This window comes from Schistocerca serialis, chromosome 12 (assembly GCF_023864345.2).
Source record: "Schistocerca serialis cubense isolate TAMUIC-IGC-003099 chromosome 12, iqSchSeri2.2, whole genome shotgun sequence".
NCBI lineage: Eukaryota > Metazoa > Arthropoda > Insecta > Orthoptera > Acrididae > Schistocerca > Schistocerca serialis.
The window spans coordinates 19535006-19607094 of NC_064649.1; positions in this window are offsets into that span (position 1 = coordinate 19535006).

The window sequence follows — 72089 nt, forward strand, 5'->3', positions numbered from 1 at the left end:
TTCCACCCAATAATATCCAAACAGCAGACTGTGTACACAATTTATTAAACTGCCAATACTAAACTCTTTTAAATAACAACAAATTCATATAACTTATTGAACATAACAAATGGTTGAAAGAATGAGCTTTAAAAAGAATAACGGCGGCTTGTCACCATAACATCAAAGATCCTTTTACAATAGTGCTTTTAGAGTTTACACAAGAGACAAAATCCAATAATAACTTGGCACTACAATTCAAAATCATTTATATAAAAAACTTTGAGAAAGATAATGGCGCTTGGCACCATAAAATGAAAAAAGCGCAACACACAAGCAATAAATATAGTAACAAAATAATAATTTGATACAACCAAAGGGCGAGGGCAACTTACAGCGCAATCACAGACGAGCGAGCTCTCAACACTTTCGGAGCCTTCCCACTACAAACGGTCCCCGAAATAAACCGCTGAGAGCTCCCCGACATGCCTCCCACAACTGCCCATCACTTACGCACCTTGGTTATGTTCTGTAACACACGACAGATTATATCAACACAAGATAAAATTCAAAAACACAGTATAACATCCCGACAGCACATGATAACCACGGCACCGTTAACTCGGGCGCTCTTAACAAGTGCCGGAAGCCAACACACACGACACAACAATTCTCGCTTCTTAAAACAAAACAATAAAAGTCAAGCGCACATGAATAGTCAAACCACAGTCTTAGAAGTGCCTTAACGACACCAAACGCGACTATTCCACCAAGTTAATAATAACACAGTGAGATAAAAATACAGAACATACCACTAAATGCTGTTACACAAACCAAATTGACGAGATCGTGTTGTTCAGGTCCCAGAAGACCACATACACCAAGCAGCAGTAATCCACTATGCCTATACTGTCCAAAACCGGCTTTCTTAGGCAGACCTTGCCTAACACATCAAATGCCAAATATACGATACATGGGGACTGATGACCTTAGAAGTTAAGTCCCATAAGATTTCACACACGTTTGAACACATGCCATACATGAACGCAACTCTGGGCAGGTAACAGGAACCACCTACGTGAATTCCTTTAGAAATGGACAAACAGGCACCACCAAAGGTAACGCTGAGCAGACCGGGTGGACAACGACCCAGTCAGCGGGATAACCAAAAGATATTCCAGTTGAGCAAATAAATTAGTAGCAACAAATGTAACGTGCCACACACACACACACACACACACACACACACACACACACACACACACACACAGCAAAAACTTCCAATAACGCCGTCCCTCATCAGAATGAAGTTCAGAAACCGCTGCTGGAGCTTCCAGGGGAAAATCTGAGGAGCCAACCGAGCCCACACCCTAATCTGGCAGACGACTCCAAAAATTGACCAACTAGTTGTCTCTGGGCCGGAGTGTCACAGGACCCAACCCGACCTCCACATCAGACAGGCAGGCAGAACAAGTACGCCGACTCCAATTAATCACCACCGCATGGCCAGCACAGTGGCGAGTCACCTCCGCCCCAGACCACTCTGCTCATATTGCGAGGCACAACAACCTTAGCGCTAGTCACCAGCAGGTCAGGCAGAGCGAACTTCACGTTCCGTCCAGTACCCGGAAAACCGACTGTCCTCTCGCGCTTTCCGCCGGCCATCGCAAACACACGCCAGCGATGTAATAGTAATAGCAAATCACCACCGGAGCGCCACCCGCACCAGAAGAGCGAACTATAATCGATTATAGCGCGCGCTCTAAACAAGATCACAGGATAGCGGCGCGCGCCATATCACTCCTCCTTCTCCCTTCCTCTGCCTATCTCCTTTTCTCTCTGTCCATATTTCCATCTCACCTCTCTCTCTCTCTCTCTCTCTCCAGCTCATCCTTTTTCGTGTGTCTGTCCATTTCGCCGTCCCCCTCCGTCTACCCATCTCCTGCTGGTTCTATCTGCATCCATCATCTCATTACCCCTCTCCATCTCTCCATCTCCGCCTACTCCCTTTTCTCTCTCTACATTACCACCCCCACCCCAACAGGAGGTTGCTGATTCTCGCCCGCACAATATTTCTTTCCAAACATTAAGCAATATTTGTACCAATTTTGCATGAAACTGTTCCAGTAGTTTAGAAGCAGCTTCTTACCTGTGGCTTTTACGAGTTAGCACGGGGTCTCGCGGTCGCGTTCTCGCTTCCCGAACACTTGGTCCCAGGTTCGATTCCTGGCGGGGTCAGGGATTTTCACTTGCCTCCAGACGACTGGGTGTCTGTGTTGTCCTCATCATTTCATCATCATTCATGAAAGTGGTGAGGTTGGACTGAGCAAGGTTGGGAATTTGTATGGACGCTGATAACTGCACAGTTGAGCGCCCCACAAACCAAACATCATCATTTTACCATTTACACACATGTCACAAATATTAAATATATTTCACACGTATTTGCACGCAAGGTTCACCTATATTTCCAGAGAAATTCTCTCTGTCGTTCCATTTTCACGCACCTCACTGTTTATGACGAACATCACCTGAACTCTGTGTCGTACAATGATATAATTTTGCAGGTACATCCCCATGGTATATCTACATTTATATCTACATCCATACCCTGCAAGCCACCTGACGGTGTGTGGCGGAGGGTACTTTGAGTACCTCTATCGGTTCTCCCTTCTATTACAGTCTCGTATCGTTCGTGGAAAGAAAGATTGTCGTTATGCCTCTGTGTGGGCTCTAATCTCTCTGATTTTATCCTCATGGTCCCTTCGCGAGATATACGTAGGAGGGAGCAATGTCCTGCTTGACTCCTCGGTGAAGGTATGTTCTCGAAACTTCAACAAAAGCCCGTACCGAGCTACTGAGCGTCTCTCCTGCAGAGTCTTCCACTGGAGTTTATCTATCATCTCCGTAACGCTTTCGCGATTACTAAATGATCCTGTAACGAAGCGCTGTGCTCTCCGTTGGATCTTCTCTATCTCTTCTATCAACCCTATCTGGTACGGATCCCACACCGGTGAGCAGTATTCAAGCAGTGAGCGAACAAGTGTACTGTAACCTACTTCCTTTGTTTTCGGACTGCATTTCCTTAGGATTCTTCCAGTGAATCTCATTCTGGCATCTGGTTTACCGACGATTAATTTTATATGGTCATTCCATTTTAAATCACTCCTAATGCATACTCCCAGATAATTTACGGAATTAACTGCTTCCGGTTACTGACCTGCTACATTGTAGCTAATTGATAAAAGATCTTTTTTTCTGCGTATCCGCAGCACATTACACTTGTCTACATTAAGTTTCAATTGCCATTCCCTGCACCATTTCGTTGCAGATCCTCCTGCATTTCAGTACAATTTTCCATTGTTACAACCTCTAGATATACTATACTATACTGTACTATATAGTATATGCGGCTCCTCTCCGCTACAACGCCGGAATAAAGTTTTTCTTTTCTTATGTTTATGAAATATGAAATGTATGGACCAGAGGGTCCACAAGTGTCAGTAGGTACTTGTAATACTTTCTGTGATAATAAAAGAATGGCGCAGCCTTCAGATTTTATCTGCAGCCAGCAAGGAGATACCTTGCTGTTTCGTATCGTCCCTTGTTCTTCAACTTTTACGTAAGCATCTGTCTTGTTAGCTCTTAAGAATCATGAATATACGGGCTGAACATTAATAAAACCGACAAATTGCTGGGACGAATTCCTGGCAGGAAATGGGAACAAAAAGTCCCTATGAACATGCGTCGGGAAATGCAACGTTGCCACGGTAGATGGCGATGATGAATGACAGTTCCTCTGACTGCGTACCGTGTGTTCGTTGTGTGTTGCAGGCTGTGTGACTGGCGCAGCGTGCTGTAAGCAGCAGAATGGTTTGGTATTCGTGTCGGGAACAAGCCGGGATGTTTGTGCATGGTGAAGCTGATGGAAATGGTCGATAGGCAGCACGGCTATACCAACACAAGTACCCTCACAGACATCAACCACAACACAACATTTCAAGCCCTTTTTGGGCGTTTGTGTGATCATGGGTCCTTTCAGACAGACGAACGTGCAGGGACGTGGCGGACTGTGCATACTCGAGTAGATTTCCCGACCATGTTATAGTTCTGGGTGGAGATTTTAATTTACCAGATATAGACTGGTAAAAGCCACAGGTAAGAAGCTGCTTTAAGGCGGATAGTGGAGAGACACGGGGAGCTACAAGCCGATCTACATACGGCTTTCATTGATTTGGAGAAAGCATATGACAGAGTCCCACGGCACGAAATATGGAGAAGCATGAGAGAGCAGTGCGTGCCAGAGAAGTAGTGAGGTTATTGAAGGAAATGTACAGAGGAGCAATGACACAGGTGGGAAGTAGTGTGGAGATGACAAAGGAGTTTACTGTATAAGTAGGGTAACATCAAGGGTCTGCGCTTAATCCCTACCTCTTTGACCTGATTATGGATGTGCTGGTGAAAGATGTGAAGAAGGAAGCACCGTGAAATATGACGTTTGCGGATGATGTGGTTCTTTGTGAGCAGAGCATTGACAGAATTGAGGAAAAGCTGGAGGATTGGAGGAAGGCACTAGAAGAAAGAGGGACGAAAATTAGCAGGACAAAGTCAGAAGATTTAGCACTGAAGGATGTGCAGATGTGATCTTGCAAGATCCAGGATGATGAGCTGAAATCGGCCTGCAAATTTAAATACCTGGGGTATAACATACAGAGGGACGGAGGGGTGGAAAGCGAGATACAACACCGAATAAATTGCGGTTGGAATAACTGGAAGAAAATGAGTGGAGTGTTGTGTGACAAGAAGGTGAGCATTGGGTTGAAAGGTAAAGTGTACAAGTCGGTGGTAAGGCCTGCTATGATATACGGGGCAGAGACATGGCCAATCACAGTAGGCCAGGAAAGGAGGATGGAAGTGGCGGAAATGAGGATGCTGAGGTGGATGTGTGGGGTAACAAGGAAGGACAGGATTAGAAATGAATTTGTTAGAGGAGCTGTAAAAGTGGGACCCATGGGGAAAAAGATACAAGAGAGCAGACTAAGGAGGTACGGACACTTACAGAGAAAAGGGGAAGAGTATATCGGAAACAGAGCTGAAGATATAAAGATTGAAGGAGCGAGAAGCAGAGGAAGACCGAAGATGAGGTGGAAGGATAAGATATCCGGGGACCTAAGGGAGAAAGGATGGAAGAAGGAAGAGGCAATGGATAGAGAACTATGGAGGAGAAGGATCCAGAAGGGCAACGCCAACTCTACGTGACGTGGGACAAGGCGACGGTAAAGAAGAAATAAGAAGAAGAAGACTGGGAGACTCTAACGTTCATAACGGGTGGCAGGGATAAAGAATCCAGTGAAATTTTTTTAAGTGCATTATCTGAAAACTATCTTGAGCAGTTAAACAGAGAACCGACTCGTGGCGATAAGATATTAGATCTTCTGGTGACAAACAGACCCGGACTATTTGAAACAGTTAACGCAGAACAGCGAATCAGCGATCATAATGCGTTTACTGCATCGATGATCTCAGCCGTAAATAGAAATATTAAAAAGAGGTAGGAAGGTTTTTCTGTGTAGCGAAAGTGTCAAAAAGCAGATTTCAGAGTACATGACGGCTCAACACAAAAGTTTTGTGTCAAGTACAGATAGTGTTGAGGATCAGTGGACAAAATTCAAAACCATCGTACAATATGCGTTAGATGAGTATGTGCCAAGCAAGATCGTAAGAGATGGAAAAGAGCCACCGTGGTACAACAACCGATTTAAAAAAACTGCTGCGGAAGCAAAGGGAACTTCACAGCAAACATAAACATAGCCAAAGTCTTGCAGACAAACAAAAATTACGCGAAACGAAATGTAGTGTGAGGAGGGCTATGCGAGAGGCGTTCAATGAATTCGAAAGTAAAGTTCTATGTACTGACTTGGCAGAAAATCCTAAATGTCAAAGCGGTAGGTGGATCAAAACAAAATGTCCAGACACTCTGTGACCAAAATGGTACTGAAACAGAGGATGACAGACTAAAGGCCGAAATAATAAATGTCTTTCTCCAAAGCTGTTTCACAGAGGAAGACTGCACTGTAGTTCCTTCTCTAGGTTGTCGCACATATGATAAAATGGTAGATATCTAAATAGACGACAGAGGGATAGAGAAACAATTAAAATCGCTCAAAAGAGGAAAGGCCGCTGGACCTGATGGGATACCAGTTCGATTTTACACAGAGTACGCGAAGGAACTTGCCCCCCTTCTTGCAGCGGTGTACCGTAGGTCTCAAGAAGAGCGTAGCGTTCCAAAAGATTGGAAAAGGGCACAGGTCATCCCCGTTTTCAAGAAGGAAAGTCGAACAGATGTGCAGAACTATAGACCTAGATCTCTAACGTCGATCAGTTGTAGAATTTTGGAACACGTATTATGTTCGAGTATAAGAGACTTTTCTGGAGACTAGAAATCTACTCTGTAGGAATCAGCATGGGTTTCGAAAAAGACGACCGTTTGAAACCCAGCTCGCGCTATTCGTCCACGAGACTCAGAGGGCCATAGACACGGGTTCACAGGTAGATGCCGTGTTTCTTGACTTCCGGAAGGCGTTCGATACAGTTCTCCACAGTCGTTTAATGAACAAAGTAAGAGCAAATGGACTATCAGACCAATTTTGTGACTGGATTGAGGAGTTCCTAGGTAACAGACCGCAGCATGTCAGTCTCAATGGAGAGAAGTCTTCTGAAGTAAGAGTGATTTTAGGTGTGTCGCGGGGGAGTGTCGTAGCACCGTTGCTATTCACAATATACATAAATGACCTTGTGGATGACATCGGAAGTTCACTGAGGCTTTTTGCGGATGATGCTGTAGTATCTCGAGAGGTTGCAACAATGGAAAATTGTACTAAATGCAGGAGGATCTGCCACGAATTGAGGCATGATGCAGGGATTGACAATTGAATCTCAATGTAGATAAGTGTAATGTGCTGCGAATATATAGAAAGAAAGATCTTTTATCATTTAGCTACAATATAGCAGGTCAGCAACTGGAAGCAGTTAATTCCATAAATTATCTGGGAGTAGGCATTAGGTAGGAGTGATTTAAAATGGAATGACCATATAAAATTAATCGCCATAAGGCAGATGCCAGACTGAGATTCATTGGAAGAATTCTAAGGAAATGCAGTCCGAAACCAAAGGAAGTAGGTTACAGTACACTTGTTCTTGAATAGTGCTCACCGGTGTGGGTTCTGTACCAGATAGCGTTGATAGAAGAGAGAGAGAAGATCCAACGAAGAGCAGCGTTACAGGATAATTTAGTACTCGCGAATGCGTTACGGAGATGATAGATAATCTCCAGTGGAGGACTCTGTAAGAGAGACGCTCAGTAGCTCTGTACGGGCTTTTGTTGAAGTTTCGAGAACATACCTTCACCTAGGAGTCAAGCAGTATATTGCTCCCTCCTACATATATCTCGCGAAGAGACCATGAGGATAAAATCAGAGAGATTAGAGGCCACACATAGGCATACCGACAGTCTTTCTTTCCACGAACAATACGAGACTGGAACAGAAGGCAGAACCGATAGAGGTACTCAAGGTACCCTCCGCCACACACCGTCAGATGGCTTGCGGAGTATGGATGTAGCTGTAGATGTAGACGGCCCGGAAGTAATAGCAGTCCAGCAAGGATAACACAGCAGGGCTTATATCGATAAGTGCTGCTGCTGCCACTCACGGGCAGGCAAAGCAGCAACTCAGTGACACCAGTAATTTAAACTAACATAACGACGTGGCAGTACGGCAAAAACAGGATGTTAAATGAGAGATGACACGAACACGAGCCACACACGGCTCACCTAGATTAGAAAAAAGCCCAATAACGAGATATCTGTGGGTATTTCTGGACGATAGTCGTAACTTTGCACATTGTATAGAGGATGCGAGCAGAAAATATACAGACGTGGACATTGAAATTTTACGATGCAAATAAGCAATTTCGGCTTCCCTTGAAAGCAACCAGAACGTACCAGCAGTCTATAGCGTGTTTCTGTTAACATGAGACAACTAAATAACTCTAAAAGGTGAAAAAAATGTTCATATGTGTGTGAAATCTTATGGGACTTAAATGCTAAGGCCAGCAGTCCCTAAGCTTACACACTATGAAAGGTGGCTACACTGAGCCACAGCGCCAGAGATTGCGCCAAAGAGTATTATTCAGCCGCCTCCACTGGCAGTGCTTGTTGAGATGTGGTAGTGGAGAGCTCTTGTCGAGAAGTCGTGGTGGAGAGTGCATATTGAGAAGTGGGCAGTAGGAGTTCCGATGTAGCCGTGACTAGTTGTGAGCATGTTGTATGCAGTTGTTCTGATGGGCGAGACAGCCGATGCTGTTCGATTGCGGATGTTGTAATGATCAGAGTGTATGTTTCGTCAATATATATGAAGGTAAAGAAATTGTTTTTATTTTTTATGTTAAATGTCCTAAATAACAATGCCTCTTGGTCACAGGTTCAGTCAACAAAGCATCTGGCTTGTGTTCATGTATTAGAGTGTAATTCTGGTTTCCTTGTGCAATTATAGTATTTCTGTTTTTTTAATTACTTCAGTGTAAATGGTGCCTAAATTACCTTGTCTTATTGAGGAAGAACCGTGCCAGATGTGTACGTTGAATCAAACTTCCACACACAGAACAGTTACACTTGTGTTTTGTCGTTTCGTAGGTTTTATAGTTGCTGGGGACTTAATTAATTAATTGTGTTAACGGAAGTTTTGTTTCATTCTTTGTTGTTATTCCTTCAGTCAGATTGCGTACTATGCTAGTCAGGGCCAACCGGTTACGAGACTGCGTAATCGGACAGTAAGCTACTAAAATTTAAATTATTTGCATTAAATATATAATTAAGCCCCCATGCAACTACTAAGGACAAACACACACACCCATGCCCGAGGGAGGACTCAAACCTCCCCCGGGACCAGCCACACAGTCCATGACTGCAGCACCCCAGGCCGCTCGGCTAATCCCGCGCTGCTAGAAGGTGCCTGTTGCTGCAACTGGCCATCCTAACCACCACTTCTGCCCGGGTCAGGCCAACTTTGTATTTTCGTAAAAGGATACACTGTCCATTGCGGACTGTAGGACTGTAATGTGCTCTGTTAAAATCGTGCTATTAACTAATTTCGGCAGTGAGTCATTATCAAGCACCTGAATATACCAACGTGAAAGAGCGTCACATGTCCGAATAGATCGTCATGTACAAATAAAGAGCAATTCATTACTCACTAGCGTAATCAGATTTGCAGTGCAATAACATTACATTTGCTCTATCATGTATTACATATCGGGCTCACCACATTCTGTTATAGCACGTACATAAAACCAGAAGTCGTACTGCATCGTAACATACTCTAAGTGCCTGACAACTAAAACAGCTGTTACTATGCCATCAAAGATGCAATTACTCCCAAACACTTTTAACCTATCGATAGCTATGTGGAGTTACGTTTACTGCTGGCGTGGCAGACGTAGTTGAGGTATTGTGTACACGGTAACCGGTGTGACCAAAGGCCATTTAAGGGCATATACACTGATGCTCAAAAAAAAAAAAAAAAAAAAAAAAAGAAACTGGTATAGGAGGGATATGTAAGGCAGAACACTGCGCTCCGGTCGCCAACACATATATAAGACAACAAGTGTCTGGCGCAGTTGTTAGATCAGTTACTGCTGCTACAGTACCAAGTTATCAAGATTTAAGTGAGATGACCGATGGAACACAGCATCTCCGAGGTAGCGATAAAGTAGGGATTTTCCCGTACGACCATTTCACGGGTGTAGATTCAGTATTAGGAATCCGGTAAAATATCAAATCTCCGACATTGCTGCGGCCGGAAAAAAGATCCTGCAAGAACGGGACCAACGACGACTGAAGAGAATCGTTCAGCGTGACAGAAGTGCAACCCTTCCGCAAATTGCTGCACATTTAAATACTGGGCCATCAATAAGTGTCAGCGTGCGAAGTATGGAACGAAACATCATCGTTATGAGCTTTCGGAGCCAAGGGCCCACTCGTGTACCCTTGATGACTGCACGACACAAAGCTTTACGCCTCGCCTGGGACCGTCAACAACGACATTGGACTGTTGATGACTGCAAACATGTTGCCTGGTCGGACGAGTCTCGACTCAAATTGTATCGAGCAGATGGACGTATACAGGTATAGACACAACCTCAGGAATCTGTGGACCCTACAAGTCAGTAAGGGAACTGTTGAAGCTGGTGGAGGCTCTGCAGTGGTGTGGGGCGTTTGCAGTTGGAATGATGTGGTTCCCCTGATAAATATAGATACGACTTTTACAGGCGACACGTACGTAAGCATCCTGTCTGATCACCTGCATCCATTCATGTCCATTGTGCATTCCGACAGACTTGGGCAATTCCAGCAGTACAATGCAACACTCCATACGTCCAGAATTGCTACAGAGTGGCTCCAAGAACACTCTTCTGGGTTTAAACACTTCCGCTGGCCACCAAACTCCCCAGACAAGAACATTGTTCAGCATATCTGGGCTGCCTTGCTGCGTGCTGTTCAGAAGACATCTCCACCCCTTCGAAGTCTTACGGATCTACGGAGAGTCCTGCAGGATTCATGGTGTCAGTTCCCTCCAGCACTACTTAAAAGAAAAAAGACATTAGTCAAGTCGATGCCACGTTGTATTGTGGCACTTCTGCGTGGTCGCGGGGGCCGTACAAGATATTACGCATGTCTACCAGTTTCTTTGACACTTCAGTGTGTATTGTTTACAGCACATTAAAGTCATGTATGAACGTATAAATATGGTGAAATATTGACAGAGAAAGAATCTATTTATCTCAAATGGTTCAAATGGCTCTATGCACTATGGGACTTAACATCGAAAGTCATCAGTCCCCTGGACTTAGAACTACTTAAACCTAACTAACCTAAAGACATCACACACATCCATGCCCGAAGCAGGATTCGAACCTGCGACCGCAGTAGCAGCGCAGTTACAGACATGAAGCGCCTAGAACCGCTCTGCCACATCGGCCGGCCATCTATTTATTCCCCGCGTGCTAGACGTAACGGAAATATTGTAACGCAGGTCATCAATGAGTTAAGGTTACATGCAGATAATGGAGAACAGCTTATTGACATATGGTACAGATGAATGAGTCATAAAAATAAAAATTGTAGGCATATTTTAAGTTTATATTATCCGTCATAGATCAGTGGGACCAGACGACAATTTATTACAAGCACAATACAGCCTACAACGGACAATGCATTTTTTAAAATTAAACACTTAGTGGCTGTTCATCCCCACGCAAGCAGAATCTTTGTATTTTCAAATGTGAACCTCCCACCTCTCATTTTTATTGCATAATCGGACTTGTGGCAGATGGCACTGTAGTGGACAAATATCAAGTTGCTCGTGTTTTTGCAATTAAGAACCGATTCCATTGATTCTGCAAAATGGTTCAAATGGCTCTGAGCACTATGGGACTTAACATCTGTGGTCATGAGTCCCTTGGAGCTTAGAACTACTTAAACCTAACTAACCTAAGGACATCACACACATCCATGCCCGAGGCAGGATTCGAACCTGCGGTTCCAGACCGTAGCGCCTAGAACCGCACAGCAACTCCGTCCGGCTTGATTCTGCATTTCATTTATAATGTAAATATGATTTTCTGTGTTCTAACTGTTGATATTCATGTTCTAAATTTCCTTCAGTGTTGCAAATTTGATTGTGCACTGCAACACGGTTAACTGTTTCAAAGTCTAGTAAGAAACTATGTCCAGCGTGATCCAAGAATAACGACGTGGATGTAATAGCGTTCTGGCGGTTCCCATTTGAAAATACAAAAAAGTGGTTCAAATGGCTCTGAGCACTATGGGACTCAACTTCTGAGGTCATTAGTCCCCTAGAACTTAGAACTAGTTAAACCTAACTAACCTAAGGACATCACACACATCCATGCCCGAGGCAGGATTCGAACCTGCGACCGTAGCGGTCTCGCGGTTCCAGACTGCAGCGCCTAGAAGCGCATGGCCACTTCGGCCGGCCTTGAAAATACAAAGTGGTCCCACCCTCTAAGAGGAGTGGTTGGGAGGTGACCTGTTGTGGCACAGACAATGTCGCCGTTACTAACATTAACTTTTTATAGGTAACATTTTTTTCGTACGATGTGTCGTTTTCGGGATACCTCAAGTTAAAACAAAGAACCTGTATACAGGCTGTTTCAAAACGAATGACCTCATATTTGACGGTAAGAATTACGAAACGTGGGACGTGCCGGCAAGGAAATGTGTTGTTTGAATGACCGTGGCTAGAGTTGCAGAAAATCGCCTTTTGATGTCAGTCAACGCCTCTTCTCAGTTTGCAGACGATCAGAAGTAAGATGGCGTCCGAACAGCAGAAGGCTTTTTGAGTGCTGGAGGTTGTAAAGAGAGAATCTCATCTGCACGCAGCTGAATGTTTGTAACGAATATGTCCGGAACTATGTTTCATACAAATGATGATATTTTGCAAGTACATCCAGCGGTAAACGTGCGTACTGTGTGCGACATGTGTTGCAAATTGAGTTAGTAGGAAAGAAATAAGAGATTAAAGCGTTATGCTTCAACGGCAGTTTTACTGTATGAGCAGCGAAAATGTAGTAAGCGATAAACTCTTCTTCCCCGACGGCGGTGTCATCTTTCAGCAGTATAATTGTGCGTGTCTCGAGGCCAGATCCGTACTTCAGTGGTTTGAGGGGCATTATAATGAACTCTCGTTGTTTCCTCGGTGCGCAATTTCACCTGATGTGTGTAGTATGGTTTTATCAATAAATATGGAGTTTTGGAATCAGTTCATTCTTTTTGAAGCACCCTTTATTGTCGTCAGTCTTAGGGTATGGTGCGAGCGTTTGGGTTCATAGATTGCACCTAGTGAAGCCATCTTCATTAGTGAGAAGAGTTCAATCTACAACTACATCTGCATCGATACTCCGCAAGCCACCTGCCGGTGTGTGACGGAGGGTACCTTGAGTACCTCTATCAGTCCTCGCTTCGATTCCAGTCTCATATTGTTCGTGCAAAGAAAGACTGTCGGTATGCCTCTGTGTGGGCTCTAATCTCTCTGATTTTATCCTCATTGGAAGAGAGCAGAAAGTTGAAATAAGCAGTTCTCATAATATGAAAAGATCAGCACATTCCTCAAACTGGGGAACTATCAAGAATGGGGTTCCACAAGGGTCGGTCTTCGGTCCTTTGTTGTTCTTAATATATATTAATGACTTGCCATTCTATATTCATGAAGAGGTAAAGTTAGTTCTCTTTGCTAATGATAGAAGTATAGTAATCACACCTGACAAACAAGAATTAACTGATGAAATTGTCAATAATGTCTTTCAGAAAATTACTAGGTGGTTCCTTGTAAACGGACTTTCACTGAATTTTGATACGACACAGTGCATACAGTTCCGTACAGTAAATGGTATGATGCCATTAATAAATATAGACCTTAATTAGAAGCATAGAGCTAAGGTAGAATATTCAAAATTTTTAGGTGTGTCCATTGATGAAAGATTAAATTGGAAGAAACACATTGATGATCTGCTGAAACGTTTGAGTTCAGCTACTTATGCAATAAGGGTCATTGCAAATTTTGGTGACAAGGATCTTAATAAATTAGCTTACTATGCCTATTTTCACTCATTGTTTGCATATGGCATCATATTTTGGGGTAATTCATCACTGAGGGATAAAGTATTTATTGCACAAAAGTGTGTAATCAGAATAATAGCTGGAGTCCACCCAAGATCATCCTGCAGACATTTATTTAAGGATCTAGGGATATTCACAGTAGCTTCTCAGTATATATACTCTCTTATGAAATTTGTTATTAACAACCAAACCCAATTCAAAAGTAATAGCAGTGTGCATAACTACAATACTAGGAGAAAGGATGATCTTCACTATTCAAGATAAAATGTAACTTTGGCACAGAAAGGGGTGAATTATACTACCACTAAAGTCTTTGGTCACTTACCAAATAGTATCAAAAGCCTGGCAAATAACCAACAAGTATTTAAGAAGAAATTAAAAGAATTTCTGAATGACAACTCCTGCTACTCCATAGAGGAATTTTTAGATATAAATTAAGAAAAAAAACAAACAAACAAAATTATTAACAAAAATTTTGAAAAGAAAAAAAAAAGAAAAAAGTTGTTATATTAACTTAATTATGTTGTTAAATTAACTTCATTATGTCATGTATTGGAAAATTTGACTCGTTCCACATCATTACGAAATATCGTATTCATGATCCATGGAACTAGTATTAATGTAATCTAAACTCTAATCATGGTCTCTTCGCGAGATATACGTAGGAGGGAGCAATATACTGCTTGACTCCTCGGTGAAGGTATGTTCTCGAAACTTCAACAAAAGCCCGTGCCGAGCTACTGAGCGTCTCTCTTGCAGAGTCCTCCATTGGATATTATCTATCATCTGCGTAACGCATTCACGATTACTAAATTATCCTGTAACGAAGCGCGCTGCTCTTCGTTGGATCTTCTCTCTCTCTTCTATCAACGCTATCTGGTACAGAACCCACACTGGTGAGGAGTATTCAAGAACAAGTGCACTGTAACCTACTTCCTTTGTTTCCGGATTGCATTTCCTTAGGATTCTTCCAGTGAATCTCAGTCTGGCATCTGCCTTACCGACGATTAATTTTATATGGTCATTCCATTTTAGATCGCCCCTAATGCCAGCTCCCAGATGATTTACGGAATAAATTGCTTCCAGTTGGTGACCTGCTATATTGTAGCTAAATGATAGAGGATCTTTCTTTTTATGTACTCGCAACACATTATACTCGTCTATCTTGAGATTCAATTGCCATTCCATGCACCATGCGTCTATTCGTTGCAGATCCTCCTGCATTTCAGTACAATTTTACATTGTTACAACCTCTCGATATACTACAGCTTCATCAGCAAGAAGCCTCAGTGAACTTCCGATGTCATCCACAAGGTCATTTATATGTATATTGTGAATAGCAACGGTCCTACGACACTCCGCTGCGGCACAGCTGAAATCACTTCGTACTTCGGAAGACTTCTCTCCATTGAGAATGACATGCCGCGTTCTGTTATCTAGGAACAATGAAGAGTACTACTGAGATTAACGTGCGTCTGTCGCACTACCCCTAATGTTGTTTGTTAGTAATTCTAGGAAGGCGCGCATTAGACTTGGAAATTAGGAAAAGGGGAACAAAAATGTTCAAATGTATGTGAAATCTTATGGGACTTAACTGCTAAGGTCATCAATCCCTAAGCTTACACACTACTTAACCTAAATTATCCTAAGGACAAACACACACACCCATGCCTGAAGGAGGACTCGAACCTCCGCCGGGACCAGCCGCACAGTCCATGACTGCAGCGCCTTAGAATGGTTCAAATGGCTCTGAGCACTATGGGACTCAACTGCTGTGGTCATAAGTCCCCTAGAACTTAGAACTACTTAAACCTAACTAACCTAAGGACAGCACACAACACCCAGCCATCACGAGGCAGAGAAAATCCCTGACCCCGCCGGGAATCGAACCCGGGAACCCGGGCGTGGGAAGCGAGAATGCTACCGCACGACCACGAGATGCGGGCGCAGCGCCTTAGACCGCTCGGCTAATGAAAAGGGGAACCCTTTATTGGGTAAAGAAAGGCTGTCATGGATCTCTCAAGTACAGAGTGTGCACAGAGTCTTGTCTTTATTATAACAATTTATTACAGAATAACCGTTTGATGTAATAATTTACATTTGATGCTTTAACATTTTTAGTGTAGTAGTTTTTTTTTAAGTCCACATACGTCAGTAAACCGCAGCGTGTGCTCCCTTGGTAGATCGGAGAATGTCAAGGTAGGATTCCAGTCCCCGCCAGGTGTTTCGTAACATGTGTTCTGTCTGTCCTTGCCTTCAGTTCATCGATGTCAGCAACTGGTGTGGCGAAGACTCTTTCCTTGACATAACCCCAGAAAAAAAAGTCAAGTGGCGTAATGTCTGGATGGAGAGCGGGCTGGCCAGGGTGTTGGACCGTTCCTTCCAATCCACCGATCTGGACATTACTCCCCTCTCCAGATATTACGGCCTTTGACTCTTTTTTCTGGGGCTATATCAAGGACAGAGTCTTCGTCACTCAAGTTTCTGATGTCGACGACCTGAAGGCTAGGATACAAGCTGCTGTAGGTACTGTCACAGAACACATGTTACGAAACACCTAGTGGGAGTTGGAATACCGTCTCGACATTCTCCGAGCTACCAAGGGAGCACACGTTGAGGTTTACTAATGCAAGTGGTCTTAAAAAAAAAAAAAACTAGTAACACAGTCCTATGTAAGGACATCAAATGTAAATCATTATGTCAAACGGTTATTCTCTAATAAATTGTCATAATCAATGAAAGACTTTGTGCTCACCCTGTATACAAGGTGCGTTCCATAAGTAATGTGACCAAATTCATAAAAAATAATTTATTGAATATATTTGTACAAATAATAAAAAATTTTCAAAATGGGACCCTCCTGCGTCGATACACTTCTGGAGGTGGTGTTTCCATGCCTGGAAGGCATCCTGGAATGCCTTTTCTGGAATGTCCTTTAGAGCTGATGTAACATGCGCCTGGATGCTTTCAATCATGTCCCAATGTTTTCTTTCGATGACTCCTTTTAACCGAGGAAGCAAAAAAAAGTCAGCGGGAGCCAGATCAGGACTGTAGGGAGGCTGGGGAACCAATGGGGTCTCGGTCCTGGCCTGGAAGTCGTTGACAATGAAGGCGCTGTGACTCGGCGCGTTGTCGTGGTGAACATTCCACGTGTCCTTGATGTCGCTTCGGCAGCGCGAGACCCTCCTTTTCAGTCTTTTGAGCACTTCCAAGTAGAAAGCTGAGTTCACTGTAGTCCCAGCAGGTACGAATTCATGGTGGACAATGCCTCTCACGTCAAAGCAGACAATGAGCACGGTTTTGAACCTGGACTTGCTCGTCTGTGCCTTCTTGGGATGGGGCGACGATGGGGTGTGCCACTCTGAACTCTGCCTTTTTGTCTCATGGTTGTACTCAAAAATTCACGAATCATCACCAGGTTAAAAAATGACGATGATTTTCACACATTTCCAACATTTCTCGGCACCGAAGTACTCGCATGTGCCTGTGTTCGTCGGTCAACACTTTTGGGACGAGTGTGGCACACACCTATCTCATGTTCAAATCTTCGGTCACAATGCGGAAAACGTTTATTTTTGACATGTTATGTGCTATCAATTGAAGGCTCAGCCGTCTGTCAGAGTGCAAACAATCGCGGACACGCGTCGCATTTTCGTCGACTCGTGCTGTTGATGGCCGTCCACTGCGAGGTTCGTCGGTGATCTCCTCTCGGCCCTCCATGAACGACTTGTGCCATCGGAAAACTTGTGATTTGGACAAGCAATCAGTCCCAGAGGCATGCTGAAGTAATGGAAACGTTTCGTTTGCGGACTTCCCAAGTTTAACGCAAAATTTGATAGCGTACCGTCGCTCTACAGAATGATCCACTGTGCCGCGTTACATAACCTCAAAACGGGGTTGACTGAAACGCACGTCATGACTCTCTGGCAGCTCACAGCCGAATGAGACAAAGGGCGTTTTGAAGCTAACACGCCCCACCACTTAGCCCTGCCGGTTACAACACGCTGTGGTGTACCCAAGCCCCTACCACGCCGTAGTGGAGAAGCGAGGCAACTGTCCCGCAATTGAAACAGCTGATCGCCGCCATTTGCAGGGATGAATCCTAGTACTGGGGTTGTGATTTGATGTATATGAGACGCAACAGGAGCAAATTGAAGCACAAATTAAACACATGTTTGTTTAAAAAAGTACTGAGTATTCGAGTCTATTTTAAAAGTATACTTAAATGAATGAAGTTTCCTAATTTCCGAAATACGTCTGCTTAGAGACGCGAAATTTAAGAATGTAGGGCTCTTTCCTGACAATGTGGAGCGAGTTTACATCGAGTTATTTGCATTAGATAATTACATGAAACTTTTTAAGTAGCAGACAGTACGATTACTATTTAATTCACGTAATTTTCCTGTCAGGTCCTGCTCGCTTTTTGTCGACTACTGTGTACATTTTTTTTCACGCTTACTTTTGTTTAGCACAGTATTGTCTACACTCGAATTTTGGTATGATTAATTGTAATAACCCATATCACTTTTTAACACTGATAGCACCTCTAAAACTGGTTGAGTTTGCAACATTTGATTAAATATTTGACCATTTAGGAAGTATAATCACCACCTGACAACACATGTTAAGTGTTGTGTCTAGACAAGACAGCCTAGACACAATGAGAGGAAGCCGAAAGGCACGCGCTTAAACTCACGCGGGCTGGCGTGAGATCTGAAACAGGATACGTGATGAATGTGTAAGTAGGCTGTTTATGTTTTCTCTATGTAAGTAGGCTGTTTAGGTTTTTTTATTGGTAACGCCACCTCTGTATGAAAATCACTGGCTGTGCTGTGTGCAGTCTGTGGCTGCTTTGCATTGTTGTAATACTCGCCATTGTAGTGTTAGGCAGCTGGCTGTGAACAGCGCGTAGCGTTGCGCAGTTGGAGGTGAGCCGCCAGCAGTGGTGGATGTGGGGAGAGAGATGGCGGAGTTTTGTAATTTTTCATGAACTGATATATTTATATATGATGATATCAAGGTAAATACATTGTTTGTTCTCTATTAATATCTTTCATTTGCTAACTATCCCTATCAGTAGTTAGTGCCTTCAGTAGTTTGAATCTTTTATTTAGCTGGCAGTAGTGGCGCTCGCTGTATTGCAGTAGCTTGAGCAGCGAAGATTTTTGTGAGGTAAGTGATTTGTGAAAGGTATAGTTTAATGTTTCTCAGGGCCATTCTTTAGTAGGAAATTTTGAAAGTCAGATTGCGTTGCGCTAAAAATATTGTGTGTCAGGTTAAGCACAGTCTTGTATAAATTGTTAAAAGGGGACGTTTCATATGTCGACCCTTAGCCTAGGATGCCTCACTGGAATCTTCTGATTTTTTCTTGTAGTTTGTGTAATTAGTGTAGCTATTGTTTATTGCTAGCGCGTATTTGTAGAGAAAATCTCCTTTGTAGTTGCAGTCTTTCATTGTTGTACAGTAAAACAGTTTTGGCATGCATGTAGATTTGCACCAAGTATTTCGCAGCTGCAATTAACTAGATATTATTTTCAGTGCTATTTTAATGTGTTCTCTTATTTTTGATCTTCCAATTGTGCTTTTCTTTGTTATCGTGTGAAATACTGTGACAATAATGGCGTGTGAAAAACGTAACACTAGGCTCCAAACTAAACTGAGAAATAATAGTGATGACGAGCGTAGCTTATCAGCGCCGCCGAGTAATGAATTTACTAATGTTCAAAGTAGTAATTTGGTAACTGTTCACAGGGAAATGGAGCGGGCGTCAAACAATGGCGTGGACAGTGAAACAATTAGCCAGATGGCACAGTAGTTAGTTTATGTGACAGCTACACGATTTTATCACGACGCTACTAATGAGTGACAATTTACAATGTTGCTTTTGCGGTGTTTCTGTTTTATATCTGCACAGTTTTCTGAATTCTTCTAGGAAGAAAAACATGTTTTAGTAGTAACTTTTGTGGTACAGCAACAATGAGATTGTCTTTTCCGTAGCACAACAATACGTTACAGCACAGTACTTTCTTCATCATGGCAATAAGCGTAATAACTAAGATATCTATACATAAAGCATTTCACTTTTGTTTATCATGAGGTAAGTACATTGACTTCTGCAGAACTTAGCTTTCGGAGGACGATAACTACGACACTTCCACAGAGATTATGTTACAAGACACACAGTTTAGCGCTACAGTACACGTATTGGAGTGATCAATTTTATACTTAAAACATTTATTTTTAAAGATTTTTGAATTACAAAGAAAGTTTTCCGTGATACATTTCATTCCATTGCTGTAATTTGTAACACCTGGGAGTATAATTACATTAATCCTCAGGGGGGTACACGCTTACTTTGTGTACCATGTGTTTGGCAAGCACAAGGAGCCCTAGCTAATATGGTATTTGCTTATACAACTTTACACATCGGTACCATATTTCTCTAACACACAAATTACACAGCTATCTGATCATTTAACTGAGAGATAAACATTTTTTTACTACGTCAGTGACACATGTTTACGTAATTACACCGTTGGATAACTTCACACTTACGAAATTGTATTTTGTCTGTACTTTGTGAACTGTTCATATTTTTTCAGAACCATTGTGATGCTATGAGAGCTTTGAATGATGTATTTGGTAAAGGGATTATGATTTTTAAAGTACGTTTGAGGCAGATGACACTTTTGACATGAGCAGAGAATTTTTTTAATTATTGGAGGAAGCTACGACGATTTTGAGATTTGACTGAGGTGTTATGATGTTATTTTTACGACGACGATGTGTATTACGCTGCTGAGGTATGTTTATGATTAATAGGCTGAGGCTATATGAGTTATTTGAATATGCTTCATATTTATAATGACGAAATATTGACGAGTGTCGATGGATACGTATATGTGTAATAAGGTAAGGAGTAATGAATAGTGGGTAGGGACTCTTGACTTGTGAAAAAGGATGTTGGAAACCAAGAATCGTACTTTAAGAGTTATGACATGTGTGAATCATGTGTGAATGTATCACAATGCCACTGAACATTTTTTGGACACTGTTATATTCATAGGATTTTGTTTCTACACATTTGCAAAGTAAATTCTCGACCTGTGAAATTTTGTAGCGGTAAATATTTCCGTAAGAAAGTTAAGTGACCACCTGCACGTAATGCGTCGCGGGCACCCAGCTGTGTCAGACGCCTGGAGAAAAAGCCATTATTGCGAGCCCTTTTCAGCGGCACAGGTAGAAAAAAAAGGGGACGTGGGACGTGTCAAACACCTGGAGAACAAGCCATTAGGGTGTGCCTTTCATCGCTAATGCGACACCCTCGTTACTTGAAAACATATGATTACTCGCACTTTGTGCTAATTACTGAAATGCTTATGAATTGATGGGAAATATTTTTACATCTGCACACCTGATTACGACAAGCGTCTTTCTACGAGAGTTGAGAGAATTTCTACTAACTTATGAAATGTCACATGACTACTGAATGATATTTTTATACTTTGCTTTTCGTAGTTGCTTATTTCACTTGATATCTGGTTTCAGCTGTGTTGCAGCATTGCTTTTATAAAATAAAATGCATTTGCTAATGTGAACACTTTCTGTCAACAGATCTATTAAATAATTATTTTATGATCCACATTCTTTAAAAAAGGAGCACTTGGAAAGGAAAGAACAATAAGAAGGAACTAGTAACTGCATTCATAATTTTCTTTTCAAGTAATTGGTAACTTTTTGGTAGAATAACTTTTTGTGGTGCACCACTTTAATTACATAGACATTAAGATGTGATTATACATTTCCCTTATCTGCATTGTTGTTTTTACTGTAATATTTTTTCTGCTTGAGCTATGTCATGTTTAGATATAAGTTATTGCATTTGCTGTTGCTGTTTGCCAGGCATAGTGCTACTAAATTTCACATTACATTACTCTGCTAAGCCAATTTTACTACTCATTGATTTTTCATGTTGCTGCACATTGGCTCATATTAGTTGTAATTTTGCATTTTATCTGTAAATTAGATTTACTGCTGCTTGCTTTGCACTCTGCATTTTTTTGGTCATTGCTGTTTGTGTTACATGTTTTGTGCTGCTGCATTGCCTCGTCCCTTAGTTTAGCATCTGAGCTCAGTAGATTTAAGTTAGCTTAAGAGGGGGTAGCCTCTAAGAGAATGAGTTGCGATGAATTGGAAGAAATGCATTGAGAAAACAGGTTTAGGTAGGATTTTCTTGGAAATAAATGTTGAGGTAAGAAATGCGTGAACATATAAATACAGAAAGCATGCTTAGATAGAATTTTTTTTGGTGGAAACAAAGGATGAAATAAGAGGAAAGATATATGAAGTTTTGGGTTGGACTGCAGTACCAAATGTTACACTGAAAACGAACCCTGTCCTTTCCTATTGGTGTTATCCCACTGTGTGTTTGTGTACCCTTGAGTATTTGTTTTCTTCCTGTCTCTGTGTACTGTTTCATAGAATTTTTTTTCTCTTCTAATACTAAGCTATATTCACTATGAGGAGGAATACTGTTATCCTCAAATATAAGTTGCATTAATAATATGTTATTTTCTTTGTAAAGTTGTTTACAATTCTGTTCTGTTTCAATGTTCATGTGTGAAATTAATGTTTCGAAAACTATTCTCATTATTTTATGTATGTACTTATGTCACTATTTTTGTAACACTGATGTATATGTTTATTTCTATTCTTTTGTAAAGCCTGTACTACAGATGTTATCTGTATTATTATGTTTTTAATGATGTATTTTGTACCTTTGTAATTGTATTCTTATGTTATAAAATTGTAATTGTCACCAGTTCATGATATTATTAACTTGTAAGTTACATTTCACTGCACACGTTTCTGTTGGTCATAGTATATGGACAATATGTGAGACGTAGGGACTGTTAGTGTTTGCACGTGTGTTACTAATTCAGCAAAGAACTGGATAACAGCATTGCTGGTTCTAAGGACAATTCCAAAAACGTTGTGAGTGCACAAGTGGTGGTTTATGGACTTGCTATATTCTCTGCAAGACTCTTCGATGGTGATTGTGCACCTGCACAGTCGCAACAGATGGCTGCTGGCCATTTCTACAAGGACTACAGTGGGTCTACACCTTTGCTGACTCACCAGTACCATTATTTCTACAAGGCCTGCAGTGGGTCTGCACCTCTGGTGGCCCACCAATACCGTAATCTCTACCAGGACTACAGTGGGTCTGTTCTGTGATGACCTACCTACCAATATTCTTCCAAACTCCGGATGACTCTGCTGTGGGTTTGCTCTGTTGTGGCCCATTACCTGTCTGCATGTCGAGAGTCAGCACTGTCTTTCCGTTGGAAGGTCAACGCTACTTCTTCAAGACTGCATGGAAATCCACTACTTCTATGTGCATTTTCTTTTACTGCTTGGACTTTGAGAAAAACTCTGCATTTTTACTGTGATGAACAATGTGGACTGTCTTTATGGACTGTGAGAAATTTTGATCTTTTGACCAACATTGTATCAATAAGTGTGTGCATTTTATATCTTTGTTACTGTAATTGTGAAAAATTTTTGTCAAATCTGTATTGGCCAGTGCCCAACACCATTTGTAAAAATTTTTTGTGGGGAGCATGGGGGCTATGTAAGTAGGCTGTTTATGTTTTCTCTATGTAAGTAGGCTGTTTAGGTTTTTTTATTGGTAACGCCACCTCTGTATGAAAATCACTGGCTGTGCTGTGTGCAGTCTGTGGCTAGTTTGCATTGTTGTCTGCCATTGTAGTGTTGGGCAGCTGGATGTGAACAGCGCGTAGCGTTGCGCAGTTGGAGGTGAGCCGCCAGCAGTGGTGGATGTGGGGAGAGAGATGGCGGAGTTTTGTAATTTTTCATGAACTGATATATTTATATATGATGATATCAAGGTAAATACATTGTTTGTTCTCTATTAATATCTTTCATTTGCTAACTATCCCTATCAGTAGTTAGTGCCTTCAGTAGTTTGAATCTTTTATTTAGCTGGCAGTAGTGGCGCTCGCTGTATTGCAGTAGCTTGAGCAGCGAAGATTTTTGTGAGGTAAGTGATTTGTGAAAGGTATAGTTTAATGTTTCTCAGGGCCATTCTTTAGTAGGAAATTTTGAAAGTCAGATTGCGTTGCGCTAAAAATATTGTGTGTCAGGTTAAGCACAGTCTTGTATAAATTGTTAAAAGGGGACGTTTCAAATGCTATAAAGAAAAGTCCGTAGCTGCTGGAATACTTAACTTTAATCCATAATTGTATAACATCGCTCTTGTACAGATATAATCTCCATTTCAATATACTTGGTGATGGCGCCTTGCTAGGTCGTAGCAAATGACTTAGCTGAAGGCTATGCTAACTATCGTCTCGGCAAATGAGAGCGTGATCGTCAGTGAACCATGGATAGCAACGTCGGCTGTGCAACTGGGGCGAGTGCCAGCACGTCCCTCTAGACCTGCCGTGTGGTGGCGCTCGGTCTGCTATCACTGACAGTAGCGACACGCGGGTCCGGCGTGTACTAATGGACCGCGGCCGATTTAAAGGCTACCACCTAGCAAGTGTGGTGTCTGGCGGTGACACCACATTAAGTATCTAAACGCAATTATTCGATCTACCTCTGATTCATACTAAAGTAAGTAAGTGTCGTGTGACTAGGGCCTCCCGTCGGGTAGACCATTGGCCTGGTGCAAGTCTTTCGATTTGACGCCACTTCGGTGACTTGCGCGTCGATGGGGATGAAATGATGATGCTTAGGACAACACAACACCCAGTCTCTGAGTGGAGAAAATCTCCGACCCACCCGGGAATCGAACCCGGATCCTTAGGATTGACATTCTGTCGCGCTGACCACTCAGCTTCCAGGGGCGGACTCACATTAATATACAGGGTGACTCACCTAACATTACCGCTGGTTATATTTCGTAAACCACATCAAATACTGACGAAGCGATTCCACAGACCGAACGTGAGGAGAGGGGCTAGTGTAATTGTTTAATACAAACCATACAAAAATGCACGGACGTATGTTTTTTAACACAAACCTACGTTTTTTTTAAATCGAACCTCGTTAGTTTTGTTAGCACATCTGAACATATAAACAAATACGTAATCAGTGCCGTTTGTTGCATTGTAAAATGTTAATTACATCCGGAGATATTGTAACCTAAAGTTGACGCATGAGTACCACTCCTCCGCTGTTCGATCGTGTGTATCGGAGAGCACCGAATTACGTAGGGATCCAAAGGGAACGGTGATGGACCTTAGGTACAGAAGAGACTGGAACAGCACATTACGTCCACATGCTAACACCTTTTTATTGGTCTTTTTCACTGACGCACATGTACACCACCATGAGGGGTGAGGTACACGTACACACGTGGTTTCCGTTTTCAATTACGGAGTGGAATAGAGTGTGTCCCGACATGTCAGGCCAATAGATGTTCAATTTGGTGGCCATCATTTGCTGCACACAATTGCAATCTCTGGCGTAATGAATGTCGTACACGCCGCAGTACATCTGGTGTAATGTCGCCGCAGGCTGCCACAATACGTTGTTTCATATCCTCTGGGGTTGTAGGCACATCACGGTACACATTCTCCTTTAACGTAACCCACAGAAAGACGTCTAGAGGTGTAAGATCAGGAGAACGGGCTGTCCAATTTATGCGTCCTCCACGTCCTATGAAACGCCCGTCGAACATTCTGTCAAGGGTCAGCCTAGTGTTAATTGCGGAATGCGCAGGTGCACCATCATGCTGATACCACATACGTCGACGCTTTTCCAGTGGGACATTTTCGAGCAACGTTGGCAGATCATTCTGTAGAAACGCCATGTATGTTGGAGTGCTCTCCGATAAACACGATCGAACAGCGGAGGAGTGGTACTCAAGCATCAACTTTAGGTTACAATATCTTCAGATGTAATTAACATTTTACAATGCAACAAACGGCACTGATTACGTATTTGTTTATATGTTCAGATGTGCTAGTAAAACTAACGGGGTTCCATTTTAAAAAAAACGTAGGTTTGTGTTAAAAAACATACTTCCGTGCATTTTTGTATGGTCTGTATTAAACAATTACACTATCCCCTCTCCTCACGTTCGGTCTGTGCAATTGGTTCGTCAGTATTTGATGTGGTTTACGTAATATATCCAGCGGTAACGTTAGGTGACTCACCCTGTATATATATTTGATTGCCTTGGTTACCTGGAAAAGGAACGTTCAAAGCCGGCCGGAGTGGCCGTGCGGTTCTAGGCGCTACAGTCTGGAGCCGAGCGACCGCTACGGCTGCAGGTTCGAATCCTGCCTCGGGCATGGATGTGTGTGATGTCCTTAGGTTAGTTGGGTTTAATTAGTTCTAAGTTCTGGGCGACTGATGACCTCAGAAGTTAAGTCGCGTAGTGCTCAGAGCCATTTGAACCATTTGAACGTTCAAAATTATACACACTGACAGTATTTCCACACTATTTAACCTAGGCCTATATTGCACGATTTCCAGGAATCTATACCTTTTTCAAATGAGTTGGAAATCCAAATACTGTCGGTAGAGCATCGTCCTTCAGTTGACGTCTATTTACATAATTTTCCGTGTAACAATTCTCTTCAAAATGAAGTTCTCTCTCCGAGTAGCAACTATCCATTTCCGATTTAGAAAATCGTTTGTAAGGGGAAACCTAAATAAAAAAAACGCTCATGACGTATTATTTCTGCATGAAAATGCTATATACAAGTAATAGAAAGTAACAAACAACCAGAAATGACTGACCTGTGAAATGTAACATTGTTTACGTCTTTGTCTTTGCTTCCACTATACTGTTACAATTAAAAGCAGCACACGAACGAACCCTGTTTACGCACTGTTTCCCTGCAAATGGCGGCTTCTATCACGTTCAATGAGGAAACGTTAGCGACATCCCCGGACATTTGCACAAGCCCCGCCCATTTACCCGCCTCCATACCTACCCCCCACCACACCAACCAAGAGCGCATCAATATGATCTTTGGTAGACCTCGTCGCAGTCGTATTTTTGTTCGTCGTTTTTTGTTTTACCGCGGTTGTTCATACTAGCTGTGTTGTGCTGTTAGTACTTCTTAGCAGCTTGTGTAATAGTGTCAAAATGAAACATAGATATGCATTCTCAATAAAGTTATCATACACAAGGCACCTAATCTTGACTGTTGTTGCCAACTGCTGTCAAAACTGATATCTAACAGACATTAAAGCACGATAAGATGTGTCGGAATGACACTGACGAAATTATGGCTCTGAGCACTATGGGACTCAACTTCTAAGGTCATTAGTCCCCTAGAACTTAGAACTAGTTAAACCTAACTAACCTAAGGACATCACACACATCCATGCCAGAGGCAGGATTCGAACCTGTGACCGTAGCGGTCTCGCGGTTCCAGACTGCAGCGTCTAGAACCGCACAGCCACTTCGGCCGGCTGACAAAATTATGTACATATGTTTAACAATAGGCAGCTCTAAAGCTCTTAAACACTGAAGAAAAACTCAAAGTAATCTCGTGACTGCTATAAGCAAGCAGTCATAACAGTTCACAAGTAAAAATTCACCTATTACACAGTCAAATATTAATGAAGAATGTCACTGTATTATGCATTTCTACATTATCCCACTCTTATATTCTTTAGTCTTAATGAGGTAATCAGAAACGAACCAAGACATCGACTTTGCCTTGTTTATGCACAACATTGACTTTAGACAATCGAGACAATGGACAGCATCCTTGACGATACTACCAATTAATATTTCCCAACAGAATTTCTTACACTACGCGAGGTGACGGAAATTTGCGCTCACTGCAATGAACAAATATCAGATTTTTTTGATATAGTGCAGATGAAAGCTCATGGGGATTCCATTTTTTTTCGTTCTTATTGATTATTTTTAAACTCGCATATTCAATGAACATATTTCTAATTTTGATCGTGTTAGGACAGCAACCAGCTACAAATTTACTTTGAGTTCCTTTATTCAAAGGAAACCGTTACCGGTTTCGAATCGTTGCGATTCATCATCAGACGGTTTACACGCTTTCTTTCTACATTTGGTGTGTTTTTTACAGATTAATTGTCCTAAAATATAAATAAAACACAATTACAAACACGTCACACACAGATGGTTGCGTTGCAGATTTTCGTTGCATGTGACTTACGTGAAACGTCGGTTTCGAGTGATTGTTTCTATAACGTTCATCCAATCGATGTAAATGCATTCCCACTGCATCCTCGTTGTTGCACACGTAATAGTTCTCACTGTACACTTTAGATTTGTCACTGAGTTCATTCCAACCACGCACCACATGTTTTGGTACATACAAAGAGCTCTTTGTATGTACCAAAACATGTGGTGCGTGGTTGGAATTAATCTGTAAAAAACACACCAAATGTAGAAAGAAAGCGTGTAAACCGTCTGATGATGAATCGCAACGATTCGAAACCGGTAACGGTTTCCTTTGAATAAAGGAACTCAAAGTAAATTTGTGGCTGGTTGCTGTCCTAACACGATCAACATTTGTCTTCAAAAACAGCCACGCTCTCCAACATGTCATCATATGACAAAATTGCATATTTCTAATTCTTTTCAAAATGGTACTGGAAAAACTGTATTTCGTACTAACTACTGATTTTCTCCCTTGTTATGATGACTGCCATATCTGTGATACGAACAACTTTGATGTTGGCACATGTAGAAAATGTAGAAAATGTAGTCCATCAACAAAGGAGGTGGCTTACAAAACACTCGTTCGACCTATACTTGAGTATTGCTCATCAGTGTGGGATCCGTACCAGGTCGGGCTGACGGAGGAGATAGAGAAGATCCAAAGAAGAGCGGCGCGTTTCGTCACGGGGTTATTTGGTAACCGTGATAGCGTTACGGAGATGTTTAATAAACTCAAGTGGCAGACTCTGCAAGAGAGGCGCTCTGCATCGCGGTGTAGCTTGCTCGCCAGGTTTCAAGAGGGTGCGTTTCTGGATGAGGTATCGAATATATTGCTTCCCCCTACTTATACCTCCCGAGGAGATCACGAATGTAAAATTAGAGAGATTAGAGCGCGCACGGAGGCTTTCAGACAGTCGTTCTTCCCGCGAACCATACGCGACTGGAACAGGAAAGGGAGGTAATGACAGTGGCACGTAAAGTGCCCTCCGCCACACACCGTTGGGTGGCTTGCGGAGTATCAATGTAGATGTAGATGTAGATGTAGATGGGGCAGACCATGCGCGGAGCTTAGGATACGGATTGGTGTGGAGGGGGGTGATTGGGCGGGACTTGGGCACCGTCGCTAATGTTACGTCGTTCAATGTGGGGACGCGACACTAGCGCCAATGCGCTGTCTAGTTTTTATTTAGTAAGTCTATGGGTGTACCGTTGCGTCAGAAGAAAACTGGTCGCTTTACTTATGGAACGCACTCTGTTGAGAGGCACCCACGTGCCTTGCTCATACTGTGGCATCAAGCAGTCAGGCCTGCAAGATGAGTGGTGTGCCAAGCGAGTGGATTCATTCTTACTTATCGAGTAACATGAACTCTCGTACTCACAATTTAGTTACAAATTATTCTCCTGTATGAATAATACGCAACGGAAACATGCATCTGACTATCAGTAATTTACAGAACTCTGACTGTACACTACGCACTGGCAATACCACATCTTCTTTTTGTCTTTTATTTAACGGCTTCTATCAACACGTGGCCACCGCACTGAATATGAGTGGCGCACACATTATAAATTCGGGACATTATGACAACATACAATTCGAAGGAAAAGTCCACCAATCTTTTTCTTTTCACTATCTTATTTATTCCGATAAATTCTATAACCTAAACACACAAATTCTATAACCTACAACAATAACACATGAGAAATTCCGCCCAGTGGGCATGCTTTACAATGGTGAATCTCTATATTATGGTCTCTTAATTATTTTTAACACTACAGTGCACTTTCTGGATAGGATGGTGGATCTTTTATTATACCTCACACTTCGACTCTCACAATCATCATCACTAAACTTTCCTCCAGACCGAGCGGTACTGAAGGAACGAGCATAACCCACTAATCTTTTGAAACTACCTCGCTACTCTCCCATGCAAACCACACATACCCAAATTACATGACATACACCACACTACAACATGAAATACTACACAGAGAATAGTCACAACATTATCACTTTCAGCTTTCCCACTTCAATCAATATTTATCCCAGTTTCACACGACACTGCCCCACTTCGTAATTCTACTTTCCTACTATGAACTCTGGAGACATATGCACGTCTTCCTGTGCAATGCAAGCCAAGTGGCGTTGCTGGATAGACGGCCGACTCACCTTGCTTCTCTCTCAGAGTTTGAATCTAGCGTCACACGGAATCATATCACGCAAAGTAATATTAAGAACGTATTCATCACACATGCGAGTCCTCAACTGATACCATGGACGAGTATTTCTCTTTATCTTTTGTCTGATATACAGTTTGAGACTCACACAGTACTCACCACGTGGAAGTATTCGTCTCTAATTTCAAGTCCTGCACACGCCATTTCTTAAATATTTCAACTTATGGTACACACGCTATTTCTTAAATATTTCAACTTATTGTATACACGCTAGTAATTCAGCTTAACTTAAGCACACGGAAGTATTTCAACTTATTGCTACACGTGGTTTCATTGTGACCGTTGGTCACTTCCGAAGATTCCTACAATCCCATTAATATTACCTGCCTGACATTTAATTCTCCCCACAAAAGTTCCTGAAATAGAGAAATTAATATTTCAAACTACTCTTAAATATTCCACATGCATACCATGTCTCCACTCTTTCGTCATTACGGAGCACAACTAAAACAGGTCTTAACAGCACAAGATCCAGCGGCAGAGAGCTGAAACATGGCCGTTCTTGAGGTTCTCTCCCACCTCTGTCGAAGTGGGGGAGCACCTTTCTACCGCATTGGTCAGCCACATTTCAGGCGCTCAAAGCTCAGGCAAATTTCATCTCTTTGGTCCCACCAAAGGTGGCCAAAGGATCGACTCAAAGATGATCATATATTCACATTCACTATCTGCAGTTAGCAGACGACCATACATTCATTCATTTCACAGATCTCACCAAACTGGATGTAGGGATTTACTTTGTGGGAGTGCACATGTGAATAATTAAATAAATAAATTGTCATTCTTTCCCACACTGGTATCCGGCTTTGCTGTATTAATTGAAATTGAGTTATTTTTTTAAAAAAATGTGTTCTTCTGACAAAAATAATGGAGTATGTTGTACCTATTTTCAATGTCGGGCGGTACTGTACCCTTTCACTGTATTAGAGATAGTTTGACGACTTCTCGACAGGCGGCAGCACTGTTCAAGGCAAAAAATATGCAACGGTCTTTTTTCCTGTCCATTTTCACTTTACCCCACCTCCACCTATTAGTGACAATTTGGTAGAGCCTGTCCCACATCTGCGGATGGCCTGACTTCGCATGCCCAGATTTGTCTTCTCTTCTGCGTGGTGTGGGACCTCCCTAATGTTGCTGTTTACGAGACGCGAGATTGCGGTAGTTGGTTTGTGTATCTTGTCGGAGTCCCAAACAGGCGGCCCGGTTTTGCCACAAAATTTCCTGTTTACGGGAGGCCCGCTAATAGGACAAGTTTGCATCCGCGCGGCAAGAAATACGGCCCCGTCGGTGTCGCGTCATTAACGCCCAGGTAACTGCGATCCGCTGCTGCGTCAGACACCGCTAGGGGTGGCCTGGCGAAATCCGAGCGCCAATTACCGAGGGAACGTGGGAGCCGGGGTGTGTCTTGGGGGGGGGGATTAGTTGCGGGGGGGGGGGGGGGGAGTGGCTGTTGAACCACAAACAGTCTTTATTTAGCTGTTAGTTTCGCGGAAGCACACGTGGCAAGCGTTCTGTACCTCAGATACGCTTTCGTAAATCACGTGAGGTGGACCGAAAAGTCTAGTGAATAACGAAAACACAAGCACAGTAAAATATTGTATTAATTAGCTGGTTTCATGACCCATGGATCATTTTGCGCTATAGATCGTAATGATGTGGAACGAGCCGTTTTAGACCGAGCGAGGTGGCGCAGAGGTTAGACACTGGGCTCGCATTCGGGAGGACGACGGTTCAATCCCGCGTCCGGCCATCCTGATTTAGGTTTTCCACGATTTCCCTAAATCCCTCCAGGCAAATACCGGGATGGTTCCTTTGAAAGGGCACAGCCGACTTCCTTCCCCATCCTTCCCTAATCCGATGAGACCGATGACCGCGCTGTCTGGTCTCCTTCCCCAAACAACCCAAAACAAGAGTCGTTTTACATTCGCATCGTATATTAATTTGCACATACGGTTACATTTTTAGTTTTTTTTTAACAAAAGGAAATAAAAAGATATACATATGTTGTTAGTTTTTAAGTCCAATCCTCCACCATTTATACGAGAGTCACTCCAAAAGCAATGCAGACCATTTTTTTAAAAATCCATCTTTAATTCTACTTGTTTGAAAGTTTTACAGTGTGTAGATACATCCTTTGGGCCGGTATTACACTATCAAATTTCTTTGTCAAAGATTTGATCAAAAATGTGATCAAATATTCCGTCAAATATATTTGACAAAGATCTTTGACGTAGCGCTAGAAGGGGTATTACACTGTCATCATATTTTTCTTCAAAGTTCAAGATGGCTGACAACAACAACTTGTTATTAACCGCAGCAGTTGCATGTACCACAATTGCACTGTGTGCACATGTGATAGAGAAGTGGGGTAAAACAAAGGGAACGTACCTGGGTGAAGCCGTGGGTTTTACGACAACACAATAAAAGCATTCAACAAAACTTGTTATGTGAGCTTATAGTGAAGGATGTCAAGTCGTACTTCAATTACTTAAGAATGGATGAGAATACATTTCTGTATGTGCTCAATGAAGTGCATCCCCATATCACAAAGCACAATATTCACTTAAGAACTGCTACATCTTCAGAAGACAGGCTCACTGTAACACTCCGATTCCTTGCTACAGGAGAGGGTTGGGTTGGGTTGGGTTAGGTTAGGTTAGGTTAGGTTAGGTCAGGTCTCCAATCTTCGTAATCTATTTTTGTATTCAGCGTGCCTCACTGTGTAAAGCGCCTCATCAGCTTCATACATCTCTATTAATTTTGTAGTTGTCGGCACACACCAATTCTATTTACCCGCAGTGTTTATAAAAACACTAAAGACGACAGAATGCTGCAGCGATGCTAGCGCTCCATGTGGTAACATGTCACATTGCAGTGAACAGAAGACAAGCGACTTCTTTGATCAAATCTACAGCGAGGACCTAGATTTGATCAAATATTGGACGACGTTCGACAAAGTTCCGTATTACACCATCAAATATCTTTGACAAAGATATTGGACAAAGATATTTGACAAAGAAATTTGATAGTGTAATACCGGCCTTAGGAGCAATATTTTCATTTCTCCACATAATTTCCATCCCTCTCAACTGCCTTACGCCATTTTGGAACCAGCGCCTGTATACCCGCACGGTAAAATTCTGGACCAACCTGAAAATTCCGGACCAACCTGTTGGAGCCACTGTTTCGCAGCGTGCACAAGGGAGGCATCATCTTCAAATCTCGTTCCACGAAGAGAGTCTTCCAGTTTCTCAAAGAGATGATAGTCACATCGAGCCAGGTCAGGACTGTGAGGCGGGTGTTTCAGTGTTGTCCAACCGAGTACTGTGATCGCTTCCGTGGTTTTTTGACTGACATGTGGCCGTGCATTGTCGTGCAACAGCAAAACATCCTGCTTTTGCCGATGTGGGCGAACACGACTCAGTCGAGCTTGAAGTTTCTTAATTGTCGTCACATATGAATCAGAATTTATGGTGGCTCAACTTGGTATGATGTCCACAAGCAAGAGTCCTTCGGAATCGAAAAACACCGTAGCCATAACTTTTCCACCAGAAGGTGTGGTTTTGAATTTTTTTTTCTTGGCTGAATTTGTATGATGCCACTCCATTGATTGCCTCTTCGTCTCTGGTGAAAAATGATGGAGCCATGTTTCATCACCTGTCACAATCATTCCAAGAAATTCATCTCCACCATTCTCGTACTGTTCCAAAAGTTCGCTGCATACCGTGTTTCTTGTTACTTTGTGAGCCACTGTCAACATCCTGGGAACCCACCTGGCACAAACCTTCTTTAACGCCAACACTTTCAGTATTCTGCAAACACTTCCTTCCCCTATCCCAACGTAGCGTGACAATTCGTTCACTGTGATGCGTCTGTCAGCAGTCACCAATTCGTTAACTCTCTGCACATTGTCTGGAGTGTGTGCAGTACGAGGCCTGCCGCTGCGAGGACAATCCTCAATATTGCCATGCCCGCTTTCATCACGTAACCTGCTTGCCCATCGACTAGCTGTACTGCGATCGACTGCAGCATCTCCGTACACCTCTTTCATCCTCTTGTGGATGTTTCCCACTGTCTCGTTTTCACAGCACAGGAATTCTATGACAGCACGTTGCTTCTGACGAACGTCAAGTATAGCAGCCATCTTGAAGACATGCTGTGACGGCGCCACTCACGGGGACAGGTTGAACTAAGTTTGAAAACAAGCGGGAAGGATATATCTACACACTGTAAAACTTTCACACATGCAGAATGAAAACTGTATGTTTACAAAAATAGTGTGCATTTCTTTTGGAGTGACCCTTGTACATAACATTAACAGAAATTCTTCTACGGAACAGAAACCTTTGTCAAGGAGAAATTTTCTCAAAGACGTTATCCGCATACGTGGCGTAAATCTTTTTGGCTGCTTCGTCTGCTGTCAGTGCTCTGTTGGAATCAATTAGAAGAATATGTCGGAAATATTTCGTTTTTGCCACTTCGCACTCCATTTTCGAGCGACCACAGCTCCGCTCACTACCTCCAAATGACAACCTGATAGTATGTAAACTGAAACCGAAACAGTGAACTACAAATAAAAAATGACAATAGATAAATAAGCAAATAGCAACCGGAATAACAACATGCAAGACAAAAACGATACGAAATTATGCACCAACATAAGTCTTGGGAGTCTGCCTACACCGTACAGTGTCATTTAACAAATAGTGCACCGAGCTATAAGGAAAAGTACAGGGCTATTACAAATGATTGAAGCGATTTCATAAATTCACTGTAGCTCCATTCATTGACATATGGTCACGACACACTACAGATACGTGGAAAAACTCATAAAGTTTTGTTCGGCTGAAGCCGCACTTCAGGTTTCTGCCGCCAGATCGCTCGAGAGGGCAGTGAGACAAAATGGCGACAGGAGCCGAGAAAGCGTATGTCGCGCTTGAAATGCACTCACGTCAGTCAGTCATAACAGTGCAACGACACTTCAGGACGAAGTTCAACAAAGGTCCACCAACTGCTAACTCCATTCGGCAATGGTATGCGCAGTTTAAAGCTTCTGGATGCCTCTGTAAGGGGAAATCAACGGGTCGGCCTGCAGTGAGCGAAGAAAGGGTTGAACGCGTGCGGGCAAGTTTCACGCATAGCCCGCGGAAGTCGACGAATAAAGCAAGCAGGGAGCTAAACGTGCCACAGCCGGCGGTTTGGGAAATCTTACGGAAAAGGCTAAAGCAGAAGCCTTACCGTTTACAATTGTTACAAGCCCTGACACCCGATGAAAAAGTCAAACACTTTGAATTTTCGGCGCGGTTGCAACAGCTCATGGAAGAGGATGCGTTCAGTGCGAAACTTGTTTTCAGTGATGAAGCAACATTTTTACTTAACGGTGAAGTGAACAGACACAATGTGCGAATCTGGGCGGTAGAGAATCCTCACGCATTCGTGCAGCAAATTCCCAAAAAAAATGTTCAAATGTGTGTGAAATCTTATGGGACTTAACTGCTAAGGTTATCAGTCCCTAAGCTTACACACTACTTAACCTAAATTATCCTAAGGACAAACACACACACCCAAGCCCGAGGGAGGACTCGAACCTCCGCCGGGACCGGCCGCACAGTCCACAGCAAATTCGCAATTCACCAAAAGTTAACGTGTTTGGTGCAATGTCACGGTTTAAAGTTTACGGCCTCTTTTTCTTCTGCGAAAAAAACGTTACAGGACACGTGTATCTGGACATGCTGGAAAATTGGCTCATGCCACAACTGGAGACCGACAGCGCCGACTTCATCTTTCAACAGGATGGTGCTCCACCGCACTTCCATCATGATGTTCGGCATTTCTTAAACAGGAGATTGGAAAACCGATGGATCGGTCGTGGTGGAGATCATGATCAGCAATTCATGTCGTGGCCTCCACGCTCTCCCGACTTAACCCCATGCGATTTCTTTCTGTGGGGTTATGTGAAAGATTCAGTGTTTAAACCTCCTCTACCAAGAAACGTGCCAGAACTGCGAGCTCGCATCAACGATGCTTTTGAACTCATTGATATGGACATGCTGCGCCGAGTGTGGGAGGAACTTGATTATCGGCTTGATGTCTGCCGAATCACTAAAGGGGCACATATCGAACATTTGTGAATGCCTAAAAAAACTTTTTGAGTTTTTGTATGTGTGTGCAAAGCATTGTGAAAATATCTCAAATAATAAAGTTATTGTAGAGCTGTGAAATAGCTTCAATCTGTTGTAATAACCCTGTATGTGCGTGGAACAATATTATACGTAAACTGACTAGATCTACGTGGGGAGCGTAACCTGATGTCCTATCATCTGCTATAGGACTCTGTTTTGCAGCCAGAGAATATGTGGCAGCAGTATGGAAGACATCTTGCTACTCCAAATGAGCAGACGTCGCTTGAAATGAGACAGTCAGGTTTGTCTCTGGATGCCTGAGGCGTGCAACTGTCCACAAAGTTTACCCACTTGTGACCAGAGCACCATCAAACATCAGACGCAAAGTACACAACAAAACAGACATAAAAAAACACCGAAACAGACCCACGGCATTTAATGTACCGTACTCTTATAACCACTAAGCAGTTCCAACTCGCCTAATGTCAAGATAAAGCTTTATCCAGTGGACCAAACCGCTAGAACATCGACGTTAGAACCACCACATATCTTTATGGTTGGATTCTCTGAAAAATGGACCCGAAAGAGGAAATCACAGAAACACAGCAACTAGAGGATAGTACATCACTGAGTAGATTAACAATAAGAATTGAAAAATGAAAAGCAAACACAGATGATCGAACGTTCGCTCATGTGACCAAGAGTGGTGCTAGTTTGCGCAGCAGAAGATCTATTTTTATGCAGTTACAACGCCATTAAAGATGCAGAATTCGGGAAGAAAAGAGTTTAGATGTTCTTGCCCAGGTACGAAAAGTTAAGTAAATACGAGGGCTGTCCAAAAAGTTATGTGACTGTTCAAATTGCACTGGCAGCCTACATTCTACTATCGATCATTTTTTTTTTTTTTTTTTTTTTTTTTTTTTGTTGCTATGATGGTACACATGTCCCGAACGTATGTTCACAATTTCAAGTTTTGACAAATAGAAAGTTTAGACGTGTTTTAGTGTGCTCGGTGATTTTCGATTACTATAAAAAATGGAGCAAAGAATTTGCATCAAATTTTGCGTGCAAAATGAATTCAAGTGCTCTAAAACACTTCAGATGTTGACAATGGCACACGCTGAATCTGGTCTAAGTTCAAATGGCTCTGAGTACTGTGGGATTTAACATCTGAGGTCATCAGTCCTCTAGAACTTAGAACTACTCAAACCTAACTAACCTAAGGACATCACACACATCCATGCCCGTGGCAAGATTTGAACCTGCGACCGCCGCAGTCGCGCGGTTCCGAATTGAAGCGCCTAGAACCGCTCGGACACAACGATCGGCTGGAATTATTATATTCTTCTTGACGTCTGAGGGTATTTCGCCTGTTTCATGCATTTTGCTCGCCAGATGGTAGAGTTTTGTCAGGACTGGCTCTCCCAAGGCTGTCAGTAGTTCTAATTGAATGTTGTCTACTCCATGGGCCTTGTTTCGACTCAGGTCTTTCAGTACTCTGTCAAACTCTTCACGCAGTATCAAATCTCCCATTTCATCTTTATCTACATCACAGCAGCCGGCTGGTCTTAGAAAAAAAAAATGTTTCCAGGTGATATAAGCTCTTCCAAGATGACCGAGAAGAAGCCAGAGATAAACCTCGCTCTGGGCGCCCCAGCACATCAGTAACAGATGAACGCCGAAGCTGTGAAGATAAATTGTTTTGGAAAATCATCGAATTACCGTAAGAGAAGTTGAGGATCGGCCGGCTCGTGTCATGCAATTTTTTCGTGTGTTTCGAGCATGAGACGTGTGTTAGCGAAATTTGTTCCCAAAACTTCTGAATTTTGATCAGAAAACCGTCGCATTAGCATTGCGCAGGAGCTCTTGAATGAAGTCCATTATGATCCTGATTTTCTCAAAATGGTCGTAACTGGTGATGTAACATGGCTTTACGGTTACGACGCCGAAACCAAAGTCCAATCGTCCCAATGGAAGCATCCCGGAGAGTCAAGACCGAAAAAAGCACGCCAAGTTCGATCAAATGTCAAAGTTTTGCTCACTGTGTAAGTAGGCTGTTTAGGTTTTTATGTTGGTAACGTTACGTAGCGCTCTGTATGAAAATCACTGGCTGTGGTGTGAGCAGCCTGTGGCTGATTGGCATTGTTGTAATATTCGCTATTGTAGTGTTGGGCAGTTGGATGTGAACAGCGCGTAGCGTTGCGCAGTTGGAGGTGAGCCGCCAGCAGTGGTGGATGGCGGAGTTTTTAGAGCGGACGATTTGGACGTGTGTCCGTCAGAAAACGAAATTGGTAAGGCTGAATGTCATGAACTGATATATATATTATGACTTTTGAACATTATTAAGGTAAATACATTGTTTGTTCTCTATCAAAATCTTTCATTTGCTAACTATGCCTATCAGTAGTTAGTGCCTTCAGTAGTTAGAATCTTTTATTTAGCTGGCAGTATTGGCGCTCGCTGTATTGCAGTAGTTCGAGTAACGAAGATTTTTGTGAGGTAAGTGATTCATGAAAGGTATAGGTTATTGTCAGTCAGCGCCATTCTTTTGTAGGGATTATTGAAAGTCAGATTGCGTTGCGCTAAAAATATTGTGTGTCAGTTTAGTGTTGATCAGAATAAGTAAAGAGAGGAATGTCTGAGTACGTTCAGTTCTGTTTAGCTGTTTGAAAATCAAATAACGTAAGAGGTTCATCACCACAGTAATTAATACATTTTTCTAAGGGGACATTTCAACTGTTTTATTTTACAATTGCCATGGTGGAGAGGATCGTGAATTTTTGCCTCAAGGTCGTGCGGTCAATAAGGAGTATTACCTTGGCGTTATGTGCCGTTTACGGGAACCAATACGCAAAGAACCTCCGGAATTGTGGAAAAACATTTCAGGGCTTTTGCATCACGACAATACACCAGCTCATTAATCGTTGCTTGTGAGAGATATTTTGGCCACAAACAACATGGCAATCGTACCTCAGCCACCATATTCTCCGGGTTTGGCCCCCTGTGACTTTTTCCTGTTGCCAAAACTGAAGAGATATATGAAAGGACGAAGATTTTCAACGAGTGAGGAAATAATAACTGCATCTACATCTACATCCATACTCCGCAAACCACATAACGGTGTGTGACGTAGGGTAGCTTGAGTACCTCTATCGGTTTTCCCTTCTATTCCAGTCTCGTATTGCTCGTGGAAAAAAGGATTGTCGGTATGCCTCTGTGTGGGCTCTAACCTCTATGATTTCATCCTCATGGTCTCTTCGCGAGATATACGTAGGAGGGAGCAATATACTGCTTGACTCCTCGGTGAAGGTATGTTCTCGAAACTTCAACAAAAGCCCGTACCGAGCTACTGAGCGTCTCTCCTGCAGAGTCTTCCACTGGAGTTCATCTATCATCGCCGGCCGTAGTGGCCGAGCGGTTAAAGGCGCTACAGTCTGGAACCAAACGACCGCTACGATCGCAGGTTCGAATCCTGCCTCGGGCATGGATGTGTGTGATGTCCTTAGGTTAGTTAGGTTTAAGTAGTTCTAAGTTCTAGGGGACTTATGACGACAGCAGTTGAGTCCCATAGTGCTCAGAGCCATTTGAACCATTTTTATCTATCACCTCCGTAACGCTTTCGCGATTACTAAATGATACTATAACGAACGGCGCTGCTCTCCGTTGGATCTTCTCTTATTCTCTCTCTCTTCTACGAACACTATCTGGTACGGATCCCACACCGGTGAACAGTATTCAAGCAGTGGGGAACAAGCATACTGTAACCTACTTCCTTTGTTTTCGGATTGCATTTCCTTACGATCCTTCCAATGAATCACAGTCTGGCATCTGCTTTACCGACGATCAACTTTATATGATCATTCCATTTTAAATCACTCCTAATGCGTACTCGCAGATAATTTATGGAATTAACTGCTTCCAGTTGCTAACCTGCTATATTGCAGCTAAATGATAAACGACCTTTCTTTCTATGTATTCGCAGAACATTACACTTGTCTACTTTGAGATTCAATTGCCATTCCCTGCACCATGCGTCAATTCGCTGCAGATCCTCGTCCATTTCAGTACAATTTTCCATTGTCACAACCTCTCGATACACCACAGCATCATTCGCAAAAAGCCTCAGTGAACTCCCGATGTCATCCACAAGGTCATTTATGTATATTGTGAATAGCAACGGTGCCACGACATTCCCATGCGGCACACCTGAAATCACTCTTACTTCAGAAGACTTCTCTCCATTGAGAATTACACGCTGCGTTGTGTTATCTAGGAACTCTTCAATCCAATCACACTTTGTTCATTAAACGACTGTAGAGAACTGTATGAAACGCCTTGCGGAAGTCAAGAAACACGGCATCTACCTGGGAACCCGTGTCTATGGCCCTCTGAGTCTCGTGGACGAATAGCGCGAGCTGGGTTTCACACGATCGTCTTTTTCGAAACCCATGCTGATTCCTACAGAGTAGATTTGTAGTCTCCAGAAAAGTCTTTTATACTCGAACATAATACGTGTTCCAAAATTCTACAACTGATCGACGTTAGAGATATAGGTCTGTAGTTCTGCACATCTGTTCGACGTCCCTTCTTGAAAACGGGGATGACCTGTGCCCTTTTCCAATCCTTTGGAACGCTACGCTCTTCTAGAGACCTACGGTACACCGCTGCAAGAAGGGAGACAAGTTCCTTCGCGTACTCGAGTACTCGAGGCTGGGCCAAAAAGTGCTCATGAGAAGTGCTTCGAGCATTGGAAGAAGCCTTGGCACAAGTGTACTGTATCTGACAGGGATTACTTTGAAGCGCACAACATGGATATTGATGAATAAATGAACATTTTTCATGTAACTATAAAGTCACCTACTTTTTAGACATCCATCGTTAGTGTCCAGACCGAGGCAGCGATTTTTGACAGCAGACGCGTGGTAGGCCCTGAAGTTATCTCCGACCACCGCGCCAAGACTTTAAATAACGCGGCGGTGTCCCCCACGGCTCAGCTCCGGGACCGGCGGTGCTTCGCCGCTCAGTCCGGCAGGGCGATTACGGCGTAAGCCGCTTCTTAATTGGGAAACTTGGGCAGCTCTCGGGAAAACTTGAGGCCTCCCACCCCCCCTCTGCCTATTTAGTTTTATTTTCTTCCTCATTTTGCCCGCTTCGTTTTCTTTGTTCACGCTAATGCAGACGCGGTCCCACCCGCAAGACACGTGTGCCTCTCGGTGTTAGGCGGGTCTTCTGTACCACCACCACCACCCACGTTCTCTTCTGGCAGGAGAAAGCCCACTCCAGGATCAACCTGGATAACGAACTCGTGTGCCAGAGCCGATCTTCTGGAGAACCTAACTCTCAGCTGGTGTGACCGATGGCCCACCACAACCCCACTGCAGCATTCCAGAAAAACGCAAACTACACTACTCAATACTATAAAAATAAACTATGTTGTCATTACTTTCGACACCAAGACATTCGCAATTTCTTCTTGGTTATCTACATCTACATCTACATGGTTACTCTGCAATTCACATTTAAGTGCTTGGCAGAGAGTTCATCGAACCACAATCATACTATCTCTCTACCATTCCACTCCCGAACAGCGCGTGGGAAAAACGAACACCTAGACCTTTCTGTTCGAGCTCTGATTTCTCTTATTTTATTTTGATGATCATTCCTACCTATGTATGTCGGCCTCAACAAGATATTTTCGCATTCGGAAGAGAAAGTTGGTGACTGAAATTTCGTAAATAGATCTCTCCGCTACGAAAAACGTCTTTGCTTTAATGACTTCCATCCCAACTCGCGTATCATATCTGCCACACTCTCTCCCCTATTACGTGATAATACAAAAGGAGCTGCCCTTTTTTGCACCCTTTCGATGTCCTCCGTCAATCCCACCTGGCAAGGATCCAACACCGCGCAGCAATATTCTAACAGAGGACGAACGAGTGTAGTGTAAGCTGTCTCTTTAGTGGACTTGTTGCATCTTCTAAGTGTCCTGCCAATGAAACGCAACCTTTGGCTCGCCTTCCCCACAATATTATCTAAGTGGTCTTTCCAACTGAAGTTATTCGTAATTTTAACACCCAGGTACTTAGTTGAATTGACAACCTTGAGAATTGTACTATTTATCGAGTAATCGAATTCCAACGGATTTCTTTTGGAACTCATGTGGATCACCTCACACTTTTCGTTATTTAGCGTTAACTGCTACCTGCCACACCATACAGCAATCTTTTCTAAATCGCTTTGCAACTGATACTGGTCTTCGGATGACCTTACTAGACGGTAAATAACAGCATCATCTGCGAACAACCTAAGAGAACTGCTCAGATTGTCACCCAAGTCATTTATATAGATCAGGAACAGCAGAGGTCCCAGGACGCTTCCCTGGGGAACACCCGATATCACTTCAGTTTTACTAGATGATTTTCCGTCTATTACTACGAACTGCGACCTTCCTGACAGGAAATCACGAATCCAGTCACACAACTACATTTCCAGTATTTTTAATACACTTTACCTGGTCACACTTTTGCCTGTTTGGTACAATTTTTTCAATTGATTTCAAACTAACTTCCCAGCGAGCTACAAATTGGAACTTTCAACATAGCTCAGAAATGTAGGGCAGTGAAATAATAATTTGTTTGTCTGGGATATGGCGGAGGATACTTTTTATACCAGATATTGTCAGTGCCAAGAACGATTGCTGCTAAGTTTCTGTGCGAGATCAATTGTCTATAATGTGTATCGTCATGGTCTTTCACAAGAAATACGTAGGAACCAAGTAATACAGGTGTTCAAAAAGTCTCTCCGCAGTGCCGTATGATTGTCAGCCTCGCGTGCCATATGATTCTTCGCCTGCCTGCTTTACTTCCCTTCAAGTGGACTCTCCCAATATTCCACTGTTTCGTTTATCTCAGCCAGCGTCAGTACCATCTTTGGTGTGTGTCGTTACGTGTTGACGTGAACGTTTAAGTTTAGTTCCTTTGTTCGTTTGTTTCGTTTTTGTCACTGTTAAAATGCTAACCTCTGAACAACGTGTGTTTTTAGTCGAACAAATGTTCAAAGCTGGCTGTAAATACACAGTTTCAGTTCGTCAGACATTTAATTCAGTTTTCCTGGAGACAACACTCCCACATCGCAATACTGTGCGAGATTTGACTAACAAATTTCGAAGTACGGTTGCATTGACAGATGCACCGAGGAGTGGTCGTCCTAGCGTTTTGTCTGAGGATAAACTGTTCGATATTTCCGATAAAATGTTCATGAGCCCGAACAAGTCAGTAAGAAAAGTCGCCCAGGAAATCGATGTTAGTGTCGTAACGGCCCACACAGCTGTAAGGAAAAAATTAGAACTTTTCCCATACAAAGTGACAGTCGTGCAAGAACTGAAAAATACTGACCATGGCAAGAGACTGCATTATTGTCAATGTTTCAAAAATTTCGCTCAACAAAATGGAAGGGATGTTATTAATGAAACGTTTTTCACCAATAAGGCGTGGTTTTTTATTTATCCGGGTACATGAACTCGCAAAATTCTCGTATGTGGAGCACTGCAAATCCATTGTGTATTCATGGGGAACCACTTCATTATGTGAAAATAGGAGTTTGGATTGCAATTTATGGACGTCGGATTGTGGGTCCCATAGTTTTCAACGAAGCAATAAACTCACAACGATACTGCATTGAGTTTCATTTCGGTATATTCACTGCGGCATACGGCATGCTTGGCTAACAATCATATGGCACTGAGGAGAGAGTTTTTAAACACCCCGTGCATTCGTTGACTCAGATGAAGAGAAACTGAAATAAACCTGAAATTTACTACATGTCTATTGTAAATCTCATCAAAATTTTTGAAATCGATTGTAAAATTTCACACACACAAGATTAAAAAACTGATAATAATTATTTAAATAAAAGGTTTTTTAGTAAAACACGTTTTCATAATGGGCTATAAAGTATAAAATAATTTCTCCTAGTCCCATAGAGACTTCTGTCTCCATAGAGGTGGTATTGAAAATTTGTGGTAATGAATTTTTAATAGCTATGACGATACTCACAAAATTTAAAACAAAAAACGTGGCTTGCATACGACAGGATTGTAGAGAGAATCTGTCATTGAGAAAAATCACAGAGCAGTTCGTATTATTTGCCAAGCCATAAAGTTGTTACTCAGTTGGGTGACCTAGTCGTGCATCAATTACCTGTTGTAGGTGCCTCACGTTTTTCGTTTTAAGTTTTACAAGAACTGTATTGTCATTGCTATTAAAAATTAACAAGCGGAAAATTTTTAGTACTGGCGTTAATAATCTGTATAGGACCAGGAGAAATTATTTTATGCTTTATAGTCCATTTTAAAAAGGTGTTGTATTAAAAAGTTTTTATTTAAAAACATAGCCTTTTCTCTATGACTTGACCCATGTATGCATTCGAAACATACACTGAACACACTCCTCCTCCTTGCTTGTATCTGTCCACCTCTTCCCCCTCCGTCTATCCACCTCAACCTCAGACCTCTGTCTGTCTCCTTCTCCCCCCCCCCCCACTTTGTCATTTCATTTCATTTCATCCTCCCCCTCTCTTTTTCCATTTTGTTCACTCTCTGTCTCTGACAATATCTTCCTATCCCCTCTCTCTTTGCCCATATCTTCCTCCCCCTCTCTGTTTCTATCTCCATCTCCCCCTCTTCCTTTTTCACCTGCCCACTGTCCCTCTACACCTGCCTTGCATATCCCACTGCTCCCCTCACTCTGGCCATTTCATCCTCCCCTCACTCTGCCCATCCCCTCCTCTATCCATCTCAATATGTCCCCTCACATACTCATTGCCACATGTAGCTCCTACAATACAGTTGAATAAAGCAAGGGTATAGTACTTCCACAATGCTCCTGTTATGCTGGGCAGTCTACATGTCAGGGCCCAGAAAACAATTTCTTGCCCCTGACCTGTAGGCCGCCAAGCAAAGCAGTTTGATTTAATGGGCCTATACTGTTGCTGCACAATATGCCTGTTGTGCCTGGCAGCCTATACGCCAGGGGCTGGGAAAAAACATGTTTTTACTCCTATCTCTGCTCCTATTGCAGCTAGAAGGTTATAAACCACATAATGTTCGTGAGGTCTGCTGGTTCTGTGCCAGATTGGTTAAAATCGATTGAGGGATTTGGGAGGAGATGCTGGTTATATACACATGGACTCTGTTTTATATATATAATAGATTATATGAACTCGGTATTGGCTATCTAGGTTCATGTAACAGCTTCATTTCCTCATCTTTCTGTATTATTTCCTATTTTTATAGCACTTCTTCATCTTCTCCCCATGGTGTCTACTGCTTTCTTCTTACTTCTGTCTTAATTTCTTCGTCCTTCGGCCTTGAAAGCCTCCTGAATTTGGTATTAAGTTCTTACAAAGTTTTCTTTCTATTAGTTCCGATTCTTTGATGCTGTTCCTTCCTAGTTCTTTTCTTCTTTCTGCAATGTGTGCTACTGTTGATTTTTTCTAGGTATATAGGAATATTGGTTTTGTTGTTCTCATTCATTTGTCTAAAGAACTATGTGTTTTTAAACCAGAGTGCAATAAATAGCCAATGGATTTTCTGCAAACGATGTTATGCACCCATACGGTAGGTTAAAGAAACAAAAGACAAATGGTATGCAAACCCACACTCAGTTGGAAACATTACTAACAAACAAACAATGAAAACCATTCAAATGCATTTTCACGATATTGTGTCGCATGAATCATAGAAACGTTTCAGAAAATCTAAAGTTATCTGCGGCTTTCAAGTTAACAACACTATAAAACTTAGCTTAAAACGGAAGTTGAGAAGCGAAAAAGAGAAATTTGACTGTTTTGGTGTACACAGGATCGAGTCTAATACTTGAATAATTCTTGGAAACACTGCACAGTCAATATAAATAGATTATTTCATTTTTTGTTTTTTAACCCACAGATCGCCATTTTCAAATGATTAAACATTCTGAGAGATAAATTAAAGTAATGAAATTCACACGCACAAAGATTACAAGTGGAAAAAGGATCATAGGAAGTATTGGGCTACCACCAGGAAATTGAAGAAACGACTTCAGCGTTTTCGTCGCCACAAAAATGCAAACGAACTTCTTCTCGGTGACATCGCAAGACCTCACAGAATTCTGTGCATCCGAGAAAACCTCACAAAACTTCGATGAACAGTTCTTCCTCATCTAGCCTACAGCCTGGATCACGCTCCTTTAGACTTACATTAGTTATGTCGTCCGCCCCCGGTAGCTGAGTGGTCAGCGCGACAGAATGTCAATCCTAAGGGCACGGCCGGCCGCGGTGGTCTAGCGGTTCTGGCGCTGCAGTCCGGAACCGCGGGACTGCTGCGGTCGCAGGTTCGAATCCTGCCTCGGGCATGGGTGTGTGTGATGTCCTTAGGTTAGTTAGGTTTAAGTAGTTCTAAGTTCTAGGGGACTTATGACCTAAGATGTTGAGTCCCATAGTGCTCAGAGCCATTTGAACCATTTGAACCTAAGGGCACGGGTTCGATTCCCGGCTGGGTCGGTGATTTTCTCCGCTCAGAAACAGCGTGTTGTGTTGTCCTAATCATCATAATTTGATTCCCATCGACGAGCAAGTCGCCGAAGTGGCGTCAAATCAAAAGACTTGGACCCGGTGAACGGTCTACCCGACGGGAGGCCCTAGTCGCACGACATTTACACTAGTTATGTCCAATGAAGGATGCACTTTGCGGGAAACAGAACGTGGATGATACAAACAAGAGGTTGGCTAGAGTGGTTCCATGCGGGCGTAGAGGCCCTGCCAGTAAGGTGGCGTAAGGCCGTCGCACTGAATGGAGATCTTGTTGGAAAATAGGGTTTCGTAGCCAAAAGAGTGCGAAATAATATAATGTATTGGGTTTTTGAATAAAACCAACCTGCTTTCAGAAAAAAAAGTGTAGCGTTATTTATTGAACGCCTTCCATAACATGCAAATTACACTCTGATGCCTTAACACATGTCCTATCATTCCCTCTCTTCTGCTTTCTTCGACGATTATGGGGAGAATCTCCTCGTCTCTGATCTTATGAGTCCACCCGATTTTCAACTTCCTGTTATAGCACCACTTGTCAAACGCTTTGGCTCTCTTCTGTTTCACTTTGCCCACAATCCATGACTCTCTTGCATACGATGCTACACTCCAGACGTACACTCTCAGTAATTTCTTCTTGAAATTACACCCGATATTTCATGCCAGTACACTGCTCTTGGTCAGGAATGGCCTCATAGCGTGTGCTACATTGTCAAGCGCTTTTTTGAAGCCGACTAATCCTATGAATGTGCCACTAATTTCCGTAAGTCTAGTTTAAATTATCAAACGTAACGTCAGAACTTTTTCTATGTTGTCATTGACTTCCCTGAATATACAACAGCCATAGTGAATAAAGAAACAGTGTGTTGACTTCCTTACATTACTTGAAAAACAGAATAAAGCGATGCAGAGCAACGAACACGCAGTATGATTCTAAATAGGAGGAACAGTGTCCTACTTTAGAGATCGATAATAAAAACAGTAATGTTGCATGCCTACTCCAGATCAGAACATGATGTCTCTATGAATTTTAACAATCTTCAGGTTGTCTAAAATAAGACCTTATGAATAGTATTACATACTCTATGTTTCGTTAGGAACCCAACAACAGTGCATAGTGACTTAAAACTGTTTCAGAGAAGTTGCGTTCCTGAAACCACTAACAGCAAAGTTCCTTACTCATCCAAAACGCTATTTCGTCAATTATGAACGCATGACATCTATGACGAGCCATAGACGTCCAAACACGGTATAGTTACCACGTTAGTAATAAACAGTGGAACTGACACACATCATGACTATTATGAAAACATTTGCATGTTGTAGACAGGTCAAACATCATTGTAAATGTGTTTTTTTCATAATAATGAAGCGTGTTATCCAATACTTAAACACAAGTTTCCTTGTTAACCTACCACTGTTTGAAGTTTTATTTAAATTATGAGCTAGTCAAATTGTAACTCACTGATTTGTTCTTTATCTTGTTGTGAGCTTTTCATGACTTACATGGTAAACGCTATCTGGTCGAAAGTAGACGTTATCAGAACTGTGGATGTAGTATAATTACATCAAGTAATTACAGATTCAAATTATTAATCGTGCAACTACAAGGTAAATATTTTGTGCTGATACTATGATATAATGTTAGTTACACAAAATGTTAATGTAGTTAGGTGTAAGAACACTTAGGTCTCAACACTACAAAGAAAAAGGAAAGAAACACAATAAATAAATCACAAAGAGAAAGAAAAACAAAAAAGAGAAAAATTGCAATGAAATGAATACCCCTAGCTGCGCCTCGAACCTGGGATCTTCTGCTTACATGGCAGACGATCTATCCAGCTGGGACACCGAGGACACAGAGGATAGTGCGACTGCAGGGACTCATCTCTGGCACGCCTCTTGTGAGACCCACACTCTCAACGTTTTGTCCCGCATTATATTCCTATTGCCCCTGCCCATTATGCCCATTACTCGCGGCTTTTTGCCGATTCCCATAAGAGTTCGAGCACTGTTTGTGCATCCGCACGGAAGAAGATGGTCGAATGGCCGGTGAGCCTTGTATCCGTTCTTTCGGATTATGGCTCGGTGGCTCAGATGGATAGAGCGTCTGCCATGTAAGCAGGAGATCCCGGGTTCGAGTATCGGTCGGGGCACACATTTTCAACTATTCCCGTTGACTTATATCAACGCCTGTTTGTGCATCCACACAGAAGAAGGTGGTCAAATGGCCGGTGAGCCTTGTATGTGTTCTTTCGGATTATGGCTCGGTGGCTCAGATGGATAGAGCGTCTGCCATGTAAGCAGGAGATCCCGGGTTCGAGTATCGGTCGGGGTACACTTTTTCAACTATTCCCGTTGACTTATATCAACGCCTGTCTCCAGCTAGGGGTATTCATTTCATCGTAATTTCATTCCAACGAGCTGCATGGCCACCGATGGTGTCTGTTCTTTCGGACGTGTCCGAAAAAACAGATTCCGTCTTCATATAAAAAAGGAGAGTCACGTGACTTATCAGACACACACACACACACACACACACACACACACACACACACACACACAGAGAGAGAGAGAGAGAGAGAGAGAGAAAGAGAGAGACCGTATTATACGAGAAAATCAGTAGCGACCGTTATCTGAACATAGGTTTATTCAATATGGAGTTATGTCGCGTGTTGTACAGGACATGTCAGGTGCCGATGATAGAACGTAAATGATACCGTGTGTGCTAAACGTGTCGTCAGCACGTATTTCTCATCTTTTGACCGCCTTATAGTGGAACATACTCCGGTAGTTCCGGAATTCAACAAGCTATTGACAACTTCTCTCTCTCTCTTTCACCCCCCCCCCCCCTCCCCGCCCACATTGAAACATGTGGAAATCGCTTATCTACATCTACATCTATACCCTGAAAACCACTGTAGGTGCATGACAGACGGTACGTCCCATTGCACCAGTTATTAGGGTTACTTCCCATTGCATTCACGCATGGAGTGCGGCAAGAATGATTGTCTGACTTGCCTCTGCGCTTGCTCTGGTTATTCTAATCTTGTCCTCACGATCCCTATGTGAGCGATAGGTAGGGGGTTATAGTATATACCTAGAGTCATCATTTAAACCCACATCTTGAAAATTCGCAAGTAGACTTTGGCAGGACAGTTGGGTACGTCTGTCTTCAAGAGTCTGCCAGTTCACTTTCTTCAGAATCTCTGTCACCCTCTCCCACGGGTCCAACAAACCTGTGACCATTCGTGCCGCTATTCTCTGTATACGTTCAGGATCCCCTGTTACTCTCAATACGGTACGTGTGCCACAAAAAATGGTTCAAATGGCTCTGAGCACTATGGGACTTAACTTTTGAGGTCATCAGTCCCCTAGAACTTAGAACTACTTAAACCTAAGGACATCACACACATCCATGCCCGAGGCAGGATTCGAACCTGCGACCCGTAACAGTCGCGCTGTTCCAGACTGAAGCGCCTAGAACTGCTCGGCCACTCTGTCCGGCACGTGTGCCACACACCTGGGCTATATTCTGGGATGAGTCACATGAGTGATGTATAAGTAATCTCCTTAGTAGACTGATTGTGTTTCCATAGTATTTTTCTGAAAGCTGGTTGGTTTTATTCAGGATTCCAATGCGCAATATTGTTCTCCACTATTTTTCAACATACACTACTGGCCATTAAAATTGCTAAACCACGAAGATGACGTGCTACAGACGCGAAATTTAACCGACAGGAAGAAGATGCTGTGATATGCAAATGATTAGCTTTTCAGAGCAGTCACACAAGGTTGGCGCCGGTGGCGACACCTACAACGTGCTGACATGACGAAAATTTCCAGCCGATTTCTCATACACAAACAGCAGTTGACCGGCGTTGCCTGGTGAAACGTTGCTGTGATGCCTCGTGTAAGGAGGAGAAATACGTACCATCACGTTTCCGACTTTGATAAAGGTCGGATTGTAACATATCGCGATTGCGGTTCATCGTATCGTGACATTGCTGCTCGCGTTGGTCGAGATCCAATGACTGTTAGCAGATTAAGGAATCGGTGGGTTCAGTAGGGTAATACGGAACGCCGTGCTGGATCCCAACGGCCTCGTATCACTAGTAGTCGAGATGACAGGCATCTTATCCGCATGGCTGTAACGGATCGTACAGCCACGTCTCAATCCATGAGTCTACAGATGGGGACGTTTGCCAGACAACAACCATCTCCACGAACAGTTCGACGACGTTTGCAGCAGCATGGACTATCAGCTCGGAGACCTTGGCTGCGGTTACACTTGACGCTGCATCACAGACAGGAGCGCCTGCGATGGTGTACTCAACGACGAACCTGGGTGCGCGAATGGCAAAACATTATTTTTTCGGATGAATCCAGGTTCAGTTTACAGCATCATGACGGTCTCATCCGTGTTTGGCGATATATAGCGGTGAACGCACATTGGAAGCGTGTATTTGTCATCGCCATACTGGCGTATCACCCAGTGTCATGGTACGGGGTGCCATTGCTTACACGTCTCGGTCACCTCTTGTTCGCATTGACGGCACTTTAAACAGTGGACGTTTGAGTTCAGATGTGTTACGACCCATGGCTCTACCCTTCACTCGATCCCTGCGAAACCCTACATTTCAGCAGGATAATGCACGACCGCATGTTGCATGCCCTGTATGGGCCTTTCTGGATACAGAAAATGGTCGACTGCTGCTCTGGCCAGCACTTTCTCCAGATATCTCAGCAACTGGAAACGTCTGGTCAATGGTGGCCGAGCAACTCGCTCGTCACAATACGCCAATCACTACTCTTGATGAACTGTGGTATCGTGTTTAAACTGCATGGGCAGCTGTACGTGTACACGCCATCCAAGCACTGTTTGACTCAATGCCCAGGCGTATCAAGGCCGTTATTACGGCCAGAGGTGGTTGTTCTGGGTACTGATTTCTCAGGATCTATGATCCCAAATTGCGTGAAAATATAATCACATGTCAGTTCTAGTATAATATATTTGTCGAATGAATACCCGTTTATCATCCGCATTTCTTCTTGGTGTAGCAATTTTAATGGGCAGTAGTGTATGTTACATCACTTACAAAATGCCCTTCATGCCAATAAAGCGATGTCTGTCGTGCAACTATTTTGTACTTTGACTAACGTATTTATGAGAATTTAATTTATCATCGGGTGTATTAACCCGACTACGACGTCAGTGTTCGTTGCATCAAACCACCAGCTGATGTACTACAAATTGGCGTTTATCGGAAAGAGATATTTCACGCTTGAGACCACTAAAATTCACGCTATGCAGCGACAAACCAAGTTATAACTGACACGAGATAATTGATGGATTGCTGCTGCGAAGATCGCACACGATAATTAAGTATTCAGTGATAGCGATATACGCGACGGGGGTGTTTTCTTTGGATGCAAAATCCAATTACTCTAAAACTATGCTGAAGTTGTTCAGTTACTTTATCGCAACAACGCTGAAAGTCGCGTGTTAATTAGTTCAAGACTTACGAATGTTTATTGAAGCACACCTGATTACTGCGTCTGTTTTGGAAACAGAAAGGGTAGCAGAGATAGTTGAAATAGCCGGCTGTTGTGGCCGAGCGGTTCTAGGCGCTTCAGGGTGGAACCGCCCTACTGCTACAGTCGCAGGTTCGGATCCTGCCCAGGGCATGGATGTGTGTGATGTCCTTAGGTTAGTTAGGTTTAAGTAGTTCTAAGTTCTAGGGGACTGATGACCTCAGATGTTAAGTCCCATAGTACTTGAAGCGATTTGAAACATTTGCACTTAGTTGCAATAGCTGAACGCTTCTTTTACGACCAACGTTAAAAGCCAGTACGGCAACTTATTGAGACTGAGAGTTGGCTGTGTTGCCTATGTGTACGGCAGTAAACATTAATCACATTCAGTTTCGTCACGCTACCAGTACTTCGTCCGCCTACAGTGGTTGAAATATCTGCTGAAGCAAAAATACCCAGTTAGTATCGATATTCCCATATAACTCTTTGGGCACAGGAAACACGGTCGTTACTTTATGTTTGTAAGTTGGCCCGGGAATGTGACAACACCGGAGTAAAGAGAAGGGGTACGTTGCGGAATTAAGTTACGAAACTGTGCCGCTAGCCATGCGCACCCGCATCCCGTAGTGGCTAGCAGCCCAGTTTCTTAATTTAATTTCGTAGTGTCCCCGTGTAAAGTGGTCTTCGTACACCCGTTTCCGCTAAACCACAAGTTTACGTCACATTCCCTGACCAGCTTAAGTTCGTTGGCAAAACTATTCGCCTTCGGGGCGTTGGGCCCTTCAGTAAATAAAACGTGGGACGGGAAACAGAAAATTGTTGGTATTTGGGCAAGTTACGCTATGCATATTTGTCTTTGGGTGTTTAACGAAAATCATTACGAGAACAAAGGACGACGCGACCCAGCATTTGAGACAACTCTTCGAGACATGTGTACCAAAAGATTGACCATGTTGGAGTTATTGACCAAAACACATTCTGTAAGAAACAATGAGACTTATTAGATTAATGGCGGTCTGTTTTCCCTTTGGAATCTCCTGCAGGCGCTGTTAAGTTGATATGAAGCCATAGGGGCCGACCGGTGTGGTCGAGTGGTTCTAGGTGCTTCAGTCTGGAACCGCGCGACCGCTACGACCGCAGGTTCGAATCCTGCCTCGGGCATGGATGTGTGTGATGTCCTTAGGTTAGTTAGGTTTAAGTAGTTCTATGTTCTACAGGACTGATGACCTCAGATGTTAAGTCCCATAGTGCTCAGAGCCATTTGAACCATTTGAACCATATGGAGCCATCCTCAAGAGCGTGACTTCAATAAAGAGTACAGCAGCGCAAATGCGGAAGCTACCAAAAGATTACGGTGTACATTGATAATTTGATATGTACCGGTAGAAAGGGAAGGGAATGATGACCAAAAGTCGGAGATAAGAAACTTCGGAAATAACTGTCACATCTCGAACAAATTTGGTAACTGTGGGCTTTGGAGCGCGATATAAATACTATAGGGAAGAGGAATAAAAATTTCCACTTCCCGAAAAGAATGCTGCTTTTTATCCAGATTAAATTCCGACGATAATGCGTCGCCTCGAATGAAAAACAGCCCACAGTTGTACTAAATTAGGTTTATTTTACACACATTTTATAACATAATTTAATGCATTTGTCTTCATTCGAGACAATTTCGTAATGGTTGGCCGTTGTCGCTGCCATGATGAAAATAATGGATAATGCTTTGCATAGCAATGTGAGTCTTTCACCCTTACCTGAAGATCTCAGCTGTGAGCAGTCGTAAACGACGGTTTGTTTTTTTTCATTTTTCGAGAAATCGAGCAGTAAATTTTCAAGAAATCCTCATAAATAAGGTATTGTATGTACATCTAATGCGATTTTTTAAAATCTAGGTGGGCATTTTTTTCACATGTATGTATCATAATGACATATGTTTAAAATGATAAATTCTACTCGCAATTCTATTCTTAAAATTTCGTCATTGAGTACTTAACATTGTTCACTTTCAAACAGAGTGCACGTAACATCAGATACTATTCTACATCTATATTTGCATCTACATCCATACTCCGCAAGCCACGTGACTTATCAGACAGACAGAGGGAGAGAGAGAGAGAGAGAGAGAGAGAGAGAGAGAGAGAGAGAGAGTATTACAGGAGAAAATCAGTAGCGACCGTTATTTGAACATAGGTTTAGTCAATATGGAGTTATGTCGCGTGTTGTACAGGACATGTTAGGTACCGATGATAGAACGTAAATGATACCGTGAGTGCTAAACGTGTTGTCAGCACGTTGTAAGACTATTTCTCATCTTTTGACCACACTGTAGTGGAACATACTCCAGTAGTATCGAGCAGTAAATTTTCAAGAAATTCTCATAAATAAGGTATTGGATGTACATGTAATGCGATTTTTTTATCTAGGTAGGCATTTTTATCACATGGATGTTTCTTAATGACATATATTTAAAACGGTAAATTCTACTCGCAATTCTATTCTTAAAATTTCGTCAATGAGTACTTCACATTGTTTACTTTCAGAGTGCACGTAACATCAGATACTATTCTACATCTACATCTGCATCTACATCCATACCTCGCAAGCCACCTGACGGTGTGTGGCGGAGGGTACCTTGAGTACCTCTATCGGTTCTCCCTTCTATTCCAGTCTCGTATTGTTCGTGGAAAGAAAGAGTGTAGGTATGTCTCTGTGTGGCTCTAATCTCTCTGATTTTATCCTCATGGTTTCTTCGCGACATATACGTAGGAGGGAGCAATATACTGCTTGACTCCTCGGTGAAGGTATGTTCTCGAAACTTCAACAAAAGCCCGTACCGAGCTACTGAGCGTCTCTCCTGCAGTCTTCCACTGGAGTTTATCTATCATCTCCGTAACGCTTTCGCGGTTGCTAAATGATCCTGTAACGAAGCGCGCTGCTCTCCGTTGGATCTTCTCTATCTCTTCTATCAACCGTATCTGGTACGGATCCCACACTGCTGAGCAGTATTCAAGCAGTGGGCGAACGAGCGTACTGTAACCTACTTCCTTTATTTTCGGATTGCATTTCCTTAGGATTCTTCCAATGAATCTCAGTCCGGCATCTGCTTTACCAACGATCAACTTTATATGGTCATTCCATTTTAAATCACTCCTAATGCGTACTCCCAGATAATTTATGGAATTAACTGCTTCCAGTTGCTGACCTGCTATTTTGTAGCTAAATGATAAGGGATCTTTCTTTCTGGGTATTCGCAGCACATTACACTTGTCTACATTGAGATTCAATTGCCATTCCCTGCACCATGCGTCAATTCGATGCAGATCCTCCTGCATTTCAGTACAATTTTCCATTGTTGCAACCTCTCGATACACCACAGCATCATCTGCAAAAAGCCTCAGTGAACTTCCGATGTCATCCACAAGGTCATTTATGTATATTGTGATTAGCAACGGTCCTATGACACTCCCCTGCGGCACACCTGAAATCACTCTTACTTCGGAAGACTTCTCTCCATTGAGAATGACACGCTGCGTTCTGTTATCTAGGAACTCTGCAATCCAATCACACAATTGGTCTGATAGTCAATATGCTCTTACTTTGTTCATTAAACGACTGTGGGGAACTGTATCGAACGCCTTGCGGAAGTCAAGAAACACGGCATCTACCTGTGAACCCGTGTCTATGGCCCACTGAGTCTCGTGGACGAATAGCGCGAGCTGGGTTTCACACGACCGTCTTTTTCGAAACCCATGCTGATCCCTACAGAGTAGATTTCTAGTCTTCAGGAAAGTCATTATACTCGAACATAATACGTGTTCCAAAATTCTACAACTGATCGACGTTAGAGATATAGGTCTATAGTTTTGCACATCTGTTCGACGTCCCTTCTTGAAAACGGGGATGACCTGTGCCCTTTTCCAATCCTTTGGGATGCTACGCTCTTCTAGAGACCTACGGTACACCGCTGTAAGAAGGGGGGCAAGTTCCTTCGCGTACTCTGTGTAAAATCGAAGTGGTATCCCATCAGATCCAGCGGCCTTTCCTCTGTTGAGCGATTTTAATTGTTTCTCTATCCCTGTGTCGTCTATTTCGATATCTACCATTTTGTCATCTGTACGACAATCTAGAGATGTAACTACAGTGCAGTCTTCCTCTGTGAAACAGCTTTGGAAAAAGACATTTAGTATTTCGGCCTTTTGTCTGTCATCCTCTGTTTCAGTACCATTTTGGTCGCAGAGTGTCTAGACATTTTGTTTTGATCCACCTATCGCTTTGACATAAGACCAAAATTTCTTAGGATTTTCTGCCAAGTCAGTACATAGAACTTTACTCTCGAATTCATTGAACGCCTCTCGCATAGCCCTCATCACACTACATTTCGCTTCGCGTAATTTTTGTTTGTCTGCAAGGCTTTGGCTATGTTTATGTTTGCTGTGAAGTTCCCTTTGCTTCCGCAGCAGTTTTCTAACTCGGTTGTTGTACCACAGTGGCTCTTTTCCATCTCTTACGATCTTGCTTGGCAGATACTCATCTAACGCATATTGTACGGTGGTTTTGAACTTTGTCCACTGCATATCACAGCATCTTCTTCCTGTCGGTTAAATTTCGTGTCTGTAGCACGTCATCTTCGTTGTGTAGCAATTTTAATGGCCAGTAGTGTATCTTGTGATGTCGAAAGCACCATGGTGTAATTTTTTTTTTTTAGAAAACCTAATATTGAAGATTCATTTCTGTTCTCTTTTTGACGTTAAATAAGTCAATTTTTCCTGGTTAAGTAATGTCACCTTCGTATTTTTGTATGGCAATTTCGTTTAATTTTTAGACTTCTCTTTGAAAACGTACTCTGTTTATATTCGTAGTAATTAAATTCAACCCTTCTGTCATTCCTAACGAGTCATCGAAAAGCGGGTTTTGCAACCGAATGTTTGTTTCGTAATTGCATCGATACGTTTGCAAACTCTGCTAACTGCATAAATCGGGTGCAAAAATTGGTATGTCAATATATCAATTATGATTTTAACGTATAAATGTTAACCGCAGAGTTTAGCCATTAATAATGAGTAATTAATAATTTTTTTAAAAAATGAATGAAATCTTTAACTTTAATAGATTGTAAGGGGTGAGTTTTACGCGATTATCTCAGTTTCGCTTATGATGCAGTTAGCAGCTTTTGCATCTGGGCTACTCAGTTGTTTCCTGTCAGTGTTGTGGAACACGATGTGTCAGTTGCATAGCAACGAACGTTCTGTGTAAGCCACTATTGAAGATCGCTCTCACTTCAACCTCTTGGAATTATTCAGATTTGTATGAGAAGCGTTGGAGTGTGATTTATTCGCGCACGCTCTCCACTAATCATTAAGCTCCATGACGTGGAAAGTACGTGGTTTTGCTTCGGCGAGCAGCACTGAATTAAACGGGAATTTCGCCTACTAGTTAGCGGCTTTGATCAGTGACGTGATGGGAGCGTCTGTTATGACGTCAGTTCCTGGTGAGTATTTCGAAATGAATTTATTTACAGCGTTAGCCAATGTCACACTCTCATGTATTTGAAGAGAAATTATTTTCTAAATCTATGCTGCACGTGTAAAACAAAATACTGTCGTCTTGTGAACCGGCGGAAATTCTTGTATTTTGTGGATTTGTTAGTCCTTTTTTTCACTTTTAGATCTGCATCAATGCTCCTCAAGGCACCTGACTCTGTGTGTGTGGCGGAGTGTATTTCTGGTACCATTATGTGACCCCCATTTCCCCCCCCCCCCCCCCCCCCCTCAACTTTCTTCTCTGTTCCATTCGCGAATGGTGCGTGGGAATAATGATCGTCGGTACGGCTCTATACTGCCTCTAATTTCTCGAATATAAGCGAGATGTATGCGGGAGGAAGTAATATGTTGCCCGACTCTTCCCAGAAAGCACTCTCTCGACAATTCAGTAGTAATCCTCTCCGCGATTCACAACGCGCCTCTTGTAACGCCTGCAGTGAAGTTTGCCTCTCGCGCCGCCTAAACAATCTCGTGACTTAACACACACACACCTCTTCTTTGGATCCTCTCTGTCTCTCCTGTCAGCAGATTAATGAACAATACTCAAGAATCGGTTGAACAAGCGCCTTCTAATCCAGTTTTTTCTTGGATAAGTTACATTTCCTTACGGTTCTTCCTGTGAGTCTCATTCTGACATGTGCTTTTTCCGCTATTTGTTTCATTTGGTGATTCCATTTGAGGTCGATCTGTATAGTTACGTCTGGATATTTTACGGTGGATACTGTTTCCAGCAATTTGCCATCAACGGTGTAGCTGTGTAGTAGTGGAATTGATCGATCAAGTGTTTTGCAAGTCGCTTGTTTCATGGTTGAGTTATATTTCCGTAAGATGCTTTCTATGGATCTCATTCCGGCATCTTCTTTTCGTACTATTTGTGTCGTGCGGTGGCTTCAGATGGATATATGGGACAGTCGTGCAGTTCAAGTTTTTTGACTTAACTGTATAACTGGGTCGTTAATCGGAATCTTAATATAGTATTCCCTCTTCTCGAGACACGTTCTATGAATAGTACAGTAAATTATTTTTACTTATAGTACTTAATTACATAGAAAGTAAAAGAGCTACAAGTACAAGAATTATAGGAAGTGCTTTGCAACATCGGCCATTGTCTTTTCAGTTGTCTTTTCGGTTGTTAATGATACACTTCACTGAAGCTTATTGAATAATAACAGAACACATAAGTGTGGGAACTTATTATTACTGTTTCAGCTCGGTCCACCAACGTTTAGCTCACTCTGTGACAGAGATCGCAAATAAAACGTATCGTTCTCTTTGTTATTGCTCGCGTAACAACTAATATATTGATAAATGGATGAGATAAAATGTGTTGCTACGATAAGAGCCCTGAAATACTTTTTAGGGATGCTGTGCTGTGACTTTCTTTGGATCATTAATTTTCAACAAAACGAAATATATTATGTTCTTATTATTCTGGATCTGGTTTTCTATAAAGGGAACATTGTTTCATTACTGTAACTCGCTATAAAGTTCAACATATCTTCCTTACTTTACAGTTATTGAAAAGGTTACTGAAAATTATTTCGTTATCAGTACTGATGTTACAGTACGCAATGTTTGTTCAACATCAAAATTTTGCTGTGGATTTTTGTTAACATTAAAACACCAATAAGTACCACGACTAACACGAGAACATGAGACTATTATCAGAGAAAAAATGTTTTTACTATAATGTTTGCCAGACCAGAACTACGCACAGCAAGATTTCTTTTATGTCATGAAGGTAAATTATCTTTTTGCACTGTTAATAATATAACATCATCCGCAGCCCGCGTCCACTGTAAAACACATCATAAAATTTGCTGCTCTGCCCTGCAATCCCGAAAGCTGAAAGAAATAATTTTAGTTCACTATTACCTGTCCGCTTCTTTGCGGTGTGATTGGTTTCATTTAATGCAGTCTGAATGCGCCGGGGCAGCGGCTCGTTCGTTCGTAGCGCAGCTCTGCACCACGAATAATATTTAAATAGCTGAAAATGTCTTAAAGGGATGGGATAAAATACCAGGCAAGCTTATTACAAATCATAATGCAAGCTTTCAGTATGTAACTCTATTCAAAACATATAGACAGATTAAATTCTTACACACCTTTACAAATAAATGTCTAATGGCGTCCTTCTCCCAATCTTGACAAAAAAATGCAACACAAGCATACAATATAGCGTCACAGGCTCTTGCTACTCACCTAGCTCCAAAAAGACGACAGAGAAATTAATGCTCGGTCACTACTATTTATACTCGATTTGATATATTTAAATCTTTGTTTGATATTTAATAAGTATCATCTGTGGCGGTTTCAGTACTCGCCGACACAGATATTATCTTTAAAAAATTCGATTCATAATTCTATACAAGTATAAAACATAACACATGATGGTTTCTCTTTATTACATAAAGTTGACACAATCATTGTCCGTGCAGAAATAAAATTATAATCATCCCGTTCAATTATTATATGTTTTTTGCCAGGAGACGCAAAGTATTTTCCTGATGGACAAATCCAACATGTGCCCAGTCTCTAAACTTGGTACACGCCACCCAATCTTCTTCAGATGAATGGTTCAAATGGTTCTGAGCACTATGGGACTTAACATCTGAGGTCATCAGTCCCATAGAACTTAGAACTAATTAAACCCAGCTAACCTAAGGGCATCACACACATCCATGCCCGAGGCAGGATTCGAACCTGCGACCGAAGCGGTCACGCGGTTCCAGACTGAAGCGCCTAGAACCGCACGGCCACACTGGCCGTCTCTTCAAATGACTTGAAACACATAATGCACTTTCCGGCCACTTCTGTTGATCCATTATTTCCAGTAAATTCCATATTTCTTCGCCGCTTTGTAAGTGGTTTCCCGTGGTCACCCTTTTGCGTGTTTATTTTAATTTGCAACACCCGACTTAAGTTCAGGTTTCTTGAGCTCTCTTTCAGACTTTATTTTTTCTGTTTTTAATCGCTTCCCTTCTGTGGCCATCTTTCTCTTTTCTACTTGTTGGAAACGGTTGAGCAGCGTCCTTCACGGTTATTCTGTTAGACATATCCTTGCTCACAGCCTTTTTTGTGCAATTTCCGCCATTTCAGTCTGAAAAGAAGGAAGAAGGAAAAGTATAGTTTAAAAATTGAAATTTCTTCTGGCAATACTGAAAGACAATCGGCTGGCCGGTACTGCACGAGAAACACGCGGAAGCATCTACATCAACATCTACATGGATACTCTGCAAATCACATTTAAGTGCCTGGCAGAGGGTTCATCGAACCATCTTCACAATTCTCTATTTTTTCAATCTCGTATAGCGCGTGGAAAGAGTGAACACCTATATCTTTCCGTACGAGCTCTGATTTCCCTTATTTTATCGTGGTGATCGTTCCTCCCTATGTAGGTCGGTGTCAACAAAATATTTTCGCATTCGGAGGCGAAAGCTGGTGACTGGAATTTCGTGAGAAGATTCGGTCGCAACGAAAAACGGCTGTCTTTTAATAATGTCCAGCCCAAATCCTGTATCATTTCTGTGACACTCTCTTCCAAATTTCGCGATAATACAAAACGTGCTGCCTTTCTCTGAACTTTTTCGATGTACTCCATCAGTCCTATCTGGTAAGCATCCCACACCGCGAAACAGTATTCTAAAAGAGGACAGACAAGTGTAGTGTAGGCAGTCTCCTTAATAGGTCTGTTACATTTTCTAAGCGTCCTGCCAATAAAACGCAGTCTTTGGTTAGCCTTCCCCACAACATTTTCTGTGTGTTCTTTCCAATTTAAGTTGTTCGTTTTTGTAATACCTAGGTATTTAGTTGAATTTACGGCTTTTAGATTAGACTGATTTATCGTGTAACCGAAGTTTAACTCATGTGGATGACCTAACACTTTTCGTTATTTGGGGTCAACTGCCACTTTTCGCACCATTCAGATATCTTTTCTAAATCGTTTTGTAATTTGTTTTGATCTTATGATGACTTTATTAGTCGATAAACGACAGCGTCATCTGCAAACAACCGAAGATGGCTGCTCAGATTGTTTCCAAAATCGTTAATATAGATAAGGAAGAGCAAAGGGGCTATAACACTACCTTGGGGAACGCCAGAAATCACTTTTGTTTTATTCGATGACTTTCCGTCAATTACAACGAACTGTGACCTCTCTGTCAGGAAATCACAAATCCAGTCACATAACTGAGACGATATTCCACAAGCACGCAGTTTCACTACGAGCTCCTTGTGTGGTACAGTGTCAAAAGCCTTCCGGAAATCCAGAAATACGGAATCGATCTGAAATCTCTTGTCAATAGCACTCAACACTTCATGTGAATAAGGAGCTAGTTGTGTTTCGCAGGACTAAACCCATGTTGACTGTGTGTCAATATACCGTTTTCTTCGAGGTACTTCAGATATTCTTTTCTTCGAGGTAATTCATAATGTTCGAACACAATATATGTTCTAAAATCCTGCCGCATATCGACGTTAACGATATGGGCCTGTAATTCAGTGGATTACTCCTACTACCTTTCTTGAATATTGGTGTGACCTGTGCAACTTTGCAGACTTTGGGTACGGACCTTTCGTCGAGCGAACTGTTGTATATGATTGTTAAGCATGGAGCTAATGCTTCAGCATACTCCGAAAGGAACCTAATTGGTATACATTCTGGACCAGAAGAATTGCTTTTAGTAAGTGATTTAATTTGCGCCACTAAACTGTACGTTCTTTTATAGAACATATCACGAAACGTTTGTTAGATACCATCCCTTACTTAGTACAGATAACCGAAATATAGCAATGCACACCGCAGACAGAAAATCTACTGTGCGCTGAGAGCCACAGCAACACCTTCAAGCACTCAAAACATACAAAGAACAGAAGAAGAAATCTGACTCAAGTGCACATGGATGCACAAGCTTGCTTCTGCTTATAGTACAGTTCTGCATTTGGTGGGGGCAAGGGAAATCACAGTAGCGTCCCTGCACGGTCCTCTTTCACTCCACCGTCAGAACAGGCCTCCGAAGCCCCAACGGTACCGACCGACCTCCGTGTCACCCTTGGACGACAGTCGTCGCTGGAAGCAGATATGGAGGTGTATGTGGTCAGCACACACGCCTCCGTGGTATATGCCTCGGCCGATACTGGGGCTGGACGTATCGCGTTTTCGTAAGGTCTCCGTTCCTCCAGAGGCACTCCGCAGTCACTTCTTATTGATCCTTGACGATTCTCAGTGTTCTGAAGTCATCTATACCGACGGATCGCTGGTTGATGGTCGCGTAGGCTGTGTCTATGCTCACTCGGCACATATTGAACAGCTGTGATGGATGCAGTGTCTTCACTGCCGAGCTGGTGGGCATCTCTGGTGCCCTTGAGCATATTCATTCCTGCCCCGGTGTGTCCCACCTGGTCTGCAGTGATTCGCTGATTGGTTTTGCAGGCCATTGATCAGTGCTACTCACGCCATCCTCTGGTAGCTTCTATCCAGGAGTCAGTTTATGCCCTCAAACGATCTGGTCGATCAGTGGTCTTTGTATGGACCCCGGAGCATGTCGGAATCCCGGGAAATGAGCTCGTTGACAGGCTGGCCAAACAGGCCACTCGTAAGCCGCTTCTGGAGACTGCAATACCCGAATCTGACCTCAGATCGGTGTTACGCCGCAAAGTTCTCGGGATTTGGGATGCTGAATGGTGCAGCTTAGTTACGCGCAATAAACTCCGCGCCATCAAGGAGAGCACAACAGAGTGGAAGTCTTCTCTGCGGGCTTCTCGCAGGGACTCTGTGGTCCTCTATCGCCTTCGCATCGACCACACTCGACTGACGCGTGGCCATCTTCTACGGAGTGAGGCCCCACCGTTTTGTCGCTGCGGATCCCGTTCGACAGTGGTCCACCTTTTAGTGGACTGTCCACATTTAGCCGCTCCGAGACGGAATTTTAATCTCCCTGACTCCCTTTCTTCGATTTTAGGAGACGATGCCTCCACGGCTAACTTGGTTTTACGTTTTCTATGTGATGCTGTTTTTTTTTCACAAAAATGGCTCTGAGCACTATGCAACTTAACTTCTGAGGTCATCAGTCGCATAGAACTTAGAACTAATTAAACTAACTAACCTAAGGACATCACACACATCCATGCCCGAGGCAGGATTCGAACCTGCGACCGCAGCGGTCGCTCGGCTCCCGACTGTAGCGCCTAGAACCGCACGGCCGCTCCGGCCGGCTGTTTTTTTTTCCTTCAGTTTAAGTTTTAGTTCCTGTCCTTCGTCTTCCTGTGCTTTGTACCCTGGTACTTTTAGGTTAGCGATTTTAATGTGATGCAGAGTGGCTGAACTAAACAAAAACTCCTCCCGAACAGGTAATGAAGGCCCAACGGAACCGACTGGCCGCCGTGTCATCCTCAGCCGTAGGCGTCGCTGGAAGCGGATATGGAGGGGCATGTGCTCAGCAAACCGCTCTCCCGGCCGTACGTCAGTTTCCGATACCAGAGCCGCTACTGCTCAATTAAGTAGCTCCTCAGTTTGCCTCACAATGGCTGAATGCACCCCGCTTGCCAACAGCGCTCCTAGACCGGATGGTCACCCATCCATGTGCTAGACAAGGCCGGCAGCGCTTAACTTCGGTGATCTGACGGGAACAGGTGTTACCAGTGCGGCAAGGCCGCTGGCGCCGAGTGGCTGGCTCATTCTTTGTTATCCTCATGATCAGGCAGCCCAGGACATCTGCTCTACTGTCAAGCTCTTCTGTCTGTTTCTTGCATGTCTGTGGTTTTCTTGTGTTCTGTTGTCTCTAGTGTGTTCAGCTTTCAGGTTTTTTTTGTCCATTTAGACATCCCATGGTGTGTACTGTTTGTTTTCCGTTTTATCCCATGGACTGGGTTCAATGGAACGAGGGACCGATGACCACGTAGTTTGGTCCATTTAAAAATCACACCAACCAACACTGCTTTCCCAGCTGTTGTCAGTTTAGGAGTTCTTAGCCGCTTCTTCTCAGTCAAGTAGCTCCTCAGTTGGCCTCACAAGGGCTGAGTGCGCCCTGCTTACCAACAGCACAGCGCTCAGTAGAACGGTCACCCATCCAACTCCTAACCAAGCCCAACAGAGCTCAACTTCAGTGATCTTACAGAAACCAGTGGTTCCACAGTGGCAAGGCCATTACATTATGCGCAGAATACCGTGGCCGGCCGGGTAGATCTACAGAGGGCAGGGCATGCGTGGGGAGAGCGGTAAAGGGGGGGGGGGCGGAGGTGTTGCAGGCAGGCACTGTAGGGGAAATGCCGAGCAGTGGAGGGGAGGGTGAGTGCCATTCTAAAACTGAAGCGTACACTCACATTTTCTGTAAATATTAAGTGGAGATCCTCTACACCCACTCTTGTATGTTGACCATTCAAAAGGCTATGTCACCTCCGCTTTGGTTAGTAGCTAAAAAGAATTTCGCCGAAAATGCGGCGATTTATTTTCGCCTGGCTTGTTAACCGTTTGCAACTTTCAGAGAAGCATCATGAGTGGCGAATTTGAAGTGAAACCTACAAGTTTCTCTGGTTGCCGTATTAAAATTTGCCTCTTTTGCCAAAACACAGCGTAATTTACATAGTCTCATTTCACTAACATGCCGTGCAGACGCAGTTTTTAAAAGGATTCCAAGGAAGTGGTTTATTAAGCGAGGAACTGAAGAAAAGTAAGGTCAGTAGTCACTTAACACTTCTGGGCTGAGATGCCGTGGTCCATACATAAAACTCTCCCCTGACGTTTCGCCTTCGACTGCGGAAGGCATCCTCCGAGGACAACCGGTGAACTGCGATGAGAGCACGATTGAGCGCCGTATATATAAGCCATCCAGAGGGCGCCGCTGTCAGTCACGTGACGTCGGCTGTGCTATGATCTCTGATATTGCCAACTATCTCAATTGAAATTAATCGATTGTCGCGCACAATGTTGCCATCCATATCTTATCCAGCTTAATGCCTTCATCTTTTCTATTACAATTATTGCAGTCTTTGGCAATCTCAGTGGCCTCTCTGTACACCAGCGCATAGTAATGCGACGTCTTTGCTATGACGGTCGTCGCACTAAACTTGATAAATCGGCTGTAGCGGAACATGTCTTTCAGGAAGGGGATGATGAAATAAACTTTAGTGAGACGACCGTCACAGCAAAGACGTCGCACTATTATGCGCGGATGTACAGAGATGCCATTAAGATTTCCAAACACTGCAATAATTTTAATAGAAAAGATCAAGGCATTAAGCTTGATAAGATATGGATGTCAACATTGCAGCAACAGCGCGACAATCGATTAATTTCAATTGAGAAAGTTGGCAATGTCAGAGATGATAGCACAGCCAACGTCACGTGACTGACAGCGGCGCCCTCTGGATGGCTTATATATACGGCGCTCAATCGTGCTCTCATCGCAGTTCACCGGTTGTCCTCGGAGGATGCCTTCCGCAGTCGAAGGCGAAACGTCAGGGGAGAGTCTTATGTACGGACTACGGCATCTCAGCCCGGAAGTGTTAAGTGATGACAACACCCGCCGTGAAAGCCTTCATTGGAAGATTTAGGTCAGTAGCTTATGTAAAAGCACATTCTCGGTGCGAAATAAACGTGTAATGTCTTCACTTGCGTTGCTCCAAAACCCATAGCATTTATCGTTTCACCAGCTATCGACGGTCACTAGAAATTGTATTCTTTCATCGAAAAAGTCTGTAGCCAGAGGAATAACAGTATAGCTGATGAAGTTTTACGTAATAACCATATGACAAAACACTCTCCTCTTTGTGTGCTATCATTTGACAAAATCTCATTTCGATATATCAAATAGTTTAGGAAATAAGAGGAATGTTGTGCATATTTCGTTCTGACTTTACCGCAGGCGCGGCACGATCGCAAATGAGTGCGCTACGTCAGATTAATTTTCTCGAGATGCGTGACAGATAGGGACCTCAACCCAAGCCTAAAGAAAAAGTCAATACGTTTGCTAAATATCATACGTTCCTGAGAACTGCATTCACAATTGGGCTGCACTGAGGTTGGTGCAATTTTTTTGAGAATGTTACACACATATCTTGAAACTAAGCTTGCTCAGTCAGGATACGAGGGTTACAAGTTATTCCCTCTGCTTAATTTTTATGATTCGGAAAATACGTTCTAGAAAGGAGGCTGCTTACAAAATCACTCAAGCGACACATCGTAGACCATTGCTCAAGTGTGCCGGACCCGTACCGGAATGACTATGTGTAGGTGGCAAGAAAGTCGTTCAAAACCATATTTATGTAAATCGTACATTATTAGTGTGTTGCAACATAAAATACATAAATGTTATCTTTGAGAACCCGATCATGAGTTCGCAACAAATCGGCGAACCTTATTTTCTGCTCAGCATGCGACAACATGTTGGCTACTTTATTATTGTCGCATTCAGTCCAGAGACAGGTTCAATGCAGCTCCATATGCTACTCTATCCTGTACAACTCTGTTCATCTCCAAATATCTGCTGTAGCCTACATCCTTCTGAGCCCGCTTACTGTATCCATCTCTTGGTTTCCTGAAACAGCTCTAGATGGCAAAACTGTTGAACTTGTTCATATGGGTTTCTTAATGAAAGACCGACTAATAATTGATCTCCCATTTCTAAATAAGACAGGGTTGTAGGCTATCCCCGATGTTATTCAATCTGTATATTGAGTAAGCAGTAAAGGAAACAAAAGAAAAATTTGGAGTAGGAATTAAAACCCATGGAGAAGAAATAAAAACTTTGAGGTTCGCCGATGACATTGTAGTTCTGTCAGAGACAGCAAAGGACTTGGGAAGAGCAGTTCAACGGAATGGACAGTGTCTTGAAAAGAGGATATAAGATGAACATCAACAAAAGCAACACGAGGGTAATGGAATGTGGTCGAATTAAGTCGGGTGATGCTGAGAGAATTAGGTTAGGAAATGAGACACTTAAAGTAGTAAAGGAGTTTTGCTATTTGGGGAGCAAAATAACTGATGATGGTCGAAGTAGAGAGAATATAAAATGTAGACTGGCAATGGCAAGGAAAGCGTTTCAGAAGAAGAGAAATTTGTTATTATCGAGTGTAGATTCAAGTGTCAGGAAGTCGTTTCTGAAGGTATTTGTATGGAGTGTAGCCACGTATGGAAGTGAAACGTGGACGATAAATAGTTCAGACAAGAAGAGAATAGACGCTTTCGAAATGTGGTGCTACAGAAAAATGCTGAAAACTAGATGGGTAGATCATATAAATAATGAGGAGGTATTGAACAGAGTTGGGGAGAAGAGAAATTTGTGGCACAACTTGGCAAGAAAAAGGGATCGGTTGGTAGGACATATTCTGAGGCATCAAGGGATCACCAATTTAGTATTGGAGGGCAAGGTGGAGGGTAAAAATCGTAGAAGGAGACCAAGAGATGAATGCACTAAGCAGATTTAGAAGGATGTAGGCTGCAGTAGGTAATGGGAGATGAAGAAGCTTGCACAGGATAGAGTAGCATGGAGAGCTGCACCAAACCAGTCTCAGGACTGAAGACCACAACAACATTTCTAAATGTTTATCAGAGATATGGCTATAACCAGAAGTGGCTCAGAGAAGTGTGATAGAAGCACTGTTGTTCTCTATATAGTACATAAATGATGTGGCGGACAGGGTGGGCAACATTACGCGGTTGATTGCTGGTGATGATGTGGTTTGCAGGAAGATGTCGAAGTTGACAACCTGTATGAAGATACAAGACGATTAAGACAAAATTTCTAGTTAGTGTTATAAATGGCAGCTGGTTCTAAATATGGAAAAGTGTAAGTTATTGCAAGTGAGAAGGAAGATCAAACTCGTAATGTTCGGATACGGTGTTACTAGTGTCCTGCTTGGCGCAATCAAGTCGTTTAAATATCTGGGCGTAACGTTACAAAGCGATATGAAATGGAACCAGCATGTGAGAACTGTGGTAGGGAAGGCGAATCGTTTATTGGGAGAGTTTTAGGGAAGACTGGTTCACCTGTAAAGGACACCGCATATAGGTCGCTGGTGCGACCTGTTCTTGAGTACTGGACGAGTGTTTGCGATCCGTACCAGTTCGAATTGAAGGAAGGCATCGAAGTAATCTCAGAGACAGGCTGCCAGAATTGTTACCGGTAGGTTCGAATAGCACGTAAGTGTTTCGAAGATGCTTCGAGAACTCAAATGGGAATCCTTGGAGGGAATGCGACGTTCTTTTCGAGAAACACTAGTGAGAAAATTTAATGAACCGGCATTTGAAGCTGACCACCCGACGATTCTACTGCTACCAACGTACACTGCGCGTAAGGACCACGAAGATAGGATGCGAGAAATTAGCGCTCATACGGAGGCGTATGGACACTCGTTTTTTGCCTCGCTCTATTTGCGAGTGGAACAGGAAAGGAAATGTCTAGTGGTGGTAATGGCTACCCTCCGCCAGGCACCGTACGGTGGCTTCTGGAGTGTCGATGTAGATGTAGGTGCACATATAAGATGTCAGAATGATTTTCAGCTATGTGATGTAGCCATGAAATTGATTAAAGAACGGTTCAAATGGCCGTGAGCAGTATGGGACTTAACATCTGAGGTCATCAGTCCCCTAGACTTAGAACAACTTAAATCTAACTAACCTAAGGACATCACACACATCCATGCCCGAGGTTCGAGACTGAAGCCCCTAGAACCGCTCGGCAAATGAGCGGCCTCCAATTTATTACAGACATCTGTTTTGAGTGTATAAAAAATTCACACAATTTTAGTTTTGCATCGAAATACCCCGTTTTCAACTTGCGCTCAACACAAAATTAAATGAACTGAACTTATTTCCGTTGTTATTTGACATTTTCAGTTACGGAGACAGCCATTTGTTGCGTTCAAATGTGTGATTAAAACCTAAACCCAGATCTCAAAAATTTCATTGTTGTTAACTAGTTTCAGTTGATTGACAAGTAGTTTTCATATCAATAAAAAATATAAGCAATAATTTTTATTGCTCTGAAGATGGCTCGTCAATGAGCTGAAACTGCTTATCAATAAAAGCATTTTTGTGATCTTCACTTAGGGTATTCATTGATACATTCTAAATTTATTTTCTTCTGGAAAATAAGTTTTATGTCAAGTTTTTAAAAAAAGATTGCGTCATCAGTTCAAACGGTTCCACGTGAGCCTCTGCTGTGACGTCTAGTCTGCGGTGACGTCGGCACTCAGTTTCCATTCAGGTCCGCTGCAACATGTCCGGAGGAGTGGTACTAATAACCTCCTCAATTACTCCAGTGCGGAGGTCTTGCAGGTCCTGCACTACAGTGGCGAACACCTTGTCCCTCACGTGGTCCCAGAGAAAAAAATCCAGTGATGTGACGTCAGGAGAGAGCGGAGGCCAGTTCACAGGTCTATCCTCTCCAGTGCAACGACCTGCAAAATGTCCGTATGACAGTTGTCCGAACATACAACGACCGGAGAAGTGGAGCGCCATCTTGTTGAAACCGAAGGTTCGGTTGCTGGTCTTCAAACTTGGGGAAAAGCAAACATCTCCAACATGTCTAGGTAAAACAAGTTTGTTTGCGTGGCCATCCTCCGCAGTAAGCATGGAAATACTTGTTTTGTAAATAAAGCCGCCTTTCTCTGCTGCCACTTAACTTATTTATCTCAGACGCTTTTCGCAAAAAAAGGGTTCAAATGGCTCTGAGAACTATGGGACATAACGTCTGAGGTCATCGGTCCCCTAGAACTTAGAACCACTTAAACCTAACTAACCTAAGGATATCACACACATCCATGCCCGAGGCAGGATTCGAACCTGCGACCGTAGCGGTTGCGCGGTTCCAAACTGTAGCGCCTAGAACCGCTCGGCCACCTCGGCCGGCCGCTTTTCGCATTTTTCTAGTTCTAAGGCATCATCAGTGGGATTTATAACGATATAGTGTTGATTGTTTTACATTATTAAACAGTTCACTTCGCGATTTTTATGTAAAAAAATAATTACTTACGATTTGCTGATCTTCGTTTCCTCTCATCTGGTCTGGAGGTCGCATTAACTCTTTATTACTAACATACAGTATAAGCGCAACTTAGCGTTCTGACCTTCTTCACACTGTTCACCACGTTTCTCCTTCTTTTTGTGGTGTACTATTGCCCTTTTGCCACTCGATATACCGAGCGAGGTGGCGCAGTGGTTAGACACTGGACTCCCATTCGGGAGGACGACGGTTCAATCCCGCGTCCGGTCATCCTGATTTAGGTTTTCCGTGATTTCCCTAAATCGCTCCAGGCAAATGCCGGGATGGTTCCTTTCAAAGGGCACGGCCGACTTCCTTCCCCGTCCTTCCCTAATCCGATGAGACCGATGACCTCCCTGTCTGGTCTCCTTCCCCAAAAACAACCAACCAACAACAACCACTCGATATAACTATTTCGTCGGACACTGCTTTTCATAACGTAAACATTGTAACTCTATTGCGCGTTTCCTCCTATTTATCATGTTGACATACTTCGTGGCAAGCTGCCGGCCGCTGTAGCCGAGCGGTTCTAGGCGCTTCAGTCCGGAACCGCGCGGTTACTACGTTCGCAGGTTCGAATCCTGCCTCGGGCATGGATGTGTGTGATGTCCTTAGGTTAGTTAGGTTTAAGTATTTCTAAGTTCTAGGGGACTGATGACCTCAGATGTTAAGTCCCATAGTGCTCAGAGCCATTTGAACCAATGTTGGCAACCTGACGAAGTATATGTTCAAGACTAACTTCTATTCATGATGTTTATATCTTGTGTGTTAGGTTGCCAACAAGTAGGTAAACATGCCAAAGAGAAGGAAACACGAAATGGAGTTGCAATATTTACGTTGCGAAAAGCAGTGTCCGACGAAATAGTCATATCGAGTGGGAAAAGAACAATATTACGCCACAAGAAGAAGGAGAAACACATGGTGAATAGTGTGAAGGAGGCCAGAGTGCAAAGTTGTGCTTATATGTTAGTAAAAAGTAGTACTGCGACCTCCAGACCAGATGAGAGGAAACGAAGATCAGCAAATCGTAAGTAATTGCTTTTTTATATAAAAAATTGGGAAGTGAACTGTTTAATAATCTAAACTAACAATATCGTTATAGGTCCCACTGATGATGGCTTAGCACCAGAAAAAGACGAAATGCATCTGAGATAAATAAAGCGGCAGCAGGAAAAGGCGGTTTTATTTACAAAACAAGTATGTATAGGTACATTGTTCCTGTGACATTCCACTCAGCAA